Source organism: Solanum lycopersicum, chromosome 6, assembly GCF_036512215.1.
Source record: "Solanum lycopersicum chromosome 6, SLM_r2.1".
NCBI lineage: Eukaryota > Viridiplantae > Streptophyta > Magnoliopsida > Solanales > Solanaceae > Solanum > Solanum lycopersicum.
Window position 1 is genome coordinate 7,650,537 of NC_090805.1, and position 72,089 is coordinate 7,722,625.

Below are 72,089 nucleotides of genomic sequence, written 5' to 3' on the forward strand. Positions count from 1 at the left end.
TTTTATGTCCGAGACAAACCTACCACAAAATTCATATTTATGTGTTCCCACTTCCAAGTGGGAACACTACAAGAAAGTGGAGATACAACGACATTTTAAAAGTGTCATATTAACAAATTTATTTATTGACATTTGTTTTACATTTGGACCAAATGTAGTAAACTTTAGTGTCGAGAATTTTTTCGACATTTAGGTAATTTTCAGAAAGAATTTTTGACATTTATTTTGTGACATTAGCATAAATGTTGAAAAGAATTTGTGTCAATTACTTTGCAACATATATAAATGTCGGTAAGATTATTACGATATTTATTTTTTGACATTTATGTAAATATCGACAAGAAATAGATGACATTTATTTTTGACATTTAAGAGAATGTCAATATAAGTATATGACATTTATTTTTGACATTTAGGCAAATGACAGTTTTAGATATACGACATATATTTTTGGCATTTAGGTAAATATCAATATGAAATATATTTGATATTTGTTTTCGATAATTAGGTAAATATTTGTATGAGATATATGACATTTATTTTTGACATTTACGTAAAAATTGATATGAAATATATGACATTTATTTTTGACATTTAAGTAAATGTCAATATGAGATATATGACATTTATTTTTTTGACATTTATAAAATGTCACTTAAACTTTCTGACACTTAGATTAAGTGTTGATAAAACAAATTTGAAACACTTAAGACATTTATAAAATGTCACATTGAAATATCTGACACTTTAGTTAATGTCAAGAAATGCTATTATTGAATGTCATAAAAATTGGTGACATTATTTTATATTTTGCTAAATTTCGTATCAATATTTTAGTGCCTCTACAAGGTTTCTTTAATCATCCCAAAAAAATCTATATATAATTTTTTTAAGATAAAAATACATACAAACAATCCGTGCATTCAGAACTACCTTCTTCCAAGAAATTTTATATAAAGAAAATGTTTTCTAATATTATAATCAAAGAACAGAATAGAAATATAATAAATTTTCTGTAAAAGTAAACAATGTCAAATTATCTTTTCTATCTCAAGTAAAATTGAGATCAAACTAAGTGTAATAATCTCAACACAAAACCAACTAATTAACTCCTAGTTCAAATTGAACTAAAATCTCCAGTAAATTTGCAATAAACCTGTATGAAATCATCAATCCAAAAGTCGAGCATGTTGAAGTCGATACTTGACTCAATTTCCTACAAAATTCTGCACAAAAGAAGCACATAAGAAAATTTATAACTATATAATAATAGAAATCAGATACCCATTAACTAGAACTATAACTATAATACCCATTAACTAAAATGATCTAGAAAATTAAGCCATTCTAGTCAGACAAATGGACTGGTATTGGTCCCCTGGCTTCCGAGTGGCCAAACTTTGAATAACATTCAGGTCAATGATAAATAGGTGGAAAAATGAGATGCTACAAAATTTTGTTCCTACAAATCCAGTTCTACATCAACCATATCCGAATAGGAAAAACATCAATGACATTCTCAATATGATTTGGCACAAAAGACTTCCTTTTTAGATTGGAGAATCACAACAAAAAGTGTTACCCTAGATGATACCATCGTGAAGTATCAAAAGAATAACAAAAATAAATGGATTTAAACATTAAATATCCAGTCCTAGTTTTCAACATTAGACTCCAAACTGCACATGTTCCCCACTTCTAATCTTTTTATAGAAAGCATCTATGCCAATAAGGTATGGTTATTCTTTGCAAACACTCTAGGAATACTTCATCAAAATCATAGTATCCTCATGTGAGTTGGTGGTGGGATATCAAAAATGACTAATTGAATTTTTCTAAAAACAAACATATTAAGGAATTGATGTGAAATTTTCCTCCTTTTGAAAGAAAAGAAAGATCTTGTAGTTTTTTCGAACATACCCACGTCTTTGTGTGTGTGTGTGTGTGTGTGTGTGTATGTGTGTGTGTCTGTGTGTGTGTGTGTGTGTGTGTCTGTGTGTGTGTGTGTGTGTGTGTGTGTGTGTGTGTGTGTGCGCGCGCACTTCAAACATTTAAGGCAGAAGAAAAATAGAAGTTCTGTAAACATCATAGTCCAAAGAAATTGTTTATAGTCAGGTTCAAACTTGAATCTTTAAGAGACTCTCAATAAAAGTACATCCAACAATCCAATAATCCTATCCTAGGTCAAGTCATTTTAAATATCTATTGTACCACTTACGAGATCTTTGCTTGGGATCGGCATCAATAAACGTCACAATAACATGTGAAGAAGTTTCTATGGAAGTTGAAAACTTCGTCTGATGCTTCTTCTGACTTATCCATGTCCATTTCCCAGAAAATCACAACTGTTACCAACCCAAAAATCGTGGCATTCTAACAAGAGAAATGTGTATGCTTGTGAAGGCACATACACAGACCTCATCCTACCCTCTTTGCTTTCACTTAAATACGGGGGGGGGGGGGGCGATAAAGATGATTGGACCACCCCAATGAATCTAGCTTGTCAATATCAGAAAAGAACCAGCTTTTAGCCAGAGAATAGGAAGCAATACAATGTTCAACAAGTAGAAAGTTTCTAATGATCCTTTTTGTATTGATGTCCAAGTAAATTTCCTTTTATTTCCTTTTAAGTATTTCTGATAGTTAAACTTGCAATTCCTAAAAAAAGCAGAAACCAAAAACTACTTAATGAAAAAACAGTTCATTATTGTACGAATCGATATCGGGACCCTACTAGTGGAATCACACTATGTATGTTGTTGTTTATTATAAGAACTCACCTTACAATAAGCTAAAAATTCCAGCAAACAGATTTATATAGCATACAGTGAACAACATAAGACCTTACCAGATTTACATATTCACATATTCAGTTAAATTATTTCCCTTTTCGGAAGGAAATTATCCTATCTGTAGAATTAATCATCTCTATCAGTCGCATGCAATAAGATCATAGAACTGAATACATATTCCAAGTATATTATTACCGACATCTGCATTGGTACTGCATGAGCTATAAATATACTTGAAATAATCTTAAAATTATATTAGAACACAACAAACTATATAAGACCTTCAGTTGAAGGTCCCAAATCTAATGTAAGCAGATCCAAACTGCACAAACATATCTATAATTTGTTCCACTGATAACTTGACAATGACAAATTCAGTAACAACATTTACAAAGTTAAGTGTCACGTTTTTGTTGTTGCACATGACTAATAAATCAATATTCGTACTTGGTCTATCAGACACCAAAAAACAAACCTGGAAACATTTGAACTAAACTACATCCAGAATTTTCTGGTAATAAAAAATACTGAGGAATCATGCTATTTTCTTCGACTCAGTTCTTGGACAAGGCAACAATAGAATCTACAAATTAATTGAAACAAGCTAACTATTTTAGAGAAACAAGACTGATGTGAAGCAGGGTAGCAATGTGCAGGAGATGCAAACCCATAATCAACAAAATAATGCCAAAAATACGGTAACCCAAGAGCTTTCACCTTATACTGTGATACAATTTTTTTCGGCTAAATTGAGGCATAATGAGGGTTCAAACATGGACTCAAGGCAGAAAAAGAAACAAAAATAAGGCTGAACAATAATACTGACAGAAGTATAAATTAAGAAATGAAAAACTAATGAACCTACCCCTTATCCAGCTCCTTGAATATCTTGTCAAAAACACGACAAAGTTCCACGATAGTATACAATTGCGCCTGAGATAGAGCAATGACATTACTGAGTACATGGTATCTCAATGACCAATAACACTGCCAGCAGTACAAAATGAAGCTTACCCTAGCATCAACATAAATAGGCCTCCCAAAATGGTCCATCTCAAATTCAAGTTCATATATGCTTTTATTGATAACCAATATGATCCGTGGTATTTTAGCTTTAATTACAGACTCCAAATGTTGAAACAGAAAAAACTCAAGTGTTACTCTATTTTAATTTATTTAGGACTCTTTCTTGAACAATAAACATACCGGTGACCTTAGATATACACCAAGTAAAAGTATTAAATGGAAGGAGATAAGTGCTATCACAGGAAGTCAACTTCAACATAAAAGTACTTTCCTTAAACAGAACAACATCCAGTCAGAAACTTCATCACAAGGTGCAGCAAGAACTAAAGGTGTTTAGGGATGATGTGACTGATTTTTCATGTGGCTCGAACTTTTTTTAAGTCGCGTATTTTGGTTGTGAATAGGACGATATTAATTTTTTGTTGTGAATTTTGATGTAACTAAACACAGTGATTGATTTACAGCCCAAGTAGTTATTGTAAGCTACTAAACATGATGACTGATTTTTCATGTGGTTCGAACTGTTCTTAAGTTGTGTATTTTGGTTGTGAATAGGATTGTATCGTATTTTGGTTGTGAATGGGATGGTATCAAATTCTTGTTGTGTTTTTTGATGTTACTAAACACGGTTTACTGATTTTCATCCCAAGTAGTTTAATATCGTTTTAGGTTGCTCTGCAAAGTGAAGCATTACTTGGTTTCTATGTTTCTATACTATACAAACTAAAGCCAATTAGTTTTCTACTTCGATCTACTAAAAATGCTTTGTTGACTTCTGTCCTTGGCTGCTCATAGTTGTTTAAATAGTTGTAATCAGAAAAAGGAAAATTGATGAAGTAGTCTGTAAAAAGTGACAATTCAATAGAAAGAAAATATGCTCTATTTGGTTGCATAATGATGCCACAAATATAGTCTAACTAGTTTAGGTGTGTTTTTGATATTTTTTTATTTTTAGAAAGAAGAAGCCATGTGGGCAATCAAGGCCACACGTGCGTAAAAGAGTGTGCACACACACATTTGGTCCAGTATGTACAGGGGTGTTTTTTTTCAAACTTAAGTGTAATAATTTAGGTGTGTTTCTCCCACTTTCAATAGTTTGGGTATGAGACTCAAAAAAAAGTACAGCTTAGGAGTTTTTTAATTACTAAATATATTCTAAAGTTCTAGCGGAACCTCAATAGATCTTTTGACACAGACTATTAGTAGTGATCACACTGAATGCAGAACAAAAAGGTAAAAAAAGACAATCAGTACTGTAATTTAAAAACTAAGAGGGGATATAGTAATATTTGTGCTCAATAGCTTAGTTTGACTGTCACAAATTTAAATCAGAATCTAATACAGGCAACTCTGACTTACTCTGAGGGTAGGTAGTAGTACTCAAAAAACCATGGGCATGGATTTAAAGGAGTGAACATCAAGTGTTATAGTTGAACAATTGAACACGAGTTTTATATCTCGTAGTAATATGACACATTTAAATGTATCTCCGAAGACAAGTTTATAAGATCATAATTTTCCAAGAGATCTAGTTTTTATTCAATTGGCCTCTTTCTATGAGAAGACATGTCACTGGTGTATTATTGGAGACACAAGTAAACTTTAGCATTTACTAAAATATTCAAGAAAATAAAGGGGTGACATCTAGCTAGAAAGAGTGAAGTTGAGGCGAGATTAGATTGGATTGTGGCAACAAGTGTTACCGGAGTGATATCTGGTAGAAAGATACCACAAAATGTGAAAAGGAAGTTCTATATAAAAACTATAAAACCAAAAAATGTTACATAAAATAAATATTGGACGACTAAAGTCGAGCTATGAGTGTTAGGGAGACGTGGATGCTTATGATGGATGAACTGTCATACAAACCTATACAAGACTAGAAATTACTATATCGAGTAAAGGTATAAATAACACATATAAACTAACAGGAGAGACTAAATTATGCAGGTATTAGCTATTTTCAAATTTTAGACCAGGAACTAAACTAATAATTTAGTATATATTGATGTTCAAATAACCAATGTTCAATTCAGCAAAGCCTAATTTTTGAGCTTGAACAATAAACATACCGGAAGCGAGATAAGGTCAAACTCAGTATCTACAGAATCCAAAATTAGAGCATCAAAAACGATGTTAATTCCATACATTACTTCAATCTGAAGCTGATTCTCAACAGAAGCAACAATTACCTCCACACCAGCAATCTGCAGTATAGCCTCAATCGGAAGCTGTACCATTCACAATCGGAGCCAATATCTATAAAATTAACAAATGTATAAAGGAACCATAAACAAATCTACAGTAATTATCATATGTAGTAAACTTCAAAAAATTATGAATCCGTCTCCGACCAAAAATCATTTTTCGAAAGAGAAAATTTTAGATAATATGAACCTTCTAGTAGCAGAAGCCATGGCTGAAATTGAAGTTCCTCGTGAGAGAGTGAAAAAGGAGTGAACTTTGGGGGTTTGGTTGAGTTTTATAAAGGAAGGGAAAGGAGGTAGCACATAATCTCTCACCTCCAATTAGTATCGACCCCTCATTATTATTATTATTATTATTATTGCAGGAGTGTTTTGTTCATAATTATACAAATCAACAAATGAAAGGAAAAAAATTAATGAGTTGGCCTCATGGACCAAAAAACCCTATCTTTCCCAATACCTACCAACTCCTATTTGTCCCAATATCAATCTAGACACACGTCTAAACACAAGAAAAACAAGCATACATTGGTATCACAATTGCATACGATGAACATTTTTTCTGAGTGTGAGTGTGCTTTTCTAGATGTTTCCAAATTAAAACACTTTAAATGTGTGCAAGTTGAGACTTTATTTGTAGAGAGGGAACTTGAACATGATTTTAGGTCTAGTTCAAAGACTTTGTTTGGATCAAGATGAACTAATTTTGTTTTTACTAAAGTACATTTGAGGTAGCACTTGAATCCATAGGAATTACCTCGAATGTAATACCTCTAAAATGACTAAGGTGGAACTAGATCCTAACACTTGTGTAATGAGGTTTTAAAGTCCTAAAATTGTTTTGTAATGATTTTAAGAGGCAGTGTCTAATGTTTGGTGAAGTTTGGAGGTCAAACGTCCAAGAACGTCCACGACGTTCAAAAGGTTTGCCTTGAAACGTGCTTGTGTTCCCTAGTGTATTTCATTAAGTTTTATGTGTTCGTGTTGGATGAAATTAATGTGAGAGTCCCTTAACATGTGTACGACTATATTTGGGTTGGATAAACGGGGCGAAAATTCCCAAGGAACAACCAAAGGGTCCTTGAGGAGGACCCAACTCCTAGCCATAAGCTGTCAAAACCAGCCCCACCTGCGGATGGCAATCGATGCCTAGTAGGATGGTCGACGCCCTGTAGGTGTAGGGCGCAGGTTGACACTTAGGCTGGGGAGCTTGTCCTCTCATTTGGCCAGTCTCTGACCCAAACCACAGACTAGTATAACGGTCCGTTGGTGGGTCTACGGGGCATCAGTGGTGGCCGTCGTTTGAGACCTGCAATTTTTCTGCAGGGTCTTAGCCAGCCCAAGGGCATTTTGGGGTTTTCACCTAGCCTTTCTAAAATTGATTGGACGGTTCCTTAAGGTTATTTTAGGTACTTTAAGTGGGTTTATAAGTCTAAAACACTTAGATGAATTCACTTTTCAAAATCAAAACCCCAAACCTATAAAGAACTCTCTAGAACACTGTTGAAACTTGAAGGGAGATTAGAGCTTGGAAGTGAGTTTCTCCATCAATTCTTCTCAATTTTCATGGTCTATAATCAATTAAGCTATGGTATTCATCCTTGAATATCTTTTCTTCAAAAAGCCAATCTTTAATGTGGTTTTCCCAGACTTTCTCAAAAGATGAATTTCCAAATTGTAATCTAGCCATGAGTTCTTGCATAAAATGTTTTCAATCATTGTATTGTGATTGAATTTATGTTATTTTGATTATTTTAACCTAAAAACTCTATTCACCCATGCAAACAATGCAATCCTAGTTTTGACTATTTTATGGGTGAATTGATCATGCCTCTATGCTATTGCATTCTTGTGTAGTTTGATTTGGGATATTCAATTATGAAAGAATTATGTTACAATCATATGTAGACTGTCCTAAATTGATAAAATTGTATTGTATTACTTTTGATTCATTGTATATTGAGATTATTGGATTGAATTGGTGATCATGATTATTGGTGAGAGCCTTTGAGTATGGAGCTGGTTGATTTGGCTATGGATTGAAGTTGTGAAATTGGATTAGTGGTATGCTGCCCTAACTCTCCCTATACCGTGTAGTATAGGTCTTGAATTAGGATGATGATTGGTATGGTCCACTTATGGTGGCGGTGCTTATGTGACATATTTGTGAACAATATGGCCTTATGACATTACTTTATGAATTGTGAAATAGTGTGGCCTCGTCGGCGTTACTTTATGAATTATGGTACGACGTTACTTTATGAATTATGGTATTATCATATTATAACTTGAATATATGAGTAATGTGAAGGCCTTGATGACTTACGTGTATATGTGAAGTCAAAGCATGAGTTGTCCTAGTTGATGATATATGTCTCTAGTTGGCTATAGTGAAGTCCTTATGTGTATTACTTGATATTGAAGTACGATGCTTCTTGATGACTTATATGACACTTGTGATGGTTTATATTGATGGTGATATATAGTGAATAGGGTGACCTATAGTTGAATTGGTTGTCCCTGTGTGCTTCTTGAATGATATTCTATATGTGATAAGGTAAAGCATATATATATATATATATCCTGTTTTGGTAGACTTGTGTCCTTTACTTGATACATGTAGAATGTAAGTATGGATTTTTGACTTAGTATGCAAAAGATCCTTAGTCATGTATGTGTTATTGGCATGTGGTCTTGAAAATAGTTAAGAGAGTGTTTATATGGAACCATTTAGAATTATTATATCCTTGAAGTTGAAAGTCGTAATGGTATCCTTGTTGTGTGAATGATGAACTTAGGGTTGATTATTTGGAACGACATGAAATCATCCTTAGGAAATTCATAGAGCTATCCTATTAACCATTGTAAGGCAACCCTAGGGGACCTTTTTGTAAGGTGTAATGTGATTTTGTTATGAACAAGATATGAAACCTCTTCATATGCTCCTTTATTGAGTAATTCTATGAGAACAAAGGCTAGCACCAAATGAGTATGCTTGGGGAGTTTCTTTAAATAAGATGATATTAGATAACAAAAAAAATCCTTCATATTCCTTAACCATGAGCATACATAGGTTGTGTCCTAGTTCTACCATTGGCAAGTAGAACACTCACTTTCGGAGTAGGGTTGACTCCGGATTCCATGCTTAGCTACTATGGTCTATGTCGGTTATTGCCTATTCTCATCATGTGGGATACATGATAGTGTTGGATAAGTTCTATGATGTTTAGGTAGTGTAATGGGATGCTATTTAGACATTGCACGATTAGGCTTTGAAGATATTAGTATGTGAGTCCCTAGGTCATCTCCAAGACCGTTATGTGAATGGCCTTAAATGTTGAATATCTCTTAAAGGGTATAATGAATATAATGACTTAAGTGAAGGTATGTTAATGAAAAGGCAAGTATCTAGAATAGCTTTGAGGATTGCTTAGGTAGACTTGGAGAGGGTGTATGTGCATTCTCTTCTAATCTTACTTAGGTGAGTCTTAGAGTAATTCTAGGTAGGGACTTTGATTAATGAAATGGGAATAATCTTGTCTTAGGTAGTCTAAAGGATCTTTTTTTAGTGTGTGTGAAGGGATTGTATGGTCGGTCACTTCATAGCTCACTCAAATGAGCCTTAGAATCACATTTGGTAGAAGGATCTCATGTTTATGTGTTTTGATGTGTTATCTTGTAATACATGATTTATATGTGAAGTTGGTGTGATATGTGGTTATCTATAATATGATCTGATGTTTTACTGTAAAAGAGCATATTTTGATATAAACGTTCTATAACCACGATTTTATGCATTATTCCATACTTAGAACATGCATTGTACTAATTCCATACTTTTATTTATTTCTAAAGGTGTGACTATCTTCAAGCAAAGCTTTGAAACTACGAATTTTTCAAGCAAAGTTGGGGTATGTCCTCATATGATTCTAGGACATAACCATCTTTTGATTTATTTCTTTAAAAGTATTGTAATAGACTAAGTTTTTATATGTCGATTGTAAGGGCCGTGTCTCAAGAATTCTTGAGTCTAACATTGGCGTATCTTGAGACTTGCTATTTTTTATGGTTTTATATGAAAGATGTTTTGAGATATTATTCGTGTGAAAAGTTTTAATTCCGCACTACTTCTCATACATGTATGCAATGAATGATGTCAAAGGGCTTGTGGACCGTTTCATTGTTGATATTTGTCCAAACCAACTTTGTGGATCATTTCATTGTTGATATTTGTCCAAAGTAACTTTGTGGACCGTTTAATAGTTAAAATTATATTTTTGGGTCATCATATCCTTTAAAATGACATATTTTTATTTTTGATCGTCATATCCTTCAAAATGACATCTTTTTAAATTTGGGTCATCGTACTCTTCCAAATTACATTTTTTTATATTGAGGTCTTCATACCTTTCAAAATGACATCTGTTAAAAAATTAATTCGTTATCTCAAATAAAATGATTCTTTTCAAATTGGTTTCTCATGTCTTTCAACATGACACTTATTTTGTTATCCATTTTAAATTTTTTTATTCATGTTATTATTAAGTTCAAATTGCCCCATCAGTTAATTATCTTGTCCATATGAGGCCATGTGTACATATTTGATGTTGTTTTTATGTTATATTTATTATTGACATTGTTATTCTTGATTTTGTTATACACCATTCATATTAAGTTCAAGATTGGGTCTTCATATCCTTTAAAATGACACATTGAGTTCAAATTGGGTCGTTCGTTTTTCAAAGAGATACGTTGGATTGTCACTTCGTTCAAAGTGATACATTATTTTCAAGTTGGATCATCCTTCTTTCAAAGACACACGTTGGGTTGTCACTCATCCAAAGTGACATGTTATATTCAAATTGGGTCATCCGCCTTTTAAAGAGTCACTTTGGGTTGTACCTCGTTCAAAGTGACATGTTATTTCCAAATTGGTTCATCCGCCTTTCAAAGAGACACGTTGGGTTGTCTCCTCGTTCAAAGTTACATGTTATATTCAAGTTGGGTAGTCCTCTTTTCAAGAGAAACATTGGGTTGTCACCTCATTCAACATGACATGTTATATTCAAGTAGAGTATTCCCCCTTTCAAAAAGACACGTTGGTTGTCACCTTGTTCAAAGTGACATATTGTATTCAAATTGGGTTGTCCGCCTTTCAAAGAGTCACATTGGTTGTCAACTCCCTTCAAACGACATGTTAAGTTCAAGTTGGGTCGTCCGCCTTTCAAAGAGACAAATTGGGTCATTCGCCTTTCAAAGAGACAGGTTGGGTCGTCCGCCTTTCAAAGAGACATGTTGGATTGCCATCTCTCTTCAAATGGTATGTTAAGTCTTTCAAAGAGACATGTTGGATTTCCATCTCTCTTCAAATGGTATGTTAAGTTCAAGTTGGGTCATCCGACTTTCAAAGAGACAAGTTGGGTTGTCACCTCATTCAAAGTGACATGTTATACTTAAGTTGGGTCGTCCGCCTTTCAAAGAGACATGTTGGGTTATCACCTTGTTCAAAATGACATGTTATATTCAAGTCGGTAGTCCTCCTTTCAAAGAGAAGTTGGGTTGTCACCTCGTTCGAAGTGACATGTTATGTTCAAAATGGGTTGTCCGTCTTTCAAAGAGACGTGTTAGGTTGTCACCTCGTTCAAAGTGACATGTTATTCACATCATCCTCCTTTCAAAAAGGTACACCACCTTTATTGTGCAATTTTTCATGTAACATCAAAGGTATGTGAATGTTCTCTGTTTACAATCAATCTCTGTCTTTTGTTTATTATTTTCGGCTCAGTCGACAGACGTATAGTCTTGATTAAAATCTCTACTAACGTCTCAATTGATTTGTTCAAAGTTTATCTAACCAAATTTGGTTTCATCAACTTTGTTTGACCAGGATCTCATTCATCGGTCCTAACCAAACAAAAGATAAAGTTGATGACACCAAAAAGTTTTGTCTGGTAGTTTTAAAATTAATACTTTTTGAGTATTTTATTTTAAATAGTTCAAAATACATGTTTTATTATTTAATGCAGTTTGTTGATAATCATCATTTTTCTCAAAGTATTATGATTTTTATCAGTTATTCTATTTATATAATTTTGTCACATACATACGTTCAAATATTTGTTCATTCTATTTCTATTAAATTACATTTTTTACATGTCATTTTTACGTTTGTTATATTTTTTTTGATTTTCATTTTGATATTCTGTGTAGTCTAAAAATTTATTCAAAAACGAATACAATTTGCATACGCATATATTTTATCAACCAACAATTTTGGGCTACAATATCAAGTCCATAACTTAGGCCCATTTTTAATAATTCCCCATATATAATATATTTGGTTCATTAGGTTAAGCGATATTTGGTTCATTAGGTTAAGCGTTCGATATAATTGAGGGGACAATTTTTTAGATTTTTAAGTCATAAGATTTATCTTTAGTGCTTCATAATTTTTTGGCCATCACCCTCGCTGGAGCATTTTTCGGCGAAGCTAATACCCCATTTCATTTTTTCAATTTTCTGGTGAGACTACTATTTTTTCCAACAACAGCCATGAATTTGGGCAACCAAAAGCTCCTCCCCTTTTCTTCTCCAACCAGACCTTAACCCACCAGAAACTCCGACGAAGACACCACCACAAGCCACCAGCTCACACCATCATTGCCTTCCCGTTTTCTCCATTTTTTCAAACCCCAAAACCAAGCCAGAAATGAACCCATTTTTCCAGCAACCATCACCCCACACCCCATTTCCAATCAGCTCCGAATCGGAACCAAACATCCTCCAAACCGGATCCGAAAATCGTCACCGCTCCATTCGTTTTCTCCATGCTCGAGTTTAGCCATTAATGGCTAACCTGAGTTCAACAGCTTACCCACCGAAGAACAACAAATCAACAAAAAACAAAACCCAACACACCAGACAACTTGATGCTCGAGGAACTAGACCATTTATTTATGCGAACCTACGCCAGCTTAAATCCAACATCTCCACCAAACAATGCCGGCGAAGCTCAAACCATCAGGCGTTTTCAACAATAGCAATAACCCGAAATCACCAGCTTGACTCCAACTTAGGTAACCTCTTTCAATTCGTTTCTCTTTTTAGATCTGGCTGGAGATGCTCAAGTTTCGGCCACTGTTATTTTTCATTTTGTTCATGTTTAAGTTATTGACTGTGTGTTGATAAGGTCTTTGTCATTGATTTTCTCTTATTTAATACTTATTATTTTGGGGTTTGTTATGTTGATTCTAAGCATTTTTCCTATGGTTTGAGCGTAGTTTACTCTTTGACGTCGTGGTCATAATTATTGTGAGTTGTTTCAATACACTTTTAGTTTTATGTTTATGTTGTTATTTTTTTGCTAACTTTTGGTGTTTATATTAGTTGACTATTTTCTTTCTTTGTTAATATTAGTTGGTTATGACTATGTTATTTTCTGTTTGTATTTTCCTATATTTATCTGGGTTTATATTTCAACTTTTAATTGTTATTAATTATGCCGAAAATATATTGTCACATGTTACTATTTTGAGGTTTGTATTGTTTTTGAAGGCTTATTGATTTTTTTAAATTTTATTATTAAGTTGTTATTGTTAAGTTGCTACATATTAAATGCTTGTTAGTTTTTGTCTTTTCGCTAATTAAATATGAATGGCTATAAGTTTCTTTTATTATTGGTTGCTTCATTTTACATGTAGATTGTTATTTTCAATTAAGAACGTCATTATTAATATTGTCACATTGCATTTTTTTAATTCTAACATGTTCAAATTTGTAAATTTTACTTATTTAAAGTGGCCAATGAGAAAATCTCTCCATCAGTTTTGGAGGCCTCCCTATTTTAAAAGACGAAAATTCAATTCATGTTTATATTCTTTATTGTTAAAAATGACTATCGATTTCGAAAGCCTTCCATGTTAATAAGACGGGTTTGTATTCTTAAGTTATTATTTGATTGCAAATCTCTCTCGACACGGAGAACCTCTCTTTTTAATACGCTATTTCAAGTGAGAATTCCAGTTCCGCTTGTTCCCGGCTATTGCATCTTCCCTGCCACACTGCTTCAACAACAGCTTCTTAGCGACCTACTGCCCTACCACCAAGACCGGCAAGAGCACCGGATGATTGAACACTATCCCGACCACTCTTTCGTCTAAGGATGCCTAACCGCCGCACCGATCATTCGGGGGGAGGCGGGACACTGCGAGGTGGGTAGTTTATCTGGGGCGGATGCCTCCTAAAGAGTAACGGAGGTGTGCGAAGGTAGGCTCAAGCTAAGATTCATTACTAACATTTTTTACTAAACGTTTTTACAGATACCCCGAGGTGCTCCTCATTGAAGCTATTCAAATTAGGTTAGAGTATTACTCGTATTCCTTATTGTATATTATTGACGATAGACAAATTTAGATCGATTTCTATATTATTGTTTTATTACATTACTTGTGTATATTACATGTTTATAATACTTGCACATTTTTTATTGTCCTCCTCCATTTATAAAAATGAACTTAGTCGGGAACCACACTTGTGGATTTCGAAAGATGCCTAACCCCTCCCTTTGAAATAACTTGAACCCCTTATCTAGAATCAAATTGGTTTCGTAAAAAAAGTTTTAAGTTAATTTGTTTCCTAGTTTTCCTAAAAATTAGGTGGCGACTCCCTTTAAACTCTTTTTCCTTTAATTTTCAAAATTCTTTTAACTCTTTTCAAATTAATTAACTTTTTTTTACTTGAGTCACCGCGACGTTGCTGCCATTCAAAAGGATGTAACAACTACCCTATAGCGTGAAAAAAACTACCAATTATAGTTGCACAAAATTCCTCTATTTATAGACAACATAAGGTAGTGTTAACAAATATTATTGTGTCTTATCGGAAAGGTCAAAACTTTTTGGAAAAGTTACAACTCTTTAGAAAGGTCACAACATTTTATAAAAGTCACATTTTGTCATAAAAGTCGCAACTCTTCATAAAAGTTGCAACTTTTCATAAAAGTCACAATTCTAAAATGTCACAACTTTTCATGAAAGTCTCAACTTATCATGAAAAGAAAGGACTAGTTTTGAAAGTAAATAAATTTAAAAGGGTTGGTTTATGGTGGCGCCACGTAGGCGGGCCAAGGGTTCTCTTTTATGTAAATATATGATGATTAGACTAACTATATAAAGATTTAAGACCCCTAAATAAGTCATCTTCCTCCTAATTCCAAAAATCCCAAATCAAAACCAATGTTTTCCAAAATTCTCTCTCTAGAACTTCAAGGACGAAGAAGAAGGAAAATGAGGCTAGGGTTGAAGGATCAAAGTTTTCCACTCCTTCATCCATGGATAGTCTTCATCCATGGAGTCCCTCTAAACTCAATTTCAAAGCTTGTAATATCCAGGGTTCTACTCGAAGTCATGGATTTTTTAAAAAAAATGATTTTAATTATATAATTACTTTATATTATTATTTTATTGATGATTTACTATTGTTTTATGTTTAAATCCATAAGAATCCAAGAAATCCCTATAATCCTAATTTGTGACCTTGTGATGTGGGTGAATTGATGAAAGAAAGATACTATGAGATTATGTTCGTAGCATTTGAGTTAATTTAATCATGTTACTATCCATGTATAGTGTAATAATTCTATATGTGATAATTTTACATAAGATTTGACCTTTGAAAAGGCAAGATATGATATAATTCATAATATTTTGAAGGTTATATATATGCATTAAGAACACTTTGGGAGAGACGTGTCCATTATTATGATAATGTTGTTGTGATTATTAAAATTATCTTATCATGAACACATAATGAACATAATGTGAGAGATTTTCTCACAATATGATGATTCTAAAATTGAAAGGTTATTCTCACCTAATTGAATCTAATGTTATATGTAGACATGGACGGTGAAAGGTTATTCTCACGCCTCATCTAATGAGCTATCTTAATGAAACAAGTTATGAATTTATGATTACTTTGTGGGATAAATTCTTATCACCTAGTGGATATTGATTATGAGATGGATGCCCTTTCGAGAGAATGGTCCAATTTCTAGAAGCAACCTCTTGTGATTGAACCCCTTTCGTGTAAAAGGGCAAGTTTCTAGTAAGAATATTCTTATCCCATAAACTAAGTACCCCCAAAGGTTATTTATCTAGTGGACCCACCTTAAGCTAACAAATGATGGTCTTACCTTAGGCAAGTAGGACAATTCTTTTCGGTGTGGGTAACATTTGATTCCATGTTTAGATCACATGGTCTATGTAGGTTCAGGCTTATTTCTTCTATGGTAACAATATAAACCAGAACATGACATGTGAACTATGGTTACTCAAGAAGATTTAGTTATCACGGATGGCGGTATTATGGGTTGTTATTCATGCATTGAACAAGTAGGCCTTGTAGGTATTTTTGAAATGGTTCTTTTATAATATGAGGAATTGTGAGTTGATTATACTTATGACTTATGTTTTTCCACTATCTTCAGAATTATACTTTAACTTAGTAAATTGCATGAATTCAGCTAAAATGTCCCTTTTTCATTTCTTCACTATTTTGTTTGCATGACTATCATACTTATTGCATTTTTGTCCTAACCTATATTTTCTAAGTGTAGGATCCATTTCATAAGGTGGTCACTATTTGGTAAAAGATTTGATATACTATTCTCCTAGATTATGGCGAGTCCTCAATGATTCGAGGACGGATGTTATCTTTGTTGTTCCTTTCTGGTATTTCATTTCTGAAATGTGTTTTAAGGGTTGTGTCCCTATATTGATTCAAGGATTGTAATAGAAAGCTATTGAGACAACCCCAGATTTCTGCTTTGCTTTCATGAAAAATTTTTAAGACTTGCAATGTGTTTTTACTCTTTATTGTTTTATGCTTATGTTATAATATGCTAAGCGGCTTATATGGCACCTTTAGGGATTCTATGTGCCTTGTTTTATCTAGGGCGTAGCCCTGGGTCATGAAACTTCTAAACATCTAGAAATCGTTCATAACATGAATTATAGGTTTTGATTCATAATTCAAATCAAGGTAGAGCTAAGACTCAACTCCAGAGGGTTCTTTGAGTCATTTCAAAAAGTCTTTTACAAATTATCCTTAAACTTGTTTTAAGAATTGAGCATCGAGTTTGAGGAAGAGTAGAGAAGAGTTTAGTCTTTAAAATGATATATTGGAACTCAGTGTTACCAAGAGAAATGTTTTTATATTTAAGAAAAAAGGAAACATTGATTTCCAAAAAGGTTCATGAGCAGTTTTCAGTACTATTTCTTATAAAAGAAAACGTTTTCAGTAATAATCTCAAAGTAGAGGAATAGGAAATATTTTCTTTAAAACATAATGAGCTTAGTTATATTTTAGGAATAGTATTGAGCAGTAATATGGGGAAGAAATCTAACGACTCACAACCCTCATAAACCATGTAGCCAACGTGGATAGAAAGTGTAGATGATTCCTTATTGATTTTAAGCATAGAATGATGGATCCATATAGTTAGTAGGTTCCATACCCTGACAAAGTATAACATATTTCTGGCAAGGAGGGCTAGACTTTGTATCATCACATAGCTGTCGGTTAGAGAATCTCCTAGCCAGATTTTTTTTTGTTTTGTATATTTTCATACAAACTGAGTCTTATTGTATTTTTCAATACATTGAGTTGTAGCCTTATGTTCTTACTCTACCGACAAATGGCATGACTTCCCATATACCAGTTGTTAGGGGGACATACCTATAAGAGTCTTGAAGGCGTTGCAACAGGACAATATAGCATCATCAAGCCACCTTGACCAATCTATTCTATTCCCCTTCAGTCTTTCTAAGCTTTTTCTTTTATCTCTCTATTTGACACGTCATATTGCCCACTAAACTACGTAAGTGGTAGATACATTATGACGAACTCCATGTTTTTCTAGCAATGCTTTGAACAACTTATTACAAAAAGTGGGAGCCTCCATTACTGATAATAGCCCCAGATGTACAAAATTTGGAGAAGATACACTTTTTTAGGAATGCATTAACACTATTCTTCATTGTTTGAAAACGCAAATGCCTCGGCCTATTTTGATATATAGTCAACCGGAACAAGATTATACTTCATCCCATGAAGTCATGGCCTCAAACATCAAATAACTCAATCACTAAAATAGGTTTCATAGGTAGTTATTGCCTCTTAAAAGTCTTTTTTCTCTTTGGCAACGGTCACAAGACTTGGTGAAATAATGAGCATCATTATTGATGGTAGGCCAGTAATACCCACATCGTAAGATTTTATGAGAACATGAATACCACTATGGTGCCCAACAACAGGTGATGAACGACATGCCTCTAGTAAACTCATCATCTCTACCTTCGGCAGACAGTTATGACTAATCCCATCATTACAAAAACAAACCAAGTAAGACTCATCCCAAAAGAACTTATTCGGATCATGCATGACATTTTTCCTTTAGTAAAATGATAAATTTGATGGAACAAAATCACTCGCAAAAAAATTAGCAAAATCATCTAACCACGATAAGATCATAAGAATCAACCAATACATTTTCATCCGGGAACTCGCCATTAATTTCAATACCATCATCAAACTTATTCATAGACTCTTCCTCTAATATAGACAAATGCTCGACAACCTGATTTTCTAACCCTTTCTATCTTTTACCTCAGATGCAAACTCTTGTAGCAACAACACCAATCTAATGAGCCTTAATTTTGCATCATTTTTTTCCATCAGATACCTCAATGCAGAATGGTCAATATGCACTATGACCTTAGAACCAAGCAAGTAGGATCTAAACTTTTCAACTGTGAAAATCATAGAAAGTATATCCTGTTAAGTCACTATGTCATTCCTTTGTGCCACATTCAAAGACTTACTTGCATAGTATATTGGGTGAATAATCTTTTCGCCTCTCTGTCCTAGCACTACTCCAAGTGCCACCCAGCTCGCATTACACAAAATCTCAAATGGCTATCCCCAATCCGATGAAATAGTGATCGGTGTGGAAGTTAACTTGGCCTTAATCTCTCCAAATTCTCCCAAACAAGTATCATCAAACACAAACTTGCACTCCGTCTCGAGTAGTTTGCACAATGGGTGTGCAATTTTTGAGAAATCTTAATAAAACTTTGGTAGAAACCTACATGACCAACAAAAATCCTAAAAACCTTTACCGAGACGGGTGGTGGAAGTTTTTCGATTACCTCAACTTTGGCTCTATCAACCTCAATACCTATTTGAGAAATCCGATGACCCAACACTATAACTTCTATGACCAGGAAGTAACACTTTTCCCAGTTAAGAACCTGATTATACTCTTCACACTGTTTCAGTATCTCAGCTAGATTTATCAAACAACTATCAAACGAGTCACAAACCTATGAAAAATAGTCCATAAATACCTCAATTGTGTCCTCAACCATATTTGGAATTCTTTTGAAAGTGAAAGTCCCATAAGGAGACATGAAGGTGGTCTTATCTTTCTCTTTTGAAGTTATGGAAATCTGATTTTAGCCCAAAAACCCATCTAGAAATAGTATCAACCTTTACCAGCAAGACTATCCAGCATCTGATCCATGAATGACATAGGGAAGTGATCTTTCTTTTTCCATTCATTTAGCTTGCGGCAGTCCACAGACACTCTCCACCCAGTTACCAATATCATTAGAACTAGCTCCTTCTTAGAATTTGGAACCATGGTGATTCCCCCTTCCTTAGATTACAGTGAACAGGACAAACCCAAATACTATCAACAATGGGGTAGTGACTCCAGCATCAAAACCATTTGATGATCTTCTTCTTCATAACCTCTTCCATATGGGGATTTAGTCTCCTTTAGTGCTCAATACTTGACTTATTGTATAGCATGAATTTGATTTTATGAGAACAAATGTCCAGAGGGATCCCATTAACACCCGCAATAGTCCACCCAATAACCCTTTTGAACTTTCTTAACACAGAAATTACAGCCTTAACTTGGTCAACACTCAAATCTACAAAAATTGTTACTGGAAAAGTGCTATCCTTTCCCAAGAAAACATACCTCAAGTGGGGTGGTAGAGCCTTGAGTTCTAGTTTTAGAGGCTCATCTATAAACGGTTTTGCAGGTGGTGATGCACAATTCTTCATCTCTAACTCCAATCTTTTTGGCTTGGAACGCGATTCAAACCTATCAAGTGCCTCAACCAATTCATCATAGTCTTCAATACTATCACAATCAAAATTTATCATTACGCTACTAGTGCGTCAACACCCAACCTCTCTTTGATAGACACTTCATAACCACACTCTACGACATGATTTACTATATTAACCACTTTCAAATCACTTTCCTTCTTCATAGACCTATAAATGTTAAAAGTAATCTCCTCATTGTTTAGTTTGAACTTCATCAACCCTCTCTCAATATCGAGGCACGCCCAGTAGCAAGGAATAGTCTCCCTTAGATGATGGGGACCTCCAAATTAACCTCACAGTCAAGTATCACAAAATCTATAGGGAAGATGAATGACTCCACTTCCATAATAACATCTTGGAGCACTCTAATAGACCTATTCACAATTTGGTTGCCCATGAGTAAGCACATTGAAGTTGGTTTTGGATCCCTTAAACTCAACTTGTTATAAATGGACAAAGACATCAAGTTAATAGTAGCACCCACATAACATAAAGCTTTCGCAAAGTGCATAACCCCAACGGCGCAAGGTATAGGAAAAGCTTCAGGATCCTCTGTCTTTTGCACAAGCGACCTAGTAGCAATGGAACTACAATGTTACAACCTCTCATCATTCTCAAAACTCATAGCCCTCTTTTTGTTCACCAAATCTTTCTTGAATTTTTTTAACCTGCCAAGCATTTTTTCCAAAGTTTTTATCGACAGAACATTTATTGACAATTGGTTCAAGATAACAATGACCCTGCGGTATTTTCCTTCTTCAATCTTTTTCACTAATATTTGATGGAATGCAATAGAGGTGTAGGCATGGGAACAACTTTTTGAGTCACCTATATTTCTTTCTCTATAGCATTTTTAGACTCTCCAATAACTACAATCTCGTCATCATATTTCTCCACCACACTTTCAACCATAGACGGCCTTGGGGGATCAATGGTATGTTTACCTCCGCGAGTAGTAACTGTAATACGATTCCCATCTTTTTTCAGATTTTGGATGTTGTTTCTAGGAAGGGTTTCAGGCTGACATGGATTCACTATAGTGGAAAAATGATTAAACTACTGATTAAGTTGTTTGATTAAAACTTCACGGGCATCAAATTTTGAGCTGATTGCACATAAGTCATTTTGCATCTCTTCCACACTCTCTTCAATAGCATCAAGCTCTTCATCATCTTTTGCATCATAACTTCAATGTGTGACATACTACCCCAGCTTCTCTATTACTGTAATCCTTGTTCATAGGTAGAACATAGGTCTCTACTCTCTCATTCATATTTTCATAGTTGTTCCGGATGTAGTTGTTATGACGATTTAACCTTCCATATTGAACATAGTTTCCCTCTTGATTGTGGTTTCCATAATCTCAACCTTGGTTTCCTTGATATTGGAGGCAATTATCCAAATTGGAACCTTGGGTGTTGGCTTGGAAACCCCCCGTCTGATCATTCACCAAATATGCATCTTCTTCATAGATAATTCACAACGTTAACCTTTTTTGCACTACTACTCACACGTTTCAGTTTAGTCCCAAGTATGTACTAACTTGTGTCATATCTTCTTGACTATCATCATTGGATTGGCTAGGTGCTACTTGGATTGAAATTGCTTCTACCAATGTCTGACTTTCTAGTGTGCAATGCTTATTATTCCGGGAAATTTTTTCCAGTTTCTCAATGATCTCCTCAAAAATGCACTCACCATATGACCCTCCAGGAATATTGTCCAACATAGCCTTTCCATTGTCATCCCAACCTTTGTAGAAGTACTCTTTCAGTGACTCATCATCTTTGCGGTGATTTGGAATGCTTCTTACAAATACAATGAACATATCCCATGAATTGCTCACATACTCTCAAGGTTGTGCTACAAAAATTTTAAGTTTATCCTTCTAATTCGACTTCTAGGACAGGGGGGAGTACTTTTCCATAAACACATTATGTAAGTGATCCCATGTATGAATCGAATTATATGGAATCTTTGAAAACCACACCGCAGCATCATCAGTCAATGATAAAGAGATGACTCTCAAACCTATGACATTCATATCCAACTCGGTTCGTCCCACACAACTCATGCATGCACTTCTCAGTTTATCCATTTGCCCATACAGATCTTCTAAAGGTATAGCAGAAACCAACCCTCTTGTTGTAAGCATTTGCATTAGATTGCTGGTAACTATAAATGTATGCCCTGGAGGTAGATGAGGGAGCACAATAGGTCCTTATGATTCAACTTTATTAAAATTAACCCTGTAGTTATTGCACAACCTCGGTTCTGGCGGTTTATGACCCCTCAACGCATCTCCAAATAGATTACCACCACTAACTGGAGCATTTTGATCACCAATTCCAGGAGGTTGCAAGTGTAATTCTTCAATTTCATCTATGATTGGATTATTATGGACCCCTCGGTTATCCATCTTTCTATTAGTCTTATTTAGTTTATGATCATAAAGTGTCAATGGTTTGCCTCGACTTCGTGTACTTGGAATATAATAGAGTAGAAACCTTATAAAACAAAACAAAAACAACACATAAATAAGGAATATTTGACTAAAGTTCAACAATGTAGTTAAGTTTATTCTAGAGTCGCATTCCCTGGTAGCTGCGCAAAAAATTGATACACTCAAATTACACCTCCCTAAAGAAGTATAAGTGATCACTGTCAAGTAGAGAACCCAACTTGTAGGTTGGGGTCGATCCCACAAGAAAAATGGTCTAGACTTAAACATCAACTCAATATTATATTTGTTTAGTCAAACTATTTCCAAAACAAGTGACTAAAAAGGGTGAGGGTGGTTTGTATAAGCAGGTAACAGGTTGTTGATTGCAAGTAAAAAGTAACTAAGAAGTAAATTATTTGTTATCAATATGAGATATAAACTAGGGCATGTGCATTCCCCACAATTCCTAATAATAGTAATCCATTCCTAGTGTGTTACATGCAAAGTTTGTAAGGTAGGTATCCTAACTGATTGGTCCTCCAAATAGGGAGTTTTAGTATGCAGCTATGTCCGCTAAGAGTTTATACTTTAATATCCCTTACCTTTACCTCAGATTAGACATCACATCAAGTATGGCTTAGTTTTTACCTTCGCGCCAATTGACATTAGACTATTAGATAACATCCACTAAATCTCTGTTATTAATTCTTTTCATATCAACTATCTTGGTCCGACAAGTAGCAATAAGGTGAGTTCTAACATGTGAACTCGTTAAAAGGACTTCTAAGCGTAACAATTAATAATACATGCACAAATAAAATTCAAGAATTACTTAGTTATTATTCATATTTTGTTAATTGCACGTGGTTCCCATTACCCTAGTTGTGGATTTATCTACTCATGCTTGAAAGATTTAAATTCATGTTTTGTTTAGAAGAATTCATGAACGTGCAAGATAACTTGCTGAAAAAGCAAATCTTCAATTGAAAACCAAAGTCAAACTTGAATAAAACCAAATTGGGAAATCAAATCGCTTATGTTTGCAAGTTAATTCCTCAAAAACAAAGAACTAAAGTTTCTTATATTGTCTAACCCCCCAAAAATGAGTTTTACAATCTCTATTTATAAAAAAAACATGTCCGAAAGAAAAAATATATGAAATAAGGAAATAAAATTCTAGGACGCGGCCTCGATCGACAAATTCAACCAACGGACCATGGGTCGACCTACGGTATGTAGGTCCCCTTCCATAGCTCAATACTTAGACTTTTTCATAATGCAATGGAACTTTAACTCCCATAATCAATGTACAGATGTGTAGAATGGCATGTGGTTGACCTACAATTCGTCAATATCATCAGTGGTTCCACACTTGGTCAGACTTCTCTATTGCTCCATCTACGCCAACTATAGACAAACCATCGAAGAACCTACAGTACATAGGTGACTTTTATGGATGGCTCCTTCTGCAGATATTCAATTGTCATCTCACTCTACCACGTCCAATCCTTTTTTTGACAAATATAACACAAAAACATTAGTTGTAACACAATATAGATCTAGACACACACAACTTCTAAATAAAAAATTTATCAAAATTACCATAAAATCACGATCTATCACTTTTTGGCTTTAAAAGACTCTGTGAGAAGCACTTTTACACGGGCTTATCACTCATGGAATGAGATCCAAAAAATACACGATAGACGATGTTTAATGAATTTAAGGTAAATAATTGTTTTTTTAAGTTTATTAATTTTAGCTTTCTTTACATTTTTTAATTATCTAATGTTATTCATTTTTTTCCGAACTGTTTCCTAGGGAATTGAGGTTTAATATGGTCATTGTGACCACATACGAAAGGAGGGAAGCCGCGAGACTGTCCATCTGGATAAAGAAATCATGGGATACTGATCAATGTATGATATGGATGTTTATTCTTGTATTAGATGAATTGCACCCATATGTCAACATGGATAAGTTCAAGGCGAGGTCCAAACAAGCCAAAACAGCTAGAGGCTATCTTAAGGGTGGCTCATTCTACAGTAGAGGTGTAAATATCACGACCCTTAAGTACCCCCTAGAAGTTAGGGAGAACCCTTGGGTCATGATAGGGTGTACTTGACCCTTTGGGGTCTTGTACAAGCCCTTTAACTATCATTCATTACATATGACATGAAAAGTAGTGCAAAGTTAAAACTTTTCAAGACATTTAATAAAAATCTAGTCTTTCATAAATATTTTGAGAGTCTCATCATCACAAGCAAACTTAAAGACACGATATAATATCTTAGGGACACGACCCTTTACATTGAAAGAAAAATACATCATAAATCTTAATATTAAAACCAAGAACACATAAACTATGTCCTCTAATATATGAGGACATACCAAATCTTGAGAGAGTAAATTTCCCAAGCTTCGCCTTCAAATCTTCTAAAAGCTTCCAACCTATACTTATAGAGTACAGAAAAGTATGGGGTTAGCATAAATAATGTACTAAGTATGGCATATGCAACAACATGCAAAAAGGGACATTTTTAGTATAAATACAATTTCATGCCAATTTAATAAAACATTCATGAATATAGAAGTAAAACAACATAAGAATTATCATTTAACACTTAGATAAGAATTTCCATAATTTTAACAAAAAGGGACACTTTACAGTGAAGCTACCAAAATATTACAGTAAGCTCATTTTAACTTAATAGTGAACCATCCTGTTCTAAGGGAGTGAACTTCCAAGGCCAAGCAAAGAGGAAGTGAACTCATTTTCACAGGAGTTTCCTTAACTAAGGATTATCCTAAGATTCACAAGGTAACACATCAAAGAAGTACACTATGACTCCTCCAATACACACCAAAGCGATCCTCAAGACTACCCCTTTTTGGCTTACTTATCTCGGGAGAACAAGCCCCCACTCAATGAAAAGATATTAGAAGAACACCCAAACAGCCCACCAGACTTTCCTTTTGGAATGCCTACTTAGAGCAATGAGTATATGATGTCCCATACCACCACCTATTCTAAGTAGGACACTCTTTTAGAAGGCTTGGCACCAAGACTCTCCTTTTGGAAGATCTACTTAGTGCAATGGATAGATAGCATCCCATTCCACTACCTACCCTATGTAGTACGTTCTTTTAGGAGACAGTTCATTCAATTCACATAAGGCTCACTAAGGCCTTCCTTTTGGAAGCGTACCTAGTGCAATGGATAAATAACGTCTCATTACACTACCTACCCTAAGTATTACACTTTTTTAAAGAATTAGAATTTTCATTTCTTTTGTGGGAGTTAACTTAACCGACATACACCATAAGATCTGGACATGGAATCCCTACATTAATCCCTGTCGGATGAGGCATCCTCACTTGCCTAGAGTAAGGTCATTCTCTCAGCTTTTACATGGCTTGCCCAATAGCTACACCTATGCGGGCACATAGTTAAGGGATAAGGAGATTTCTACTAACTAAATCATTCTCTACTAACGAGGAGTACTCATCTTAAGAGGTACATTGGAATACAACATCTCAACTCACAAAGTGTAACCACCTCTTCTTTATATACTCTCGATGCTAGGCATAACCCCTACGGATTCTAAACATTATAAACTATAGGTTAGGGATAACTAGTGGACACCACATCTCAACTCAGGAAGGGAATTCATCCCCCGACCTATCTTAGAAAGCTCTTAGGATGTAGTGGCGTTGCTACTAAACACTTCATCTCAACTCATGAAGAGTGTTCACCCCAAAACTCCATTTTTTGGCTTAACTTAGCTTCATTCATTCATTTAAGTGTGAGTGTGTGTGTACATGTGAGTACACCTTGCACATAAGCATTATTTCATTTACATTTCATAACAAACTTCATAAAAACACATTAACAATAATAAATACATTTCCATATTTCTTCACATAATATGCCTTCATGTCCTCTTTCAAAATACACAAGTAACTACATTCATACAATTCAAGTAAATACCACCACCAAGAAGGTGGACCATACTACTCAAGAGCATTTCAAAATTAAAGCGAAACAACATAACCAACTTACCCTTTAATCCAAGATTCCATAACCTATAACATTTAACTCAACAATTGATCATAATATAGCCCTTAGGGAAGTATCTAAACAACGACATCAACTCGAAGAAACCAAAGCTCGAAGAGTAACAATTCATGCTCATTTAACCCATTTCTTAAGCCACAATTTGATGAGAAGTTTAGACATGATTTCATTGAATTTTTAGCATAAAAATCACCAAATAAAATCAGAAACATCATATTTGAATCATTTATAATGTTTTCATGCAAGACCCATATTTAGAGTGAAAGACAGAAGAAGTTGGGGTTGGAAACCCTTTTTGAAAATTCATTAGAAGGAACTCCTTGAATGGAAAAAAGTTCAAGGATGTATACCATACCTCAATGATAAGCAAACCCACTAAAATTTTGGTGAATAAACACATCCAAACCAGCCCTCCCTGCCCTCATTGAGTTTTTGCTCCAATGGTGACTTTGAGAGAGAGTTCTAAGGGAGAGGGGTTTTGGGTTTTAGGAAATGGAGTCTAAAATTAGGTCATAGGTTTTGAAACACTTTAATATATCTAAATAAACCAAAAAATAAATTCCTAGGTTCATAAAATACTTGGGGTGAATTTACCAAACACCCCAAGCCTTCATAGGAAAGGACAGCTTTTCGGCAGGCTCACAGACGAGACCTAACCAACGAACTATTTGTCCATCAACGGACAATTGGTGGGGTATCTTGGGTTTACACTTAGATCCATTTGGAGTCATATAACTATTCTTGAAGTTCCAATCAATGAGGCAAGTCGACGGGCCATTGGTTGAACCACTGGCTGTCGATTGCCCTCGTTGGTGGACACTGCCAAGGCAGTTTGGGTCCTTCTCTAGGGCCCCTCATGGGTCCTAGGTGGGGTTGTACCCGAATGTTAAACCCCTAAACATAGTGGTCTAGGTCTTAGGAACATCCAATATCAATTTCTTCTAAAACGAACAGATAAAACTCACTCAAACACATCAAGACACACAAGCACTTTCTAAGGCACACCTTCCGAACGTCATGGACATTCTTGGACTTTTGATCTCCAAACTTCACGCATTGCCTAAGAACATCAATATAACTGATTTTAACCTAAAATTAACTCAATAAACAATCACGAATCTCTAGTTCACCTTAGTTCGTTTTAGAGCGTTACAGTAAAGAAAATTAGGATAATTACAAGAAACATGGTAAGTTCTAATTCAGTTTTTAAAAATAAATAATTAGTTCATCAATATTTTTATAATATAAATTTCATTTTTATTTATAGGAAAAATAAATTTGTCTCATTCCCCTTGTACCAGAGGTTATCGAGAAGACTCATGTGAAGAATAAAGAGTCTGGATGTGTGAGTAGCGGAAAGGGTTTAATAAAATTTTCTAAACTATTTAATTTATTTATATATATATATATGTATATATATATATATACATATATATATATATTTATTTATTTATTTTTAATAGACAGGGTGTGTATCACCACATACATGAATGAGAATCCAAATAGTTCGGTCCAAATGACACCTGAAGTATCTAATAAAATTTGGACAGAAAAACTAGTTGGGGGGACACACAAGGGTAGAATCTATGGTTGAGCCTCTCAAAATGTTGTACGACGATACTTTTAAGCTTAGAAGGTATTGGATCGTTACGCCAAGACAAGGCAATTGACAGTGTTTAGATCGTTGCTATGTCGGCACATATAGAAAAATTGAAAGCAACACTAAAAGAGTCTTAGCTGGAAAAAAAGTAGTTGAACAACGAAGAATGAGTACAAAAGTTCAGCGAATGAAAGAACAAGTGTTGAACCTCTCTCGTCGACCTACATCTACATCATCCCCTACCGAGGGCACTACAACAATAGTGAGGAGAAGGATGATAATATAAACTGCAATCTATGATTATCTTCTATTGCTTTAGTTTATGAACGTGGTTTCACGATATTATTAATACTTTTTCCTTAAGTTAAGTGTGTCCAAAATCCTTTTTGTGCTAATTTTTATATAAGTTTCTCTTTATTTTGCAAGAAATTTGTCCAAAGATGAATCCGGAGATTTTGAGTGAAGAAATGCAGAAGATACCACCTACGGAGCTTATGACGGTCCGTCGATCTTGTGACGGTCCGTAGGTGGCAGCGTAGTGCAGCTGCTGAAAGAAGATGGGGAAGTCTGACCAAGTGTGGGGTTACGAAGTCCATGACGGTTCGTCGTGTCTATGACGGTCCGTCCTGCAGGTTCGTCATGAAGTTCAGAGAAGTAATCCCAGTACCCATATTCCAAGAGTTGAAGTATTTTGGAACGAGACCCTCGACGGATCGTCGTGTCTATGACGATCCTTCATACTTGCCGTCGAGGGTATGAAGAGAGCAGTAGAAGAAATTGCACAAGTATGGGACGACGGAGTCCATGACGGTCTGTCGTGACCACGATGATCGATCGCGAGTTCCGTCGACCCAGCCGCGTTTTGACAGATTTCCAACAAATAGAGTCCTTGTTTAATTAGGTTTTTATTTTCTATAAATAGTTCAAAAAACCTCGTTTTTGATATTAGACTCTGGATTATTGTTAGAGTATGGATCATTATTAGACTCTGTGTATTAGTGTTAGACTTTTGATTATCATTAGACTTTTTGTGAGATTCTTGAGTACTTTGAGATTCTTGCAAGTGATTATTGGTGATTGTTGGTGATTAATCAAGCAAACTTTTGGATTTTACTCTTTCTCATTGAAGTAAGTACATGAATTCTTATATCATATATTTGAATATTGTGATTATGAATATGGGTAACTTAACTCCATAACTAGGGTTGTGGGAACCATAGGCAAATAATGATATAAAACCTAACTAAAATAACAATTCTAGAATAGTGTATTGCATGTATTAATAATTCTTTTGCTTAGAAGTCTTTTTAACGGATGTCCAACGTTAGAACTCGCCTTAATGCTACTTGTCGGACCAAGGAGGTAGATAATAGGAAAAGAATTATCAACATAGATTTAGTGTATACTATCTAATAGGCTAGTATTGATTGGTACGAGGTAATAACTTAGTCAAATATCGAATACGATGCTTAATATGAGGTAAAGAGAAGGGTTAGGAAAGCAACACACGTAGCCCGACAAAGGTGCGAACTGAGATTTTCTAGATGCCAGACCAAGGATTTAGAAATACATAACTTATCACTTTGCATGCAAGATACTAGGAAAGAATTGTTATAGTTAGAATTATCAACTTATGAATATGTGGGGAATACGTAAACCCTAGTTACTTTGATTAATTGATTAAACTCCAACATTCAAAGCTGTTAAGTGTCTCTTTCAATTTAGTTAGTTATTTTCATTCATTTAGAATTAGAAACCCCCCTTTTATTGTTTTTACTTTCCAAGGAAGTCATTGACCAAACAATAGTAATAATAGGTTAAAGTTAAGTCTAAACTATTCTCCTCGTGGGAACAATCCCAACCTCACTAGTCGGGTTATTTACTTGGCACGACCGCTTTACTTATTATTTGAGAGGTAAGTTTGAGCGTATCAAATTTAGATGTAATAGGGCTCAGAGTGTTTCCCCTCTCACTGACGGGAGAGGCTGCTATATGGTTCACTGAGCTCCCATACAACTCAATCTTCACTTGGAACAAACTAAGGGATGTTTTCTTAGCACGCTACTATCCGGTCTCCTAGAAACTAAACCACAAAGACAGAGTGAACAACTTTGTGGCACTACCAGGAGAGTCTGTTAGTAGTTCTTGGGATAGATTCACCTCATTCTTGAGAAGTGTTCCAAATCACCGTATCGATGATAAGTCACTGAAGGAATACTTCTATCGGGGACAGGATGATAATAATAAAGCGGTGTTGGAAACTATAGCAGGTGGATCTTATGGGGAATGTCCTTATGATGAGATTGCCAAAAAATTAGAGAAAATCTCCCGGAATAATAAAGCTTGGAGTACTAGGAAGTCTGATAAAGGGAGAAACACCTTTGCAGTGCATTCCACTCACAACCCAGCCACAGATGAGATTCGCGAAGAAATGGCTCAGATGAGAACCGAGCTTGGGTTGGTACTAAAACATGTCACTGGGGGTGCAGAAAAGATAAATGCAGTCAACTACTTGTCGAAACCACCGCCACAAAATGATGAGTGCTATTATGAGGAGGATTCCTATGCAGTAAATGAACAGACGGGGGGGGGGGGGGGGGTTTCCTACCAAATGCCCAAGGCTCTAATCAAGAGAATTGGCGCCAAGTTCAAGGGAACCAAGGTCGGAACTATGGTAACTACAATCGTGAGGGTCATTATGTCCGAGATGGAAATTACAACCGCGAAAACAACTTCAACAGGGGTAACTATGGTAATAGAAACGACAGAAATGGACCCTATGTTCCTCCTCAAAATCGTGAAGTTACTCCTAGGGATGGTTGAGCTAGTATGTCACAAGTTGAGGATATGTTGCATAAAATGATGAGGAGGTTCGATGTTAGTGATGAGCACAATAAAGAGTTGAGGAATGATTTAGCGGGTATTGGGCAAAAAGTAGATACACATGCAATATCGATCAAGCAACTTGAGTTACAATTAGCCCAATTATATGCGACTGTGAACACAGGGCAACCGGGCACTCTTCCTAGAAACACTGTCCAAAATCCAAAAAATGATGGACATTGTATGGCAATTACTACTCGCGGTGGCAAGCAAACCACTGATCCACCTATGGCGTCTAATGAGAAAAAGATAACAAAAGATACTGATAAAGTGGTAGATGTTGATGGTGAATTAGAGGATAACACTGTAAAAGATGTTGAAGTGCCTAAAAAGGTAACTCCCATGCCTAGGCCACCCCCCCATATCCTCAAAGTTTATTGAAAAACACCGAGGATGGTAAATATCTGCGTTTTATAACAATGTTGAAGCAAGTTTCTATCAATGTCCCTTTGGTTGAAGCTTTAGAACAAATGCCCGGTTACCCCAGGTTTATGAAAGATCTGGTCACAAAGAAAAGATCGGTCACTTTTGAGGATGAAGAAGTTATTTTGGGATGAACCATACTTGTATAGGAGTTGTGCCGACGGGCTTATTCAACTTTGTGTGTCAGAATGTGAGATGTTGAGTGTGTTGGAGGCATTCCATTCCTCATCTGTTGGTGGACATCACAGCGGTATCCGAACCGCTCATAAGATATTACAATGTTGTTACTATTGGCCAACTCTTCATCAAGATGCTCATGTGTTTGCTAAAGCATGTGAAAGATGCCAACGAGATGGCGACATTTCAAGAAAGCAAGATCTCCCTCTAAACCCCATTCTTGTGATTGAGTTATTTGATGTTTGGGGTATTGACTTTATGGGCCCTTTTGTGAGTTCTCATGGAATGAAGTACATTCTTGTAGCAGTTGATTATGTGTCTAAATGGGTTGAAGCCATCGCCCTTGCATACAATGAAGGGAAGAGTGTCACTTCATTCCTGAAAAAGAATATATTCTCTCGTTTTGGCACCCCAAAGGCAATTATTAGTGATGGGGGCTCCCACTTCTTCAAAAGATTGTTCAAGGGGTTATTAGAGAAATATGGGGTTCGCCATAATGTGGCCACTCCTTACCACCCTCAAACTAGTGGGAAAGTTGAAGTGACGAATCGGGATATCAAACAGATATTGTAAAAAATAGTGAACGCTAGTAGAACGGATTGGTCAAGGAGGCTTGATGATTCTCTTTGGGCCTACCGGACAACATATAAGACTCCCATAGGTATGTCTCCATACCAACTTGTATATGGGAAAGCTTGTCATCTTCCGGTTAAGTTAGAGCATAAAGCCATGTGGGCTATGAAGAAGTTGAAAATTGATTGGAGCGAAGCTGCAGAACAACGATTAAATGGGTTGAGTGAACTCGATGAATTTCACCTGAAAGCCTATGAAAGCTCAGCCCTATACAAAGAAAAGATGAAGAAGTACCATGACAACAAAATTGAAAAATGAGAGTTTATGGTCGGGGATTTGGTGCTCTTATTCAATTCCAGGTTGCGCTTGTTTCCAGAACAGCTCAAGTTGGACTGGTCCTTACTTGGTTACCCAACTATTCCCTCATGGAGCAGTTGAGTTGGAAACTAAGAAGGGTGTGCGGTTCAAGGTGAATGGACAACACATAAAAATCTATTTCGGGCATGCTGAATCGGTGAATGAAGTGATAGAGGCATACCATATTGATGAAGTTTGAGCAATCAAGTGTCCCCAGTCGTGCCGCGACATTAAATCAGGCGCTTGTTGGGAGGCAACCCAATACTTATAGTCCTTTTAGTAATGGTAGCATTTTTCTACTAATGGGTTTTTAAATTTGCAGGCACATCACCAGGAAATTCTACAGAAAATTACTCTGCAGCAGTCACTGACGGATACAGCGACGGATCGTTGCACGTGAGACGGACCGTCGTTTGGGAATCGTCGCGTGATTAATAAGGTGTACCCGACCCGACCGGTTGGAGGTTATTATAAAATTTCACCATTTAAACTTCCCAACCCCTCATTTCACCCCCATTCCTTCATTATTCCTCCCATTGCCCTCTCTTTTCAACTTCCACAATACCTCCCTCTATCAACCAATCATTGCCCCCTCCCCCCCAAAAAAAAATCTCCAAAGCTCTAAAAGTTATCATCTACTAGTCGGAGTTGCTGCTGTGGGTGTCTTCTTGGTCACCGAGTACTTTCCCATCTTGTTTTTCTCCAATTCTAAGGTATGTGTCTCTAATTTCTACTCATTTATCTTGCATTTTTGTTTATTAATTAGTATTAGCTTAGTTGTTCGTGATATGATTGTTCTTTTATATAAGATTCTGTCTAACCTAGGTTACAAATGTTCAAAATTGCTGTGTTTACAACCCTAGACATAGGTGCTTTTGCATTGCTAGTTTCCTAGGTAGTTGGGTTAGACAAATGTAGGTCCAAAACACTACAAGTTCGATTTGGGTTCATCGGAGATTAATGGGGTACACCAGTTCTGTCACTGATCTACAGAACAAGACCCCGATGACGAACCATCATACCCACGATGGACCGTCGTAGGGTCCGTTCCAAAAGCCCTAACACCCCACTGCCCATTTTTTCTAAGTGTCCTCCAACTGACATATGTGACGGACCGTCGTCTTCACGAAGGTCCATTCTGCACAACCGTTCTGGTTGTCAGAGACTTGTTCCTGAGGGTCTCTCATTTTTTTCTAAGTGTCCTCCAATAGACACATGTGACGGACCGTCGTCTTCACGACGGTCCTGCACAACCGTTCTGTTTGTCAGAGACCCTGCTTCTGAGGGTCTCTCTCCATTTTTCTAAGTATTCTCCAATGGACACATGTGACGGACTGTCGTCTTCATGACGGTTCGTCCTTCACAACCGTTCTGGTTGTCAGAGACCCTGTTCCTGAGGGTCTCTCATTTTTTTCTAAGTGTCCTCAAACGGACGAGTACGACGGACCGTCGTACCCACGACGGTCCGTCCTGCATGACCGCTATGACGGTCAGAGACCCCTCTCCTAAGGGTCTCCATTTTTCAAGTGTCCTCTGACGGACACCTACAACGGACCGTCGTACCTGTGACGGTCCGTCCCCCACATACCGTCATATTAGTCAGAGACTCTTCTTCAGGGTTCTCCAAATATACATAGTCTATGTAAGACACGAGGACCCCAGACGGTCCGTCATAGTCACGACGTGCAATCACCAGGCCCGTCGTGTGTCACTGTTACTATAGAAATGACATACTTTTTTAAGTTTTTTTTGTGTGGTTTTGCTTGTCTCGTTTTCCACTACTCGTACTAATATTGATCCTTTACAGGTACTATCTACTATGGCACCCAAGCAATATCAAATCTATGCACGCGGGCGATCGAAGTTTGTCGCCCCGTCAGCCCGCATGGTCATTGGCTCTGATGATGAGCGTGACCCTGAGTATGTGCCCCCAGGCACTTCCACCCCTTCCCGTGCTGGATGTGCTCCCAGAGCCACACCCAAAAAGGTGGCGTACAGCGTAGTCACTGCCTCCCGGTCTAATGAGGAGAGCACACTGACCGGCACACCCTTTGGGTCAGCCACAAATGAAGAAGGAGCGTCTGGCTCCTTAGGAGTATCGTGGTCGGAGGAAGCCTCCGGCTCTACTGAGGTTCCCTCACCCACCACCGCTGCAGCGTCGGCCTTGTCTGATGAATCTGACAGTTCGGAATCCACACCAGGAACACCAGCTCATGCTCCCACCCCAGCTACTGACCAGCCCAACCGGTGGTGTGTCGACGGGAATTTTGAAGTCTACTCCGACGCCAAATTCCTGATTGACAAAGGAGTTATGACTCGAACACTCACCTTGGAGCGGTGGGTCCTTACAGGGAGTATCCCGACGATGCCTGAGATCCACAATCTCTTCACCAGGCATCTCCTGGAGTGGAAAGCACGTCTGTTGGGACGTTAAAGTGAAGAAATGGTCTGACAGTTCTACGCATCCTACGTAGTGACTCCCCGATCACAAATAGATAGGCGGGATGCCCCCGCCAAATAGGCCCCACTAGAGCAGGTTCGAGTACGGGCGTGCAGGTTGACATTTCCCTGCCTTTCATCCACCGATTTCTATACGGCGAGGGTTTTGATGCTACTCGGACCCCTCTCACTGCCGAGTTTGACTACAGATGGCAGCTTGTTAAAGATGGCCCTGCACCTGTCAATTGATGGAGAGGGTGTTGACTAGGTGACCGAGCAAAAGGGGGCCATCAAGAAGGCCAACCTCACTTTCTCGGCGAAGTTCTTGTGGCTGATTGTCCGCCACTGTCTTTTCCCCACTACCGCTGATAATATCGTTACATGGGATCGAGCAGTGTTGATGGCAGCGATGATAGCCGGGTTCGAGGTGGATTTCGCGTGGCTTCTACAGGCAGCCAAGCACGAGACGACTTTCAAGGTTACAACTACTTACCCTTTCCTGTGCATGATCTTTTCTCTCTGCAGGTCCGCAGGTGTGCCTATATGGCAAGTTGATCAGCTCAAGACCCCTATGAACACTGTTTACGTCGGCCTCATCAGAGATGAGGTCAATGAGTTGGCCCCACACAGAGGGCCCCGTCCAGAGCTTCCCCCATTTGGTGACGATCTTGCTCATACGGTAGCCCAGGCCCGCACGGCTACGCAGGCGGCGTCCACTGACACTATCCCGGTTGAGTCTATCCCGGGTAGTAGCACTGCCTGAGCTCCTCTCGCATAGCCCCTCTACCCGCGCTGGTCCCGCTTGCTAGGGTCCAAAAATTAGAGGCACAAATGGACACACTTCTGCATCATATCTAGCCGTGGATGTAGAGGTCCATTACCGAGAAAGAAGAGCGCCTGGAGCGGAAAATAGTCCAGTATACAGAGCGGAAGATCGCTGAGGTTGACCAGCGCTTGGATGCCTTTGAGTTGAGGGTGTTAGACCGGCCATCCCCTCCGGTGGATGTGTCGACTCTTCGGGTTGCGGTCGACAGCCTTCGTGCAGATATTGACACGATCTTAGAGGCAAGGGTGCCTGAATCTGAGGCCCCTTCTGTCGAGCCTGCTGAAGACACAGTATTGGCGGCCATATTCGCCACCTAATAGATTCCACCACCTCCCCCTCGAGAGAATGCAAAGAGGCGTAGGGGTCGAGCAGAGGACGAGACGCGAGAACGGAAGAAGGAGCACCGTGAGATGGAGGCTGCGAGGAGAGCCTCACTTGCTGAGGAGGAGGCGCACCAGATAAGAGCATCATAGTTAGCGGCTGGGGCGTCTAGCTCCCGAACTGTGGAGATAGCAGGAGGCACTACTGATAGTGCGGTTGTTGCTGAGGACACATCAGAGTTATCTTTCAGATTTCGTGTTATTTTTCATCAATAGTGACATCTTTACTACCAACAAGTTTGATAGTTTTGACACCGAGAAGCCTATAGTCTTTTCTCACATCACTATAACCAAGAAATATATATTTTTGAATTTTTTCATGCAATTTTGTTCTTTTCTCAGTAGGAATATGAGAATAACAAATACACCCCAGAATTTTAAAATGGCTTACAAGAGGTTTTATTCCACTCAACTCTTCATTTGTTGTCTTTTCCTCCAATGCCTTTGTTGGACACGTATTGAGGATGTATACCGTTATATGTACTGCTTTTGCCCAAAAATATTCTAGCAGTCCTTTCTCATTCATTATTGTTCAGTACATTTCAACAATTGTTCTATATTTTCTTTCCAATACACCATTTCGTTGAGGAGTGTACCATGATGTAAGTTGCTTCTGAATGCCTTCATTTTGCAATTTTATTCAAATTATCAACTTGTGTATTCACATCCTCTATTACTGCGCATGGTTTTGATGCTACAACATTTTTGATTCTCAACATGGGATATAATTTTCTTGAATGTAGCAAATGCTTCTAACTTTTCTTTCAAGAAATAAACGCAATTCACTCTTGAAAAATCATCAATAAATCTTATAAAGTACATTTCACTTTCAAGAGATGGAGTCTTCATTGGTCACGAATGTCGGTATGGATTAGTTCCAAAAGTACACTTCTCTCCAAGCCATTCCTTTTAGAAAAAACATTCTATATTGCTTTCTCGTTATAAAACTTTCACATGGATCCACCTTACTATGTATCTCAGGAAGGCTTGCACCATGTCTCTTTGCTCGAGAAGCATCAAACCATGAAAATTCAAATGAAAAGATCTCTTTTGTCAAAGCCATAATCGTCTACGCCTTCATTTTGAATGAATTATAATGAAATTGTAAAGAAAACATTATTTTTATCATCTTTACTTCAACAATGACTTGTTTTGGCTTAAGTTTATCATAAATCTTAAAATAATTATCTTTAAGCACAAGCGAATAAAATTTTCATGAGTTGACCAACACTAAGGAAATTTTCTTGGAAATTAGGAACATAAAGAACATCATGAGTTTGCTTACCGCTCCTTTTTATGTTGATTGAAATGGTAACTTTACCTTTTACATAATCTAAGTCTTCATTCCCCATCGTCACTTTAGTACTAACGCTACTATTAATTGAGAGAAAATTCTTTTCATATCTAGTAATGTGATTGTTACAACCTCTATCAACATATCATTTATTGCTTTTGCTGAAACGTCATTTTGAGAAGAAAAGAAAAACTTCTCTCCATTTTCTTCCTCATGTCCTTCTCAATGTGGAAAACCTTTTACAAAAGTTATATTGAAACTTGACTTTGCGTCAATATTTGTCTGCATTATTATTAGTCTTTTTGCAAATTTCACAAAAAAAGACTAGAATTTTTCTCATTATTTTATTCAACCTTCTTATAAAAACCATCATGATCCTACTTCTTCTTTTTTTATCGTAATAATTCTTTTATTGACTTTTTGAGAGATTTTGAGAGTTCTCATTAGTTCTGTACTTGAAAAACTGTCTCTTTGGAATGATCTTTACAAAAACATTTTCTCTTTCTTATGTGGATGAAATGAGCCAACGAGCTCTTTTTGATGGAAAGCTTAGAAAGATTTTTCGTCTCCTCAGTGATAGCGACAATATGCTTATATTTCTCCATGACATTAATTAGAATCTTTTTCACAACTTGTTGGTTAAAAATTACATCACCATGATTTCTCATTTCATTAATAATATACATGACTCTTATGTAATATTCATCTATTTTTTCAGATTCTATCATCGTCAAATTTTAGAACTCTTTTCCAAGTGTTTGAAGATTTATAGTGTGCACCTTTTCATCACCATACACTTCGGTTTCCAAAAACTCCAAAGCTTGTGGCTGATTGTCCGCCACTGTCTTTTCCCCACTGCCGCTGATAATATCGTTACATGGGATCGAGCAGTGTTGATGGCAGCGATGATAGCCGGGTTCGAGGTGGATTTCGCGTAGCTTCTACAGGCAGCCATGCACGAGACGGCTTTCAAGGTCACAACTAGTTACCCTTTCCTGTGCATGATCTTTTCTCTCTGTAGGTCCGCAGGTGTGCCTATATGGCATGTCGATCAGCTAAAGACCCCTATGAACACTGTTTACGTCGGCCTCATCAGAGATGAGGCCAATAAGTTGGCCCCACACAGAGGGCCCCGTCCAGAGCTTCCCCCATTTACTGACGATCTTGCTGATACGGTAGCCCAGGCCCGCACGGCTACACAGGTGGCGTCCACTGACACTATCCGGGTTGAGTCTATCCCGGGTAGTAGCACTGCCCGAGCTCCTCTCGCACAGCCCCTCTACCCGCGCTGGTCCCACTTGCTAGGGTCCAAAAATTAGAGGCGCAAATGGACACACTTCTGCATCATATCTAGCCGTGGATGCAGAGGTCCATTACCGAGAAAAAAGAGCGCCTGGAGCGGAAAATAGTCCAGTATACAGAGCGGAAGATCGCTGAGGTTCACCAACGCTTGGATGCCTTTGAGTTGAGGGTGTTAGCCCGGCCAGCCCCTCCGGTGGATGTGTCGACTCTTCAGGTTGCGGTCGACAGCCTTCGTGCAGATATTGACACGATCTTAGAGGCTAGGGTGCCTGAATCTGAGGCCCCTTCTGTCGAGCCTGCTGAAGACACAGTATTGGCGGCCGTATTCGCCACCTAATAGATTCCACCACCTCCCCCTCGAGAGAATGCAAAGAGGCGTAGGGGTCGAGCAGAGGACGAGACGCGAGAACGGAAGAAGGAGCACCGTGAGATGGAGGCTGCGAGGAGAGCCTCACTTGCTGAGGAGGAGGCGCACCAGATGAGAGCATCATAGTTAGCGGCTGGGGCGTCTAGCTCCCGAACTGTGGAGATAGCAGGAGGCACTACTGATAGTGCGGTTGTTGCTGAGGACACATCAGAGTTATCTTTCAGATTTCGTGTTATTTTTCATCAATAGAGACATCTTTACTACCAACAAGTTTGATAGTTTTGACACCGAGAAGCCTATAATCTTTTCTCACATCACTATAACCAAGAAATATATATTTTTGAATTTTTTCATGCAATTTTGTTCTTTTCTCAGTAGGAATATGAGAATAACAAATACACCCCAGAATTTTAAAATGGCTTAAAAGAGGTTTTATTCCACTCAACTCTTCATTTGTTGTCTTTTCCTCCAATGCCTTTGTTGGACACGTATTGAGGATGTATACCGTTATATGTACTGCTTTTGCCCAAAAATATTCTAGCAGTCCTTTCTCATTCATTATTGTTCTGTACATTTCAACAATTGTTCTATATTTTCTTTCCAATACACCTTTTCGTTGAGGAGTGTACCATGATGTAAGTTGCTTCTGAATGCCTTCATTTTTGCAATTTTATTCAAATTATCAACTTGGGTATTCACATCCTCTATTACTGCGCATGGTTTTGATGCTACAACATTTTTGCTTCTCAACATGGGATATAATTTTCTTGAATGTAGAAAATGCTTCTAACTTTTCTTTCAAGAAATAAACGCAATTCACTCTTGAAAAATCATCAATAAATCTTATAAAGTACATTTCACTTTCAAGAGATGGACTCTTCATTGGTCACGAATGTCGGTATGGATTAGTTCCAAAAGTACACTTCTCTCCAAGCCATCCCTTTTAGAAAAAACATTCTATATTGCTTTCTCGTTATAAAACTTTCACATGGATCCACCTTATTATGTATCTCAGGAAGGCTTGCACCATGTCTCTTTGCTCGAGAAGCATCAAACCATGAAAATTCAAATGAAAAAATCTCTTTTGTCAAAGCCATAATCGTCTACAACTTCATTTTGAATGCATTATAATGAAATTGTAAAGAAAAAAATTATTTTTGTCATCTTTACTTCAACAATGACTTGTTTTGGCTTAAGTTTATCATAAATCTTAAAATAATTATCTTTAAGCACAATCGAATAAAATTTTCATGAGTTGACCAACACTAAGGAAATTTTCTTGGAAATTAGGAACATCAAGAACATCATGAGTTTGCTTACCGCTCCTTTTTATGTTGATTGAAATGGTAACTTTACCTTTTACATAATCTAAGTCTTCATTCCCCATCGTCACTTTAGTACTAACGCTACTATTAATTGAGAGAAAATTCTTTTCATATCTAGTAATGTGATTGTTACAACCTCTATCAACATATCATTTATTGCTTTTGCTGAAACGTCATTTTGAGAAGAAAAGAAAAAGTTCTCTCCATTTTCTTCCTCATGTCCTTCTCAATGTGGAAAACCTTTTACAAAAGTTATATTGAAACTTGACTTTGTGTCAATATTTATCTGCATTATTATTAGTCTTTTTGCAAATTTCACAAAAAAAGACTAGAATTTTTCTCATTATTTTCTTCAACCTTCTTATAAAAACCATCATGATCCTACTTCTTCTTCTTTTTATCATAATAATTCTTTTATTGATTTTTTGAGAGATTTTGAGAGTTCTCATTAGTTCTGTACTTGAAAAACTGTCTCTTTGGAATGATCTTTACAAAAACATTTTCTCTTTCTTATGTGGATGAAATGAGCCAACGAGCTCTTTTTGATGGAAAGTTTAGAAAGATCTTTCGTCTCCTCAGTGATAGCGACAATATGCTTATATTTCTCCATGACATTAATTAGAATCTTTTTCACAACTTGTTGGTTAAAAATTATATCACCATGATTTCTCATTTCATTAATAATATACATGACTCTTATGTAATATTCATCTATTTTTTCAGATTCTATCATCGTCAAATTTTAGAACTCTTTTCCAAGTGTTTGAAGATTTATAGTGTGCACCTTTTCATCACCATACACTTCGGTTTCCAAAAATTCCAAAGCTTGCTTTGGAGTCTCATCATTATCAAATTTTATATTATGCTCTTGAGACTTTCATTTGGATTTTGATCAAGACTTTTTCATCTTGACGGTACTTAGCCTCAAGATTTTTCATCTCTGATGTTGGAAGTTCACCATCATTTTCTGGCTCTTCAAAGCCATTTGCAACAATAATCTAAAAACCTTCAAACTTTAGATGTGTTCTTAGTCTTATCTTACGGTACTCAAAATCATTTTCTTAAAAAATAGAGTAAGAATAACTAAAGATTCAACACCTTTATTTCTTTTGGATGTCATTTTTTTTCTTCACCTAAGCCCTGATGAAAAACGAAAACCTGCTCGTGATACCAATATGTAGGAAATATTGAAGGAGAATATTTTCTTAGAGAATGCTCAAGTTTTATATAGGCTACTTTAGATCACTTGAGATAATTAGAACCACCAATTACATGTATTACAAAATACTAAAAGACTTCTTGAAAAACTAAGAGTCAATATTAAAAGACTAAACATTAACGTGTGAATGCATTTATTCCAACAAGAAATGCAACACAAAAAAATAGATATTTTATCATGCAAACATTCTTTGCTCAAGGCAAAAAACTACTACCTATACTAATAGGAGTTTTCACCAAAACTTCACTATCTCAAAAAAAAAAAACAATTTTAGATTACAACTCTATAATCAAATGGACTAACTCTAGTACCTCTACTCAACGTTTACTCAAACTATTCAATAATAAACAATAATCAAACACTATACTTCCGAGTGGACAAACCCACTTATTATAGATGAAACAATGCAAACAATTCTTTAGAAAGTAACCCTAACTCTAGTTCTTCTTTCTTCTTCTTCTTTTTTGATCTCTTTAGTTGTTATGCCCGTGCTGGAAAAATATCTCGATTGCAGATTGCAAATTCCAATTTTTCCTTCTTAAAATTATCCTTTTATAGAGGTGGATTAAACCCTAATTAACTCCTACAAGGAAAGTAATTCGTTTTCCTATAGGAGTCGTTTCCCTTTTCTCTTTTCCTTATTTCATGGAATTTATTTTTAAACACGTCTCCTTCTTTTAATCTGCATGTGCAGTTCCTCTTTGACCTACATAAACTATCATCACCTTTGTGTTAAAACACACCTCGATGTTGAGTGAATAACCTTTACTTCCATACATATCAAAAATACAAATTAAAGACAATATCAATCAAACAAGTATTGTATTAGGTCAATTTGTATTAGGTCAATTTGTATTATAGCCTACATGAGATGGTAAAATAAATTAATGAAGAGACTGTTATGATAATTAAATTATATATACATATATATCCTATTGAACCATAAACTCACAATAAAAACAACAATGGAAAATTAAAGATCAAGAAATTCATAAATGCAACCTAGCTATAAAACCTTATATGTCGAATTTAAACAAAAAAAAACACATAATCTTAAAATGAAATACATAAGGGAAGTGTATTAGCTTTGTTGAGCGTTGACTTGAAATCTCGAGTTGACGAACTTGTTTGGGTTCCACCTTTTCTCATTGAATTGAAAACGCAAGGAAGGGTAGAGAAATTAAACTATGAACAAAAAATTTTACTACTCAACTATTGCCCTTTTTGGGGTGTGAAAATCATATGAAAACAATAAATGGGTTGGGTTTAAACTGTATAAAATACGATAAATTAAGAGTTAATGATCAAAGCACACCTAAATTATCACATTTTTTCAAGTTTCATATACTTCATCTATCCACTGTTTAAGCTACGAAGAATGTTATATAAACAGATCTAATAGTTGAGTTGAGGTTAGAAGTAAAACATAGTTGTGTAGGGCTGAGAAGACTGAAGATGCATGGATTTGTCAAACGTGGCCAAGATGAGTTCAATAAGATGAATTATATGCAATCACAAGTCACAAACTAACGACAGATACCTTTAGGGGTCATTTGGTTAGTTATGTTGACATTATTTCTTATTCACTATTACCATGCTTATGCATGTATTAATATCCCTTGTATTACTTATACCATTGTTTTCTATGTATTTGTTTGTACACCCTATTCAGTATTATAGGGTGTATAATTAATAAAGTGTTAGTTATACATAGGCTAAAAAGCTTACCAAACAACAGATTAAATAATATTGTGACTAATAAGTATATTATTTTCTCCAATACATCCTACCAAACAACTTTTACTGTGTATAGCACCAGGTGAACATATAAGCAAAGCAATCTGGAAAGCCTATAAATCTTGGGTTTACTATTACTTCAAAATGCATCCACATTCAGAATAGTTGTTACAAAAATAAATCTCGGATATGTTTGAAAATGTACAGCATAGCCATCGCTCGACTGCAGTTAGTCTTTTGAATCCTTTGGTAGTTGTTTCGAAAGGCTTTGGAATGCATAAAGTTCTTTTGACTTGATCAATGTTGCTTAAGTGGCGATGAGATTTATAGAAATACCAAGTCGAATAGTATAAAGGACATGGATAGTTGACAGTTGTCTTTCTTATTCTTCTATATTGGTAGTCGTATTTATCACTCCGGAGTTTCTTGGTATTCCACTTTTGTTACTATTTAATGTTTCTTGCACTTCGATTATCCTATTATTTTGTTGTACTCCCTCTGTCCCATATTGTATGTCACGTTTTTCATTTACACTTGCATTAAGAAATAAGATAATTTTACCCTTATTCCCTTATTTAATGTTTGTGTATGACAATTTTGTAATAAATAATAAAATTTTAGATTTCAAAAATATAAATGCATTTGGATGACTATTTAAATCTTAGAGTTTATTTTTGCAGCCAAATATTTTCACCAATTGATCCAAAAAAAAATCTAAAAATCAAGTTTATCCCACCTCAATTTCGTATATATTTTGTGTAAAATGTTGTTATATAAATTCTTAAAGCAAGCATGACAACATTAGAGATGATACATGTAGTTTTAACCTGTATTTTATCTTTTGTGTTCATAATTTATTTTTCAATAAATAATAGGTGAAAACTTAAATGATGACAACGTAAACAAAGAGTCATCAGGATCATTAATATTCCTATTTAACTACACTAGAGATGATTCATGTAGCTGTAACTCCATTTTCATCTTTTATTTTTAACTAGTGAAACTACTCGCGCTTCGCGCGACTATATAAAATATTTATAACATAATAATATGAAATATGTATTTAGGTTAGTATCAAAAATATATAATATTAATATTTCTCCTCATCCGCGATATCATAGATTTTTTTTAAACATATAAAACTAATTTATTTATTTTGAATATGTATATATAAACAAAATATTCACCGTGGTGAAGTAAATGGAACAAGAGATAGTATGTTGAAATAACAATATATTTTATTAGGTTGAAAATATTTTATATGTTTTAATTTTCTCTACCATTTGTAGGAGTACTAATTTCTGTTCAAGCTGTGATTCTGTCAAAACAAATTGATTTTTTATTTTATGTTATCATTACATTTGCTTATTATAATTTTTTAAATATTAATTAAATATTTATAAGACTTACGAAAAATGAAACATATAAAAGTTATGAATAATAATTAATATCAAACGTTACAAGTAAGATGAAGAGACATGAGTTATAAATAATTCAAATGTATAATTTATTAGACATTAATTGTATTACTAATTATGTATTGATTTTATTTGTAAAATAAATAAATAAAATAAGGGGTGAAAATAGAAAAAATGAACTAAAAAAATATAATAATTGATGACTATATAAAAATTATAAATACATTTCAAAGAAAAAGAACAGTGACAGATTGTTACATACGCAAAAAATGACATCATGAAAATAATATTTTATTTTTCAATACTTTTTATAATTATAATAAAAATGAAACTAATCATCATAAATTTTGTTCTTGTTGTTAAAATGAAATAATTATATTAATTTTTTCATAACAAAGAGAAAGTAATACTAAAGGATCAAATGATTAGCATTGACAATATAATACATTTAGCTAAATTATTTATATAAATTAAAATTTAAAAAACTCTAGCAAAAGTAACTAAGTTGCTAATACAATTCAAAGTGAAAAAATAATCTCTAATTATGCTTTATTTTTTTCCTTCTACCATCTTCCTTTGAAAAGAGATCCGCCATCATGTTTTGATCCATATGTCAAACGCTTTATTATATGCAACCAACTAAATAAAAAAAATCATATACCAATTGAAAATAATTATGTCAAAAGAAAGAACGAAATATAAGCAATATTTAATATATTTGTATATTATCTTTTCAATAGTACTAACAATACTAAATAATAATTATTTCTTGAAATCTAACAAATATTATAATCAAACTATATTATATCTGGAAAACTAACTATTAGAAAGAGCAATGTATACGAACAACATATTGTTAAGAATTACAGAGATTTTTTTAATCATACTTACTTGATAAATTATAATACAAACATAAAAAAATATATTAAGAAAGCATGTCTAAGTTCATAAAAATAAATAGAAAGACTTTAGAATGAAATATATCTATCTTACCTTCATATACTTTTTTTTGTTACGTGTTAGTTGATTCACAAACAAGTATGATGAAGAAGAGAAATTATAACTTTGTATGTGAATCTTTATGAAAATAAATATAAATTTACATAGACAAAATAAAGGAAATGAAAAAAATAAGGACTTGAGAATGATATATTTATTAATTTCATATACTTTGTTTTGTTACATGTTAGTTTCATACACAAACCAAATACGAATTTACATAGATAAAAATAGAGGAAATAAAAAATAAACATTTGCAATGAAATATTTATTATCTTCATGTACTTCTTTTTGTTACAAACTAAACCTATTATGATGAAAATATAAAGAATAATTGTGAATGTGAATCTTCATGAACTAATATGAATTTATAGACAAAATAAAGGAATACCATAAGACATCATACACTTACAAATTTAATTCAGGAGGTTATGGACATAAAAATTATGAGAGTTATGAATATTATTCAAAGTAAAAATTAAAGAGGGGCAAGTCGTGGGTAGTAACTCCTAGTGAAAAAATTAAAAACTAAAAATAAAAATTCTTAAAATATAAACAAAAAATTATTATGATTTCATGATTAGAAGTGAGATAAACAAATTATTAAAAAAATATAGAGAGTTTTTTTTTTATAAATATTCCTACATTAATAAAATATTTATTTGCTTAAAAAAAGTAATATATTTTTACAATAAAATAATTTATTCAAATTAAAAAAAAAGTAAAAAAATAAATAAATCACGTTTCTCCTTTTATGATAAATGAGATAAATATATAAATAAAATATGAAGAGTTTTTGTTATACATGACACTCCATTAATAAGATATTCATTTGTAATAAATTTAAGGTATTTTTTATGATACAAAAAATTAATATATATTTTTTTTAAAAAAAGGAAAAAGCTAAATACAAATGCAGGTCATAGAGAGGTGTCACATCACCTTGTCTATGGTCCTCCTTTATATATGTATATATATTGATTTGTTTGTTGATATTTTTTTAAAAAAATCATATTTTATGGAATAATTATTGATTAGTGAATAAGAAAAGTATGTAATTAATGAATGAAGTATTCTCCAAATGAAATTAGTTTACTTCTAGATTTCCTAGCTAGGTTTGTCAAAGTAAATATATCTCAAGATTAATTAATTAAACTATCAAGGGTATAATGAACAAAACAAAGTAATTTATGCATAAATTTTATGAAATGACATATATTGTGGTTCAACTATTTTCGAAAAGGGGTGACATATAATATGGGACAAAGGGAGTAATTACTAATTCTTTTATGTTCTGCCATGCCTCCTTAAGTATTTTGTCTTCGCATCTTCATTAATCCTATTGTTTTTTTTCAAACTGCTTTGTAATGCTTTTACTTGAGTTGAAGATCTATCGTAAATATCCTCTCTCCCTCCCCGCTTGTGGGATTAAACTAGGTATTGTTCATGTCCAATAGTAGACAATTGTAGTAGTACCTTGACATTTCTGTTTTTGTTGTCATTTGAGGAATAACAAGAATATCTTTTTTCTGTTATCGAATCTTACTTCGATAAAACATAATAATTTAGGTACAAGTAAACACAATATCTAATCTTACTTAGTTCTTGTAAGCCTTACTGCTATTTCAATGAAGATGCTTTTCCACAATTCATGTATGACGAACGTTTACCAGATAATTACAGGAGTATGATCTTACTGCCTCCGAATTATTTAGCACTTCTTTATATGAAGGGAAGCCATTATGTGGCTTCCTGAAATTTGGTAATACGAAAAACTAATAAGTTTTGTATACAAAAGTTTTTCCACCGTATTCAACTATTGTCTAATATAACTCTCTTCTTTTCAGCTATGATTGCACAAATAGTTGTAGCAACTACTGTTTGAATGCTCAGATTGGTATATTTGGCATTATTGCCTCGAACTCCAAAATATTGTGGTTCACCATACAATCCTCTAGTGATTTAGCCAAGGGTCCAACTAAGTAATAGGAGATATTTATCCTACAAAGAGGGTGGTGTTGCAAAGGAGAAGGTAAAGCACAACATCATTATTGTTCATGTCTTCGATAGTTCCAAAGACTTGATGTTACCAATATCTGAAGAATGAAAACTTTTATAACTTTCCATATTCAGCGTATCCAATTTAGTATCTATTATGTAATTATGACCAAGTTCGCTTGCACCTGCAATGCGGTTGAAACTCAGGAAAATATTGATGAGTCCAATCTTTTTGACGTTAGACTCAACAAAAATTTTCTAATTTTCAACCATATTGCAGGTGAAAGCAAACTTGGGCATAACATACATAATAGATACTTATATGAATACACTAAATATGGATTTTTAAAAGTTCTCATACTTGGGATATCGGAAACATCAAGTCTTTGAAACTATCAAAGCCATGAACACTAATGATCTTGTCTTTTTCCTTCTTCTTGGCAACGCCACCCTCTTTGTAGGCTACATAGCTCCCATCACTGAGTTGGACCCTTGGCGAAGTCGCAGGATGATTACCTGGTGAGCCAAATGGATTTGGAGGGGGGAGGCTTAAGTACTGTCAAATAAGCCCATCCGAGCATTTCAAGATCATGATATTGAATCCAAAGAAGCTTCTCTTCTAGATGACGATTGAGTTCATGTTCAATAATTATGTCATTGTGTCCTTGCCAAATCTGGACTAAACCTTTGTTATCTGGAAAAAGGGATTTTGATATCCGTTGGAGAAAATTCCTATTTCCAAATCAACTACCTGATGCAAACATTCAAACTCGTCTTGATGTCGTACTTTCTCCTGGACAAAGACATTGTTCTAGAATTATGACATTCATAATGGAAAGCAATACTAGCTATGTCAGTGAAACATAAGATTGGGGGCGGAAAAATTACACCAAGTATACAAGGTAAAAATGTACATCTTTTCATGTATATAGTAGATATTGACACATCTGCGACTTCACAATAGTTATTGTGAAACCATCTTGAGGAAACTTTTCACTAGTAAAAGGTTAGTCAAGAGCAATAATAATATTGTCTATTGTCTCTGTGTGACCTATAGGTCACGTCAAAGAAACTACTAATGCTTGAATCATGGTAAATTGTCTACGTCACGTCTATAATAAGATGTGGCCCTTTCACGAACTTTGCTAACGTGTGATGCTTTTTGAACCCTGCTTCGCCTTTTGCATATATTTGTGGACAAGATGGTAACTTGTAAGAAACTTAAGTGCATCAACATTTGTAATAAATACTAGATATGTGAACCCGTGCCAGTACAGACTCAATATATGTTACTATCTCATTCTCAACATAGAGACACGGATGTAATTTGGAGAATCATCCAAATTTCTCTATGCCTTTTATATATTTTATTTTGTTAATTATTGTGATCAATATTACTTTTTACATAATTTTCAAATAATACATATAACTCCCATATCCTAATTACGTAGCATAAATAGAATTTAAAGAATCAACCTATTTGTTATATGTTTTTCAAATATTTCAAGTTCTTATTATTGAGATCTATAGGGCTTTTTACGTCATTTTCAAATAACCTTTATTACTTCGTTTGTCTCGGTATATGACACCAATAGAATTTTGAGAGTTAACCAATTTTTTTGTCTTTTAAAATTTAAATAATTTAGTTGTTAATTATCGTATTTGTTAATTTTTTATATGTGATTTTTTTGCAAATATACAAAAAGAATTAAAAAATAAGCAATAAATTCAAACGAAAAAAAATATGAAGATTACATAAATGACCTTGGCTAAAAGCTTGCATGTTGACCAAGAAGTGTCTGCTCCTAGACTTCTCTAGATAGTAGCAATGAGGTGAAAATTATTATTTATCTACTCTTTCAGGCAAGGTTTTGTTTGTGCTTTTTAGAATGATTACCCGAATGGAATCAAAGTTCCACAACTTCCCGAATTGCTAGTGCTTCAACAGTTATGACCTTTACAACAAATTGAATAGGATACCAAATGCATGCAGTAAACGGTCAAAAACATCCATAGTTGTCATTCCAAATGCTTATCTTTTCTTTCTCCCTTTGTAGACGTGCATATGTGAAAACAAGAACTCTATTTCGAGCCAAAGTAATAGTTACATCATAAATCTTGTTAGGTATAAGATTCTTTGAATTTTGAACATCATCATATGTATATAAATCAAAAAAAGCCTTATTAACTACTCCATCCGTCCCATTTTATGTGTCATTATTTCCTTTTAGGTCAGTCCAAAAAGAATGTCACATTTCCTTATATGGTAAGTATTTAAAGGTACAATTCCTCTTTTACCCTTGTTAGTCTCACTTAATTTTAGATATTACTCTAAAACATTTATGAGGAGAGAGAAAAGTGAGTCCACTTTTGAAGGACAATTTGGTAAACAATTCTAAGTCTTCATTTATTTCTTAAACTCCATGCCAAATCAAATGATGTCATATAAAATAGGATGGAGGGAGTATGTCATTAGGTTCAAATGTACCAGCACTAAAGGGAGAAATGGGCGCCAGTTAATTTTTTCTTTCCTTAAAAAAGTTATTGAAATATTAATTAAGTTAGTGGGGTTAAATAATAATATTTAAAAATTGGAGTTTGAAAATGATTTGTTTCATCTCCCTTCTCTAACCAACATATTATTACTTGGGTTGAACCAATCAGTAATCTTCTAAAGTTGGAATTAAGTTTCCCTTCGATACCTCAACTAGATTTTATTCATTTTAGACACCTCTTGTTGAGTCCCGCAGTGTCCTTTTGGCACTTTTTGTTGGCTTGGCATATTGTGTGTGTTGAACCCATTTTGAGCGCATGAGTTTTTTTTTGGATTTTTTTAAAAAAATCCTTTTTTTCACTTTTAGCCCTACCACTTATTCGACCTTCGCCCATGAAAATTCATGATAAAAAAAACCTTACAAAATAAGAAAACCAAAATAAAACAAGTTTATAAGAACAAAAATTTTAAAAATCATACACTAATTTTGAAAAGATTTTTTAGAATACGACTCGCATTTATTTTCAAAAAAGTTAGAATAATGTCATATATAATTTTCAAAATCAATTAAAAAGAAAATCTAAAATCTAATATTTTTTCAAAAAAATAAAATTGAAAGAAGAATCAAGAAAGTTGGGGGGGGGGGGAAGGGACGTAAGGCAAATGGAATATGGGTGGGGTGGGATGATAGAAAATAGGCAATTTTATTTATTTATTTTTACTGAAAAACTAGTTATTTTTAAATTATTATTTTTACATTCAAATGTCACATGTCAACTTTTAATTAGTCATCATATCATGCCATCCGCAAGTGTGTTACACACACTTTGTAATTATAGTTGAATGACAAAAAGTATCAAAATGGCATAACAGACCCTACTTGAGGTGTTTAAAATAAATAAAATCTTCTTGAGGTGTATAAGTGAAAATTGATGTTAAATTTAAGGGGTTGCCGATGGGTTCAACTCATTAATTGACTATAGAAGTCTCAATCAGCAAGGTGTTGATGGTTGACATTCCTACTTCTTTGCATGAGTGTTATTTGTAGTTTTGATGATGTGACAAACTCAGGGACCTTGTAAAGGTACCAGGTCCTCAACATAAGTTTTGATGATGAGACAAACTCAGGGACCTTGTAAAGGTACCAGGTTCTCCACATGAGTTTTGATGATGTGACAAACTCAGGGACCTTGTAAAGGTACCAGGTTCTCAACATGAATAGCTCATTGACTGCCAGCTGGAGAAGGTACAGAAAGTGGGTCCATATTTCCCAACGGCGTCAGAAAAGTCAGACCTTTCCAACCAATGACAAGAGTTTAAGGAAAGAGAATTGTCTATACAATGTCACTTTTCTTAACATTATTCTTTAGTTTTTGCAACTTGAAAAAGTACTCTCAAGAACTCTTGCAACGGCTATAGAAAATCAAAGTGAAGAATTATTTTATAACAGCCGAAAACTCAGGTGCATATCGTGTAGTTGTTGGAGAATATATTATTTTGGTCTTACATTGTAAACTCTTCCTAAATCTATAAAGGAATCAGTGTGGTGGATGTTGAAATTCTAAGTTGTCTAGAGGGATAGCTTAGTGGGTAGAATAACTTCTACGTAGGCTTATCAAGCAATAGAGTTATGCTTGATCGTGAGATTAAAAACTTTTTCTCACATTTGTGTAACTGGTTTTATTTTTGCTTACGAAGATTAGTGAAATAATTGTGAAAATCCTGTGAGACAGGTCATGATTTTACTCCCTTAAGCAAGGAGGTTTCCACGTAAAATTGTTGTGTTGTTAAGCTGCATTTACTTTCTGTTACATTCCTGTTTGTGTGTCAAGGGACCTTATCCATTGACTGATAAGTGGACGCATATATTCTAACAAGTTGTATCAGAGCAGGCACTTTCTATCTGGCTAACACCAAGAGAGTGACATCTGTTCTAGAATGGCTGCTCCACTTAATCTAAAAGAAGGTCAGTCTTCAACTAGACCTCCTCGTTTCAATGGACACTTTTACAGTTGGTGGAAAGTCAGAATGCATGATTTTCTTATGACTGAAGACAGTGAGCTATGGGATATTGTCTTAGATGGACCACTTATTCCAATGATTGAAGAGAAAGATGGAGAAAAAAATAGGCTTGTTCCTAAGCCTAGACAAAAATATGATGAAGCTGATAGGAAGAAGATCGAAAAAGGTTACAAAGCAAAGACACTTCTTGTCTGTGGGATAGGGCCAGATGATTTCAATCATGTCTCAGCCTGTGAGTCTGCAAAAGAGATCTGGGATTGCTTAAAAACAGCTCATGAGGGAACTGAACAAGTAAAAGAGTCAAAGATTGATATGCTCACTTCTTTGTATGAAAATTTCAAAATGAAAGAAGGTGAAACTATTCATGAAATGTTCACTAAATTGTCATCCATCAAATGAGTTGAGAAGCCTAAGAGAACCTATCAGTATGAGCAAGCAAGTCAGGAAAGTGCTTCGAATCTTTCTCAAGTCTTGGGAAAGTAAGGTTGATGTTATTACTGAAGCAAAAGATCTGAAAGTGTTAACAATGGATGCTCTCATTGGAAATCTAAAAACTCATGAGATGAATCGAAATCATGATCAATCAAAGAAGGAAGTCAAAAAGGATAAGTCTTTGATGCTGAAATACAAATCTAAAGAGGACTCCAATGATAATGATATGGCTTATCTCATCAATAGATTTCAGAAGATTGTGAGAAAGAACAAAGGTTTTAAAAGGGGAGCAATTGTTCCTTAAACTGCCACTCAAAATGATACATGTTACAAGTGTGGAAAAGATGGGAACTTTATAAGAGATTGTCCTTTACTCAAGGCTGAAAACAAAGAATATCAAAAATCAAGAAGTGATAAAGAGAAGAGAAGGGAGCTGGTACTCAATAAAAATGATCGAAAAACTACTGCTGATTATATGGTCAAAAAGGCTCTTATTGCATGGGGAGACACCTCAAGTGACTTTGAAGATCCTGATGAACCAAATGATGTGTCAATGGTGGTGGTTCATGAAGAGAAACCATATTCAATGATATGTTTGCTTTCTTGGCTCATTCAGAAAATGAAGAAGAGGAGGACAAGGTAACTCTTTTTGATATGAAACATGATTTGAATACTTATTCTCTTAAACAATTGAGAACATTAGCAAATGCTATGATTGATTCAGTAATTGAATTAACTTCTTAAAGAGACATTATGAATGTTGAGCTTGATAGTTTAAATGAAAACAAAGATAAAATGGAAGAGAAAATGTTGAAAATAGAAGATAAAATGGCTTCTCTGGAATCTGACAAGACTGAACTTAAAAAATAGTTGCATCAGATAAATGAACAAGCTGAAAAAGCAAAAGGGAAGGTCTAATGGTTTACAAGTTGAAATTGAAGAAAAACTGAAAACCTCTGAGACAAATCTTGGGTTGGCTTTGAGAAGAGAAACAACTTAGAAAGAGATATTGTCAAACTTAAAGATGAACTTGAAAAATATCTTACGTGGACAAAAAAATCTGCTAAGTTGCTGTCTAATGTAACAAATCAGAGTAATTTCAATAAGAAAGGTCTAGGAAGTTTGAATATTACTCCTTCTTTTAATCCTCATAACAAATATGTTTTTGTGTCTGACAATTTGTTATGCCTTCATTGTGGTAAAAATGAGCATTTAAAAGAAGAGTGTACTGCTTGGAAAAAGTCTTATGAAAGACTCTCTAAGTATACAGAGAAGCAAAGAGTATCAAAAGAGAGACCTGGTCCCACAAAACAATTCTCAACTAAAAGGTTTTCAAAGATTGGATCTGATTCTGCTCCAAAATCATTTGTCAAAAAGAATCCAAAACTACCCTATTGGACTAGAAACAATCTGATCACTCCCTTGTCTGCCTTCTGGGAACTCAAATTGAAATGGGTTCCCAAGCCTAACAAGTGATTCTTACTGCAGGTGAGTGAGAGGAGCAGCAATCAATATTGGTATATGAACATTGGATGCTCAAAACATATGACTGGTGATATCAAAAATTTCCTCTCACTCAAGACACTTCAGGGAGGAGGTGTCTCTTTTGGTGATGGAAAGAAGGGGTATATTTTAGGAGTTGGTAACGTGGGAAAATCACTCGGAGAATCAATTGATAATGTGTATCATGTCAGTGGATTGAAGTATAGTCTTTTGAGTGTATCTCAAATTTGTGATTAGGGAAATGAAGTGAAGTTTACTTCTGAGAAGTGCACTGTAGTTAATCTAACTACAAAGAAAGTGATTCTTAATGCCTTTAGAAGTAAAAACATGTAACTGGCTAACTTAGAAATGACTCATGGAGATGATCTGACATGTCTTAGTGCTCAAAAGAAAATGCTAATCTGTGGCATCGTAGACTAGGGCATGTGAGCTCATCTTTATTGAATAAACTGATTTCTAAGGACCTAGTCCTAGGTTTTCGAGAGTTAAAATTTTGTGAAGACAAAATTTGTGAAGCGTGTGTTAAAGGAAAACAAATCAGATCATCCTTCAAGTCAAAGAAGCAAGTAACATCATCAAGAGTACTTGAGCTGCTACTCATGGATTTATGTGGACCTTTGAAGGTTCAAAGTAGAAATGGAAAGAAATACATTCTGGTGATAGTTGATGACTACTCAAGGTACACATGGACAAGATTCCTAAGATCAAAAGCAGAAACACTTGAAGAATTGTTAGTGTTTTTCAAAATGATTCAAACCAAGTTGAATCAAGTGATTGTTGGAATTAGGTATGATCATGGAATTGAGTTTGAAAACTCAAAACTTGATCAATTCTCCATGAAAAATGGTATTAGTCACAATTTTTCTGCTCCAAGAACTCCTCAACAAAATGGAGTAGTGGAAAGGAAAAACAGAACCTTGGTAAACATTGCAAGGACCATGATTATTGATTCAAATCTTCCTCAAAGTTTCTGGGCTAAAGACGTCAACACAGCATGTCATGTTACTAACAGATGTCTGATAAGGTCTTTATTGTATAAGACTCCCTATGAGTTTCTCAACAATAGAAAACCTATGTTGAGTTATCTTAGCAAATTTGGTTGCAAATGTTTTGTGTTGAACAATGGAAAAGATGATCTAAGAAAATTTGATCCTAGAAGTGATGAAAGAGTGTTTGTTGGATACTCTTCATCAAGTAAAGCATGCAAAGTCTTCAAAAAAAGAACTCAATGTATTTAAGAACGTATTCATGTTGTATTTGAGGAAGATGGAAATTTGAAAAGTAATGCATCAAATGATGAAGATGAGTTGATTAAGCTGTTTAATTCACTAAAAATTGAAGGAAGTGAAGCTAGTACAAATGATCAGTTGAGGAATGACAATCATAATGATAATCATAGTCTATCTGAAAGACTGATGAAGTTGAAAAATGTGATGAGGTACCTGGTACCATTCTGAACTCCAGTCAGAATACCTCAAACTCTCCAGAAAATGATGAGTTCCTTGAAGAAGAAGAGCATAGTGATCAGCTGAACCAGTCGACTTTGAGACCACGGTGGACACATAGTTCATCACATCCACTTGATAATCTTATCTCACCCTTAAATTATGGGATTCACACTATATCAAAAACAAGGAATCTAGTTGCATTTTCAACGTTTATATCATCTATTGAGCCTAAGAATGTGAAAGAAACATTAGGTGATGCAGATTGGATCAATTCAATGCAAGAAGAAGTTCATTAGTTTGAAAGAAGTAATGTGTGGTACCTGGTTCCTCGACCTGTTGGCAGAACAGTGATAGGAACCAGATGGGTTTTCAAAAACAAGTTTGATGAAAATGGTGCGATTACAAGAAACAAATCCAGATTAGTTGTTCAAGGATACAATCAGGAGGACGGAATAGACTATGATGAAACTTTTGCTCCTGTTGCAAGGATGGAGGCTATCAGAATTCTAATAGCTTTTACAGCATTCATGGGATTCAAGCTGCATCAAATGGATGTCAAGAGTGCGTTTCTTTTGTCTCATTTTATTTCGCTAGTTATTTTCATTCATTTAGGAATAGAAACCCCCCTTTTTATCATTTTATGATTTCCAAGGAAGTAATTGACTGAACAATAGTAATAATAGATTGAAGTAAAGTCTAAACTATTTTCCTCGTGGGAACGATCCCGACCTCACTAGTTGGGTTATTTACTTGACACGACCGCTTTACTTCTTATTTGAAAAGTAAGTTTGAGCGTATCAAATTTTGGCGCCGATGCCGGGGAAAGTACCTTTTAGATTAACTTAAACTTATTACAATAGTTTAGTTGATATTTTCTTGATTTTACTTTGTTTTATTATTTTCGATTCGTGCAGAACCACCCTCCTTGTATGCCAAATACATGGAGAGGAAGAGAACCCTTGTTTCCCTATGATCACGAATTAGAGTGTATATTACGCAACATGAATAGAAACTTGGGAATTAATGATGATGGTCCAAACCAGAACATCCCAGCTCCTGTTGATGTTCATAGTCAATTGTTACCCGATGCTCCGGGTAAACACCAACAGAGGGGACAAAATCCCGCTCCACAGCCCCAAGCATACTACAGAGGCTATGACAACATAGCAGACTCCGATGGGTCACTTGTCTTGCCTCCTCTACCACCAGGCCACACCTTCATAGTAACTAGTAGCCTGAAGCAAATGCTCACTACCGGAGGTTTATTATTAGGGCTACCTTCTGAGGATCCACATACATATAGCTAAGTTAAGGGCAGTGTGTAAAAGTTGTTTAGGGAGGCCTGACTTGGACTTGGATGTAATAGGACTTAGAGTGTTTCCTCTCTCACTGACGGGAAAGGCTGCTATATGGTTCACTGAGCTCCCTTAAAACTCAATTTTCACTTGGAACCAACTAAGGGATGTTTTGTTAGCACGCTACTATCCGTTCTCCAAGAAACTAAACCACTAAGACAGAGTGAACAACTTTGTGGCACTACCAGGAGAGTCAGTTAGTAGTTCTTCGGATAGATTCACCTCGTTCTTGAGAAGCGTCCCAAATCACCGTATAGATAATGAGTCACTGAAGGAATACTTCTATCGGTGACATGATGATAATAATAAAGCAGTGTTGGACACTATAGCAGGTGGATCTTATGGGGAGTGTCCTTATGCTGAGATTGCTGAAAAATTAGAGAAAATCTCCCGGAATAATAAAGCTTGGAGTACTAGGAAGTCAGATACCGGGAGAAATACCTTTGCAGTACAGTCCACTCACAACCCAGCCACAGATGAGATTCGTGAAGAAATGGCTCAGATGAGAACTGAGCTTGTGTTGGTACTAAAACTTGTCACTGGGGGTGCAGAAAATATAAATGCAGTCAACTACTTGTAGAAACCACCGCCAAAAAATGATGAGTGTTATTAAGAGAAGGATTCCTATGCGGTAAATAAGCATACGGGGGGTTTCCGACCAAGTGCCCAAGTCTCTAATCAGTAGAATTGACTCCAAGGTCAGGGGAACCAAGGTCGGAACTATGGTAACTACAACCGTGAGGGTCATTATGTCCGAGATGGAAACTACAACTGCGACAACAACTTCAACAGGGGTAACTATTGTTATAGAAATGACAGGAATGAGACCTATGTTCCTCCTCAAAATCGTGAAGTTACTCCTAGGGATGGTGGAGGTAGTATGGCGCGAGTTGAGGATATGTTGCATAAAATAATGAGGAGGTTCGATGCTAGTGATGAGCACAATAAAGAGTTGAGGAATGATTTAGCGGGTATTGGGCAAAAAGTCGATACACATGCAATATCGATTAAGCAACTTGAGTTACAATTGGCCCAATTATATGCGACTGTGAACACACGGCAACCGGGCACTCTTCCTAGCAACATTGTCCAAAATCTGAAAAATGATGGACATTGTATGGCAATCACTACTCTCGGTGGCAAGCAGACCATTGACCCACCTATGCCAAATAATGAGAAAAAGGTGACAAAAGATACTGATAATGTGGTAGATATTAATGGTGAAGTAGAGGATAACACTACAAAAGATGTTGAAGTGCCTGAAAAGGTAACTCCCATGCCTAGGCCACCACCCCCATTTCCTCAAAGATTATTGAAAAAGACCGAGGATGGTAAATATCGGCGTTTTATAACAATGTTGAAACAACTTTCTATCAATGTCCCTTTGGTAGAAGCTTTAGAACAAATGCCCGGTTACGCCAAGTTTATGAATGATCTGGTTACAAAGAAAAGATCGGTCACTTTTGAGGATGATGATAGAATGCAGCACTGTAGTGCTATTGCTACAAGATCTCTGGTACAAAAGAAAGAAGATCCGGGTGCGTTCACTATTCCTTGTACAATCGGGCTATTACATTTTGCGAAAGCATTATGTAGTCTGGGGGCAAGCATAAATCTCATGCCCCTCTCGATTTACAAGAAGTTGGGTTTGGGTGACCCAAAGCCCAATGTGATGCAGCTACTAATGGTTGATCAAACAGTGAAAAGGCCTATAGGGATACTCCATGATGTCCTAGTAAAAGTGGAGTCATTCATATTTCCAGCAGATTTTGTTATTCTTGATTACGAAGTCAATTTTGAAATGCCTATTATTCTTGGGAGGTCCTTCCTTGCTACAGGTAGAGCCTTAGTTAATATGGAGAAGGGGCAGATGAAATTTCGGTTGAACAATGAGGAAGTGACCTTTAACATTTTTAGGTCCATGAGGCAGAGTGGTGAGCTCCAATGGTATCTGCTATATCCTACAACATTGGTGAGACATCTGAGACACAAATAGAAGAACGTCTAGGTGTGGAAGCATTAGAGGCAGTGATAATGAATTTTGATAGTGATTGCATTGAAGAGTATGAGTCATTAGTCGTGGATCTTGATCAAGGTGATGTTCGGTTTAAACCGAAGAAATATGAGTTAGATATGACGAATCGCGAGTCCCCACCCGCGAAACCATCTATAGAAGAGGCTCCAAAGTTAGAACTAAAAGCTCTCCCACCTCATCTCAGGTATGAATTCTTAGGAAATGGTGACACTTTGCCGGTAATCATTGCATCAGACCTGAATGAACAACAAGTTGAGAGTTTGGTGAAAGTGCTAAAAAGGTTCAAAAGAGCTATTGGGTGGACTATTGCGGACATTATTAGGATCCCTCCTGGTATTTGCTCTCATAAAATCCAACTCATGCCTAATCATAAGCCAAGTATTGAGAACCAGAGACGCTTAAATCCTCCTATGCAAGAGGTCGTAAAGAAGGAAATCATTAAGTGGTTGGATGCTAGAGTAATCTATCCGATCGCCGATAGTAGTTGGGTATGCCCTGTTCAGTGTGTACCTAAGAAAGAGGGAATGATTGTGGTCCCCAACGAAAAAGATGAACTTGTTCCAATGAGACTAGTTACTGGATGGAGGGTGTGTATGGATTACCGCAAATTAAATTCATGGACTGAAAAAGACCACTTTCCTATGCCCTTCATGGATCAGATGTTGGATAGACTTGCCGAAAAAGGGTGGTACTGTTTTCTTGATCGATATTCTGGGTATAATTAGATTTTTATTGCACCAGAAGATCAAGAGAAAGCCACTTTTACTTGTCCATATGGGACCTTTGTGTTCAAAAGAATGTCATTTAGGTTGTGTAATGCACCCGCCACATTTCAGAGATGTATGATGTCGACATTTTCCGACATAGTGGAAGATACTATAGAAGTTTTTATGAAGGATTTTTCTGTGGTTGGTGATTCATTCAAGCGGTGTTTGAAAAATTTGTCTGAGGTCCTTAAGAGATGTGAAGACTGCAATTTAGTACTGAATTGGGAAAAATGTCATTTCATGGTGAAAGAAGGTATTGTTTTGGGTCATCGCATTTTAGAAAAGGGCATAGAGGTTGATCGAGCTAAAGTCGATGTAATAGAGAGACTTCCCCCACCGATCTCTGTGAAAGGTATGAGAAGCTTTCTTGGGCATGCAGGTTTTTACCGGAGATTCATCAAAGACTTTTCAAAGATTGCACATCCATTGTGCAAACTGCTGGAGAAAGATTGTAAATTTTGTTTTGATGAATCTTCTCATAAAGCATTTGGTGAACTAAAAAAAAAATTGGCGTCTGCACGTATCATTATTTTTCCGAATTTGAACAGTCCATTTGAGGTGATGTGCGATGCTAGTGGGGTTGCTCTTAGTGTAGTATTGGGATAAAGAAAGAACAAAATCCTTCACCCCATTTACTATGCTAGTAAAGCCCTAAATGAAGCTCAGAAGAACTACACAGTGACTGAGCAAGAACTCCTTGCAGTAGTTTTTTCTTTTGATAAATTCCGCTCCTATTTGGTTGGTACTAGAGTTATAGTGCATGCAGACCACTCAGCATTGAGATATTTGATGGCAAAGAAGGATGCGAAACCTAGGTTGATTCGTTGGGTACTTTAATTCTACATGAATTTGAGTTTGAAGTGATGGATAGAAAAGGAACTGAAAATAAAGTTGCTGATCATTTGTCCCGTCTAGAGGATGAAGTTATGAGAGAGTTGGGGGATAAGAGTGACATTGATGATACTTTTCCCGATAAGCATGTATTGGCTGCTTCACAAGACTTGATTCCATGGTTCGCAGATTTTGCAAACTATCTGGCTAGTGATATTGTTCCATCGGACTTGTCCTTTCATCAAAGAAAAAGTTCATGTACGATGTGAAGAAGTTCTTTTGGGATGAACCATACTTATATAGGAGTTGTGCCGACGGGCATATTCGGCGTTGTGTGCCAGAATGTGAGATGTTGAGTGTGTTGGAAGCATGTCATTCCTCACCCGTTGGTGGACATCACAGCAGTATCCAAACCTCTCATATGATATTACAATGTGGTTACTATTGGACAACTCTTCATCAAGATGCTCATGAGTTTGCTAAAGCATGTGATAGATGCTAACGAAATGGTGGCATTTCAAGAAAGCAAGAACTCCCTCTAAACCCTATTCTTGTGATTGATTTATTTGATGTTTGGGGTATTGACTTTATGGGCCCTTTTGTGAGTTCTCATGGAATGAAGTACATTATAGTAGCGGTTTATTATGTATCTAAATGGGTCAAATTCACCGCCCTCTCAAACAATGAAGGGAAGACTGTCATTGCATTCCTAAAAAAGTACATATTCTCTCGTTTTTGCACCTCAAGGGCAATTATTAGTGATGGGGGCTCCCACTTCTGCAATAGATTGTTCAAGGGGTTATTGGAGAAATATGGGGTTCGCCATAATGTGGCCACTCCTTACCACCATCAAACTAGTGGGCAAGTTGACATGTCAAATCGGGAGATCAAACAGATATTGTCACAAATAGTGAACGCTAGTAGAACGGATTGGTCAAGGAGGCTTGATGATGCCCTTTGGGCCTGCCGGACAGAGTATACACTCCCATACGTATGTCTCTATACCAACTTGTATATGGGAAAGCTTGTCATCTTCTGGTTAAGTTAGAGCATAAAAGCCATATGGGCTATGAAGAAGTTGAAAAAAGATTGGAACGAAGCTGCAGAACAACGGTTAACTGGGTTGAATGAACTCGATGAATTTCGCCTGAAATCTTATGAAAGCTCATCCCTATACAAAGAAAAGATGAAGAAGTATCATGACAAAAAATTGAAAAACGAGAGTTTATGGATTTGGTGCTTTTATTCAATTCTAGGTTGCGCTTGTTTTCGGGCAAGCTCAAGTCCAAATGGACTGTTCCTTACTTGGTTACCCAACTATTCCCTCATGGAGCAGTTGAGTTGGAAACTAAGGAAGGTGTGCGGATCAAGGTGAATGGACAACGCATAAAATCTATTCTCGGGCATGCTGAATCGGTGAATGAAGTGATCGAGGCATACCATCTTGATGAAGTCTGAGTAATCAAGTGTCCTCAATCATGCCGCGATGTTAAATCAGGCGCTTGATGGGAGGCAACCCAATACTTATAGTTTTTCTTTCTAGTAATGGTAGCATTTTCTACTAATGGGTTTTTAATTTGCAGGCACATCACCAGGAAATTCTGCAGAAAATTACTCTACAGTAGTCACTGACGGATAGAGTGATGGACCGTTTCAACTGTGACGGACCGTCGCATGAATCCGTCGTGCCAGGTACGTCTTTCTGTTAATTTTAAACTAGGGCACAAGCGACGGAACCAACGATGGATCATCACATATGAGACGGACCATTGTCCTGAAATCATCGCGTCATTAATGAGGCATACCCGACCCGAACCGGCTGGGGGGTTTTAAAAAAAATCAAAATTTAAAACCCCCAACCCTTCATTTCACCCCATTCCTTCACTCTTCCTCCTATTTCCCTCCCTTTTCAACTTCCAAAATCATCTCTTTCTTCAACCGATCATTTTCCCCAAATTTTCCAAAAAGCTAAAAGTCATCATCTACTAGACTGCGAGCTACTGCTGTGGGTGTCTACTTGATCACCAAGTACCTTTCCCTCTTGTTTTTCTCAAAGTCTTAGGTATGTGTCTCTAATTTTTACTTATTTATATTGCATTTTTGTTTATCAATTAGTAGTAGTCTAGTTCTTCTTGATACTTTCATTCTTTATCAAATTTTGTCTGATCTAGGTTAAAAAAATTCCCAAAATTGTCGTGTTAAAACCCTAGAAATAAGTGCCTTAGCATTGCTAGTTTACTAGGTATTTGGGTTAGACAAATGTAGGTCAAAACACTACCAATTCGATTTGGGTCATAGGGGATGAATGAGGCATCTCCAGTTCTGTCACTGAGTTACAGAACGAGACCCCGGTGACGGACCATCGTATTCACGACAGACCGTCATAGGGTCCATTCCAACCGCCCTAACACTCCACTGTCCAATTTTTCTCCAAGTGTCCACCAAAGGCCACATGTGACGGACTGTTGTTCCCACGACGGTCCATCCTACACAACCGTTCTGGTTGACAAAGATCCTATTCCTAAGGGTCTCTGATTTTTTCTAAGTGTCCTTCAATGGACACATGCGATGGACCGTCATACCTACGACGGTCCGTCCTGCACAACCGTTCTGGTTGTAAGAGACCCTTTTTCTAAGGGTCTCTCTCTATTTTTCTAAGTGTCCTAAAAAGAAAAACTATGATGGATCGTCATACCCTCGACAATCCGTCATGCATGACCGTCATGACGGTCAGAGAACCTTCTCCTAGGGTCTCCATATTTCTTTTAAGTGTCCTCTGACGAAAACCTACAACGGACCGTCGTACCTGTGACAGTCCGTCCTGCATGACCGTTTCGATGGTTAGAGACCCCTCTCCTAAGGGTTTCCATATTTTTTTCAAGTGTCCTCTAACGGACACCTACGACGGACCGTCGTACTTGTGACGGTCCATCCTGCACATACTGTCATACTTTTCAGAGATTCTCCTTCAGGGTTCTCCATATAAACATAGTCTATGTAAGACACGACGGACTCCTTGACGGTCCGTCGTACTCACGATGAACCGTCACCTGGTCTGTTGTGTTTCACTGTTACTATAGCAATGTCATTTTATTTTAATTTTTTTATTTATTTTGTGTGGTTTTTCTTGTCTTGTTTGCTTCTTCTAGTACTAATATTGATCCTTTAGAGGTACTATCTACTATGGCACCAAAACAAGATCGAGTCTATGCACACGGGTGATCGAAGTCTGTCTGCCCACCTGGTCATTGGCTCTAATTATGAGTGTGACCCCGAGTACGTGCCCCCAAGCACTTCCACCTCATCCCATGCTGCACGTGCTGCCAGAGCCAAACCCAAAAAGTTGGCGTCCGTCGTAGTCACTACCTCTCAGTCTGATGTGGAGTGCACACTGACCAACACACCTTCTAGGTCAGCCACTAATGAAGAAGGAGTGTCTGGCTCCTTAGGAGTTTCGTGGTCGGAGGAAGCCTTGGGATCTATTGAGGTTCCCGCACCCACCACCGCTGCAGTGTCGGCCTCGTATGATGAGGCTGACAGTTCGGAATCCACACCCGGTTCACCAGCTCGTGCTCTCACCCTAGTTACTGACCAGCCCAACCAGTGGTGTGTCGACGGGCAGTTTCAAGTCTATTCCGATGCAAAGTTCCTGAATGACAATGTAGTTATGACTCGGACACTTACATTGGAGCGGCAGGTCCTTACGGGAAGTCTCCCGACGATGCCTAAGATCCACAATCTCTTCACTAGACATCGACTGGAGTGGACAGCACGTCTGTTGGCGCATCTTATGTAGCGAATCTCCGATCATAGATTGATAGGCGGGCTGCCACCGTCAAATAGGCCCCACTGGAGCAGGTCCGAGTACGATGAGAATGTTGATCCTAATCGAACCCCTCTCACTATCGAGTTTGACTACCGATGGCAGATTGTCAAAGATGGCCAATTTATGCGTGAGCCATCGCTAAGAGAGACCACCAAGAGGTGGATGGCCCTGCACTTGTCCGTTGATGGAGAGGGTACCGACTGGGTGACTAAGCCGAAGGGGGCCATTAAGAAGGCCAACCTGACTTTCACGACAAAGTTTTTGTGGTTGATTGTCCGCCACTACCTTTCCCCACAGCCGCTGATAATATCGTCACATGGGATCGAGCAGTACTGATGGCAGCAATGATAGCCGGGTTTGAGGTGGATTTTGCGTCGCTTCTACAGGCGGTCATGCACGAGAGGGATTTTAAGGTCACAACTACTTACCCTTTCCCGTGCATGATATTTTCTTTATGCAGATTCGCAGGTGTGCCTATATGGCACATTGATCATCTCAAGACCCTTCTGGGCACTATTGATATCGGCCTCATCAGAGATGAGGCCAATGAGTTGGCTCCACGCAGAGGGCCCCGTCCAGAGCTTCCTCCACTTGGTGACAATTTGGCTGATACGGTAGCACAGGCCCGCACGGCTACGCAGGCGCCTTACACTACACTACACCGATCGAGTCTATCTCGGGTAGTAGCACCGCCCCGAGCTCCTCTCGCTCAGCCCCTTTACCCGCTCTGGTCCCGCTTGCTAGGGTCCAGAAATTAGAGCCGCAAATGGCTAAACTTCTGTATCATATCCAGCCTTGGATGCAGAGGTCTATTACCAAGGAAGAAGAGCGCTTGGAGCAGAGAATGGTCCAGCACACAGAGTGGAAGATCGCTGAGGTTCATCAGCGCTTAGACGCCTTTGAGTTGCGAGTGCTAGCCCCTCCAGTGGATGTGTCGACCCTTAAGGTTGTGGTCGACAGTCTTCGCGCAGATATTGATATGATCTTAGAGGCTAGGGTGCCTGAGTCTGAGTCCCCTTCTATAGAGCCTGCTTAAGACACAGTGATGGCGGCCCTATTTGCCACTTTAGAGATTCCACCACCTCCCCCTCGAGAGCATGCCAAAAGGCATAGGGGTCGAGAGGAGGATGAGGCACGAGCACAGAATAAGGAGCGCCGTGAGATGGAGGATGCGAGGAGAGCCTCGCTTGCTGAGGAGGAGGCGCGTCAGATGGAAGCAGAAGAGTTAGCTGCTGAGGCTTCTAGCTCCACAACTGTGGAGATAGCGGGAGGAACTGCTGATAGTGTTGTTGATGCTGAGGACACCACTAAGGGTGTCCAGATTACAGAGGTAGTGGGTTCCGGGGAACCGGACCCACCAGCTTGCTGATCGTCGGCGCTTTGCGCCCCAGGTTTGCTTCACCTACCACTCTAGTATTTAAATTTTTTTATGCATTGGGGACAATTGCATGTCTTTTTGTTGGGGTTGGGGTAAATGGAAAGTGATTGCTAGGGTGAAGTCTGAGTAGCCCAATTCACTATCCTCTTATGGGGTTCTCTTGTCTGTGTTCTTTTTCCCCGAAAGACTGAATACTTTTTCTGTTAAACTAGCATGTCTTTATCTTGTGTACTTAGTTTAATTCTGGAGCATGATGGCTAAAATAATATCCTGATAAAATGGAAAATGATGCATGACTAGGCATAGTAATTGATAAATGTGTGGCTCTAAGCATGACATAGAGGTACACCATTGCATTACCCTTAGTCTGAAATTTCGAACTAGGTGTCTGATAATCTGGTAGAGTGATGAGATGTCAAGTGAGTGTGAGAAAGATTTGAATAGTCCACTATTTGTACTGAGCTAGAACTTGCCTGGTTAGTCCTGCTAAAAGTAAGTTGTAATATACAATTAGGAAAGGATCATAGGCTCTTATTCAATATAGCCCATTTTTAGCCTAAATAAAAAAAACAAATGAAATTTATCCTTCTTTGATCCAAATGATTTGAGCTTAAATTAGACCTTTCTTTCTCACCCCAACTGATCTTTCTGGTAATAATGTGTTGGCCTTGGTCCCTCCTTGGAAATGTGCACCTCATCTTATGCCAAAAGCATAAGTTGAGGGTAGCTAATGCAGTAAACAACCTTTTTATAGCCGATATGTCACGGAGGGCAAAAAGTCACTAAAGTATACCTAAATATACCTTACCTGACCCTGAGCCTATGTTACAAGCTAAGAAAGTCCTATCGTGATCCTAAGGGTTGTATAGCGAACTTAAAGTAGTGAAAATAAGGGCAAGATTATGGCAATAGATATGAATGAGTGTGAATTTGTTCTGAGAGTGAGTGTTGAAAAGTAATCCTTATACTCAAACTGAAATCATTGTGTGAAAAATAAGGATTTTGTTTTGAAGTGAGGACACTAGTTGCATTACCGAAAATATTAGCACTTCAGTGAGAAATTAAAGAGGATAGGTGTTAGTGCATGGTCAGTTTGTGTCATGGTCTGATTCCACATAATTCAAGGCTAATAGTGATAGCATGCACAAATATGATGAGATTAATCGGGATTGATAGCCAAATGATTGCAAAGGATAAAACATGGATACTATTGTACAAAGATTGTGTATTGAGTCATAGTGTGTCGCTTGAGGATAAACAATGAATTTAAGTTGAGGGTGTTGATATACCGTGGTTTCACGGTATTATTAATACTTTTTCCTTAAGTTTAGTGTGTCCAAAAACCTTTTTTTGATAATTTTTATGTAACTTTCTCCTTATTTGTGACGGTCCGTAGGTGGCAGCGTAGTGCAGCTGTTGAAGGAAGATGGGGAAGTCTGACCAAGTGTGGGGTTACGAAAAAACGTGACGGACCGTCGTAGCCATGACGGTCCGTCATGCAGGTTCGTCATGAAGATCAGAGAAGTAGCCCCAGTACCCATATTCCAAGAGTTCAAGTGTTTTCGAACGGAGACCCTCGACGAACTGTTGTGCTCGTAACGATCCGTTAAACCTGTTATCGAGGGTAATGAAGAGAGAAGTAGAAGAAATTTCATCAAGTATGGGACGACGGAGTCCATGACGGTCCGTCGTGACCACGACGATCCGTCGCAATGTCCGTCAATCCAGCCGCGTTTTTGACAGATTTCCAGCAAATAGAGTCCTTGTTTAATTAGGTTTTTATTTTCTATAAATAGTTCAAAAAACCTCGTTTTTGAGGTTAGACTCATGATTATTTGGTTAGGCCCTTGATTATTGTTAGATTCTTGATTATTTTGAGATTCTTTGAATTGATTGTTGGTGATTTTTGTTGATTAATCAAGCGAACTTTCGGATTTTACTCTTTCTCATTAAAGTAAGTATATGAATTCTTATACCATATATTTTAATATTGTGATTATGACTATGGGTAACTAAACTCCATAACTAGGGTTGTAGGAACCATAGGAAAATAATGAGGTAAAACCTAACTAAAATAACAATTCTAGAATAGTGTCTTGCATGTATTGATAATTCTTTCGCATAGAAGTCTTTTTAACGGATGGGCAACGTTAGAACTCGCCTTAATGCTACTTGCCGTACCAAGGAGGTACATAATAGGAAAAGAATTATCAACATAGATTTAGTGTATACTATCTAATAGGCTAGTATTGATTGGTACGAGGTAATAACTTAGTCAAATATCGAATACGATGCTTAATATGAGGTAAAAATAAGGGTTATGATAGCAACACATGTAGCCAGATCAAGGTGCGGAGTGAAATTTTCTAGATGCCGGACCAAGGATTTAGAAATAAATAACTTATCACTTTGCATGCAAGATACTAGGAAAGAATTGTTATAGTTAGACTTATCAAGTTATGAACTTGTAGGGAACACGTAAACCCTATTTACTTTGATTAATTGATAAACTCCAACATTCGAAGCTGTTAGTTGTCTCCTTTTATTTCGCTAGTTATTTTCATTCATTTAGGAATAGAAACCCCCCTTTTTATCATTTTATGCTTTCTAAGGAAGTAATTGACTGAACAATAGTAATAATAGATTGAAGTAAAGTCTAAACTATTTTCCTCGTGGGAACGATCCCGACCTTACTAGTTGGGTTATTTACTTGACACGACCGCTTTACTTCTTATTTGTGAAGTAAGTTTGAGCGTATAAATAGGGGACCTGGTCTTTTTCTATCCAGTAGGTGACACTTTTAATCTTGTTGGTTTTGCAAATGCTGATTTTGTTGGTTGTCAAGTTGACAGAAAGAGTACTTCTGCAATGGCTCATTTCCTTGGATCTTTACTCATTTCTTGGGGAACTAAGAAACAGAATTATGTAGATTTTTCAACAGCTGAAGCTGAATATGTAGCAGCTGCTGCATGATGTTCACAATTGTTATGGATTAAGCAACATTAGAGGATTTTGGTGTAATCATCAAGGTCATTCCCCTTATGTGCGACAATACTAGTGCAGTTAGTGTGGGAAAGAATCCATTTCAACACAAGAGAACTAAGCACATTGATGTTAGACATCATTTTCTGAGAGATAATGTTGAAAAGGGGAATATTGTGCTTACATATTGTCCAACGGAGGAACAAATTGCAGATATCTTCACCAAGGCTCTTAGCAAAGATCAATTTGAGAGTAATAGGTTGAAGTTGGGCATGATGACTTTGCACTGATTTCTGGATACTCAATAGTTGAATTCCTTTGATTGCTAAACTTGCAGTGCAGGTATCCTTTGTGTCAATAATATATATAAATTCAGGAAGGACTAGCAAAGCAAAGACATGGCTAGAACAGTTGAGGAATGATGATAAAGTTGTGTTATGGGACCTAGTCCCAGCCAAGGTTAGCATTTGTAAATTAATTTTGAACTGAAAAAAATGAACGTTGATAAAGCCACGTGTCAGTAAGCAGTCATTCAGACCGTTAGTCCCATCGCTTACTTTTCAAGCGACGCATCAAATCAAGGGACCTGGCACCGTTTCAATTCTTTTTAAACTCTTCTTCTTTCCTTTTTAATTCTTAATCCGTCTTGCAATATTTCATCACTATAAAAGAAAAGGGAAGAAGAGAAAAGACTAAATTTGTTTTATCCCTTTTTCTTTTTCTTCAAAACTGTTAATCTTTTCTTCTTAACAAAATGTCTGATCCTTCATCCACCTCTAAGAAAATGCTTACAGGCCTTAGTGAGATTGAACCTATTGCTTTCTATTCTCCTTCAGCAGTAGGGTCTAGGTCTAATATTCCATCAAGTTCTTCCCAAGATATTCTCAAAAATCCGTTTCACTCCATAGATCTGAACAGCTCAAGTGTTCCTACTGGACCTGGTCCTCATCATGAAATGCTTTCAGATGCTTTGTTTGAAGGAGATTTTCCAAGAAACAAATCTTCTGAGTCAAACATTCTTGCTGCAAGTGAAGAGCTGGTAATTGAAAGTCTTGCTATGATGAGAGAGGAATTCAGGATCGAACAAAATAAACCTTTTCAAGGTGAAGAGATCAAAGAGACTCAACCTATTTTTAATAAAACTCCAGACTTTGGGAGGTATCCATCTTCAAACTCCTCTGATTGAGCCAGTGATGATGAATCTATTCAGTGGAAGGTTAAAAGGAGAGATGTCACTGTATCAAGAAAGGGAAAAGAAAAGGTGGTGGAAGAAGTGCCTAGAAGGAGACCTACTACTAAATCTGATGCAAAAAAGTTGTTGGCTGATGCTTTGAAAGCTAGTGCAAGGTCTACAGCAGAAATCAGGAGTGCCAGAACATTCAAAGTGTCAAATTTTAAAATGTCTGAGTCTGGTGTCATAGAGGTGTCTGTTGAAGAGACAAAAAAGAGGCACAGGAAGAAGAAATCAGGAAAAACAAAGTTAAGAGAGACAAAAACGGTTGAGAAAACAAAATCCACAAAGGAGAGTTCTAAAGGAAAAAAGAAAAGGTCACAGGGACCTGGTACCCAAAGAAACGTTGAAGAGGAGGTCAACAAACAAGAAACTGTTGACAATTTGAGAAAGTTGTCTATGCTAGCTGGGAGAGTTTTTGACATGGAAATAATCAACCTTCCTGAAATGGACTCTCTTCATGACATGGTGAAGATTCAGTTATGGATGCATCTCTTCAACAAAAAATCTCTCATTCTTCATGAAGAGGAAGTGCGTGAATTTCACTACAACATTCAATTTTAGGAAGATGGAAGTGTCCATACCAGAGTGAATGTATTGCAGTGCATTTTGATGAGTTTCTGTTGGGGAAAATTCTTAAGGTACCTCGAGATGGTACCTGGTCTGTGATTAGGAAAACATGTTCAATTGAGTTTGTGGCATTGGTCTCGAAGCTTCCCACAACAAAGCGTGCAAGGGTGTTTAAGAAGGTGATGAAAAGTGAATATCAGTTGGACTTTGAGTTTGTCAACAAAACTCTACTTCCTCGAACTGAAAAGAGGACCTCGCTACTTCTCCTGATTTGTATGTGATGAAGTTGTTGTGCAAATTCGAACCTCTGAATCTTCCAGGAATCATGCTTGAACATATGTACAAGACTGTCATTGAGCGGAAAGGAATACATGGAATGGGATATGGATACTTTCTCACTGAAGTATTCAAATACTTTAACATTCCATTTAGCATTGGCAAGGTTGGTACAGTGAAACAAGCTTTTTTAGAAAATACTCTGGTTGAATGTGAGTGCATTGAAGGGAAAGGAAATCCCAAGAGCAAAATGGCTCAACTCATAGAAGACCAGGACCAACTCAAGCATGAAGTTGAAGAATTAACTATGCGACTGAGTGGAAAAGATACTGAAATTGCTATTCTCAAAGCTGAGCTGCTCACTGCACAGATAGAGGGACCTGGTACTTCTATGGTTCAAACCCTGGAAAGGGAAAATGCAGAGCTAAGGGCCAAGGTTATTGCTTTGCAAGAAAAAGTAATAAATGATAATGATGCTGCAACTGAAAGACTCACTCTCATAATTCAGTCCCTTTCTCGTCAGCCTTCCCCTTCTTAATTTGTTCCAATCTTTTTTTGTGTCTTCCATGTGTGGCTTATCTTTTTGTCATTGTATTCTCAGTTTTCTATTAATGTATTAAATGTTTATCTTGAAATGTTATTTATATTATTTCCGTAGTGTTCTAGATATTATCTCTTGTGAACGCTTTCCTTTGTGTTTGATTGCTATAAAACTTTGGTCTTCTCTGATATTATTGTTAATACTATTGGTTTACTGTATCTCTTTTTTATGATGCCAAAAGGGGGGATTTTAACTGATAAGTTGTAGCTGGACATGTTTGTGAAGAGGAATACAGTGAGGGGGAATACAGAGTGGACAAGTAATTCAGGGGGAACTTCTTATGAAGCTTGAGTG

General features: G+C 36.5%; 1 protein-coding gene and 1 long non-coding RNA gene across 2 annotated transcripts; both read left to right on the top strand.

The window, feature by feature from the left end:
- The first annotated feature begins 12,369 nt into the window (after positions 1-12,369).
- Positions 12,370-14,311, top strand: LOC138349107 (uncharacterized). The gene is made up of 2 exons (XR_011221669.1): positions 12,370-13,101; positions 14,048-14,311. It is a non-coding gene; the product is annotated as an uncharacterized lncRNA (long non-coding RNA).
- A 38,165-nt stretch (positions 14,312-52,476) lies between these two features.
- On the top strand, positions 52,477-52,959 carry LOC138349202 (uncharacterized). Its single transcript, XM_069299533.1, has one exon. It carries the CDS (start codon positions 52,477-52,479, stop codon positions 52,957-52,959), a length of 483 nt encoding a protein of 160 aa, XP_069155634.1.
- The last annotated feature ends 19,130 nt before the right edge of the window (positions 52,960-72,089 follow it).

What these genes read in the sequence shown, in the direction of transcription:
- LOC138349202 (XM_069299533.1), top strand. Translation starts at nt 52,477, where the DNA reads ATGGCTGCTCCACTTAATCTAAAAGAAGGTCAGTCTTCAACTAGACCT.